Genomic DNA, 70,457 nt, shown 5'->3' with positions numbered 1-70,457 from the left:
GTTGTTTTTTTTTTCTAGGAAGCATCATCCTGCACAGTTACAGCTTCAACTAAAGGGTAGAACAATCACTCAAAGTATATCTTTCAAGTATTTAGGTGTCTGGTTCGATTCCAAATTCACATGTGGAAAACATATTGCGTATCTGAAACAAAAATGCCAGCAAAGGATTAATTTTCTTCGTACAATTACCGGAACTTTGTGGGGAGCACACCCGGAAGATCTGATTAGGTTGTACCGAACAACCATCCTTTCGGTTTTAGAGTACGGTAGCTTTTGCTTCCAATCCGCAGCAAAAACACACATCCTTAAGCTGCAACGGATTCAATACCGTTGCCTTCGTATTGCGCTAGGCTGTATGCACCCGACGCATACGATGAGCCTCGAAGTACTCGCGGGTGTTCTCGCACTGACAGATCGTTTCGCTGAGCTGTCTTTCCGGTTTCTCATCCGTTGTGAAGTAATGAATCCTTTGGTAATAGAACACTTTGAGAAGCTGCTCGACCGAAATCCTCAAACAAGATTCATGAGTTTGTACTATGAGTACATGACGCTGGAGGTTGGTCCTTCTTTATTAATCTCCAATCGTGATTGCTTTCAAGCCTTCTATAGTTCCTCTGTAAATTTTGATCTGACCATGATGCAAGAAATTCATGGAATACCAGATCACCATCGGTCGATGGTTGTTCCCTTAATTTTTACAATCAAGTACCACCATGTAAGTAACGATAAAAGATTTTTCACAGATGGGTCAACCATAAATGCTTCCACTGGATTTGGTGTATTTAATCAATTTCATAGCGTATAAACTACAGAAACCATGCTCAGTATACGTTGCGGAACTCGGAGCTATATTTTACGCAGTAGAGCGAATTGCCTTACTACCTCGCTTACTACCTTCTGACCATTATTTCATTTTCACGGATAGTCTTAGCTCATTGGAGGCTATTCGTTCAATGAGGCCGATGAAGCACTCCTCGTATTTCCTGCCTGAAATACGATCTAAACTGAGTGCTTTATCTAACTGCTCCTGCACTATCACCTTAGCTTGGGTCCCATCTCATTGCTCAATTCCGGGTAATGAGAAAGCGGACTCATTGGCTAAAGTGGGCGCTATGGAAGGCGACATTTTTGAGCGACAAATCGCCTTCAACGAATTTTTCTCTTGGCAACAAAAATGGAATGATGGTGAATTGGGAAGATGGTTACATTCTATTCTCCCACAGGTGTCGAACAAACGATGGTTGAAAGGGTTGGACATGAGCCGCGACTTTATACGCGTTATATCAAGGCTTATGTCCAATCACTGCTCGTTAGACTCGCATTTCTATCGAATTGGGCTCTCAGGCAGCAATTTATGTGCGTGTGGCAATGGTTATCACGATATCGAGCATGTTGTTTGGTCATGTACCTTACACCGTGTTGCCAGATTTGAGTTATCCACATCCCTCAGGGTCCGAGGAAAACAACCCGCGATACCCGTTAGAGATGTCTTGGCGAGCCGAGACCTCGACTATTTGAATTTAATTTATGTTTTTAAAACGGATAGATTTGAGGATTTAGTAGTTAGTGTCATCTTGTGTTCTCCCAAGTTGTTAGCTGCCCATCGGTGTACCCCCATGTTTGTCTTTTTCATCAGAGTGTCGCCTAGTTCGAGAATTCGAGATCAAGAGCACATTGCTCTCCAAACCTTGTGTTCACATTCCCTACCCTGCCATCCATTTGTTACAATTTGTTACCCCTAACCTCGAGACAGCCGCGAGTAATCTGCCCCCGCTTTACTAACGTTAGTTTTAAGTAATTTTGTTGTATAAACAATGAATATCGGCTCCGCAAAGCTACAGCAAATAAGCCTGGAAAAATAAACGAATTATTAAAAAAAAAAAGATCGAGAATTATACTGGTTTAAAAAAATTACATTTTAGAAAAAAAAACAAAATATAGACCACTACTGCAAGGGCTCGGTCTGGGTCTGTTCCAAAATTTTAGACCAAACCAACCAATTGGATCGCCGCTAAAGATGCCCTTTGAGTGTTGATTAATCACAATGAAACATTGTGACAGAGCACGGACTTGAGGTTACTAGAGTATTAAATAATCTAGGTCCTATTTAGGATTATATCTGAAAAATCCAAATCTGGCCAACGCCTACCAACAAGCTTACACTCATTTGGATAATCAAAGTTGGCATTCGTGGAGAATAGAAGAACTATGAAAGTGATGATGGTTTCAAAATTTTCCACGGGGAGGTATACGAGTGCACTCTTAAAATGCTTTTATTTTGCAAATGGAGCAGTTTATACTTCATACTTCGTCTGCAACAACCTAAACTACTCCTCACGGTCATGTTAAGACATTCCCAGTAATTTTCAGTACACAGATCGATATTATCTAGCTTCTAATATGACAAACACGACAAGAAACGGTTCTGTACCCAAGTTATTAACGAAAGATAATGTCAATGGAGAGAATCGATGTAACAGGACCTAATGGATTGTTCAGCCCGAATTGCATTTTTCATAAAATAATGCACGCTCTATTTTGGAAGTCACTTTACATACGCCATGTCGTTATGTATCTTCATAGATAAATGCTAGTGTATTGGAGTGAAATTATGTATTTCAAAGTAAATGTCCCAGATTAAAAATGCAAATGAATTAAAATTTAATGTATTGTATGTATTTAAGTTAAATAAACGTAGAACTAACTATCTTGTGTTTCAGAATCATATTCGACATCATCCTGTATCTCTCCTTCACTATCTGATACATCGCGAGAAGTTGTTAATCCGGTTGAGCCTTGCATAAGGTCACTGTAAATAGATGACGTTACTTTATCTTTGATTTCCTGCCGTTGCAGTAATCGTTCTTCTGTGTATCGTTCTTGGGCTTGTTGAAGTAAATTGTTCTTTTCCTCTTGCAATTGCACGGATTCTTCGAGCGATAGTACCTTAGCTGGAGAATGTGTAAGAGACGGAGGTGTTGCTGATGTATTCTCCCATTTTAAGTGTCCTTTATATCGATGTTTTTCCTTTTCTGGATCGTGCACATTTGATTTCGTAGTACGGAATGGTAAAAATTTTGTCTTTGACATCATGTGCAAGTGTTTGCTATCTGACTGGGTAGAAAGACGATCCATAATCTGACTACCTGAATCAATTTCGAATAAATCAGCTGTAGTAATGCATTCCGCTTTCTCTCGTTTAACTTCAATGTCTTCAAGATCCTGTCGTGTTATCAAGGCCTTTTCCGATTTGGACGTAATAATTTTTCCGACGTTCGTACTACGAGCCAAGATTTTCAATGGACCTATATTCTGATCATCGATTTCATCATCACTGTCAACAATGTCTGTATGGTGTTGAGCATTATGTTTTCCACTCCATTCCATATTCGCCAGAGATTTTTTTCCAACCACTATGTTTAGCTCTGAGAACATTTCTGCTGCGCGATCAACATTCTCATAAACCTTCAGTTGCTTTAGAATTTGCTTGTAGAAATTTTCGATTTTGAGACCCTTATCCGGCAATTTTGAAATTTGTTTTCTGTGAAACATTGTTAAATTAATGTACTTCCAGGAAACAAAATTTAACTTACTTATTCCGAAGTAACAGTTCTTGACGCCTTTTGAGATCTAGTAACTCGGATTTGTTAAGTTTGCTGATATCCTGAATGTAACCTTGCTTTTCTTTTTTATTACCACACAAAATATCGCCAGGCACCTTTGTAAGTATCGGATTGTTGTACATTATGTCCGCCACCAGAGACATTGAATAGAGCAGTGCACGGTCCCTAACCTCACTTTCTGGTTCCAATCATTATTTTTTTGTCTCTGAGTAAAAGAGATTGGCGTTGACGAGAGCTCTGTAACTCTTTACTCCTATGGAGAAATCTCATATGTAACTGTCAGTCTATGTGTGAAACATGGCGGACTTTTTCTTATTCTCTCACTTCAACGCAAAACCCCATAAGGAACTGTCAAAATGTGTGTGAAGAAACGTCACTTCAGGACTGGTGTCAAGGTGAATGGCAACTAGGTACTGCAGCGTGACGTCACGAATGAACTCAGTGTTAATCGGCTGAACCTTTTTGACAGTTCAGTGGTACTGTTTACAAGCACTTAGTCGTTTTTTCGAAAAAAAATTCTAAGATTTCCGAATTTTAACTTGAAAATTGTCGAGGAACAGCACGTTGCAAGGATTTTGCTCGTGAACATTGCAGAAATGTGGTTTACATCTCACTGCAGTCTGCAAAAATATCGAGAAAATCCACCCAAGAAAAAATCGACTAAGTCCACGTAAGCAGTACCACTAAACTGTCATCAGATTGAGGTTAACCCCGACGGTGCAAAACCTAACGAACGAGAGCCGAGACCAAGGTGACTACATATAGGTGTTCTAATGTGTCTAATTCATGATTCAGCCATGTTAGATTTTTGTACGGAACAGCGACCGAGTTTGTTTACAATTTGCACTAAAACCGCACTCCCCCCCGCGACCACCACGCCTATTAGGTTTTGCACCGTCGGGGTTAACCTCAATCTGATGACAGTTCAGTGGTACTGTTTACGTGGACTTAGTCGATTTTTTCTTGGGGTGGATTTTCTCGATAATTTTTCAGACTGCAGTGAGATGTAAACCACACTTCTGCATTGTCCACGAGCAATATCCTTTCACCGCGCTGTTCCTCGACAATTTTCAAGTTAAAATTCGGAAATTTTAGAATTTGTTTTTTCGAAAAAAACGACTAAGTGCTTGTAAACAGTACCACTGAACTGTCAAAAAGTTTCAGCCTATTAAGGTGATACTCTAAGGAAGCCTTAGCGTGAAACTTTAAAGGCACAAATGTCAGCGTCAACACAACATACAAATTTGAAATTGCTACTCCTTGTTTACTGTGCTTATACAAACAGAGAGTAGCAATTTCAAATTTGTATGTTTTGTGGAAGCTGACATTTGTGCCTTTGAAGTTTCACGCTAAGGCTTCCTTAGAGTATCACCTTAACACCTAAGTTCATTTGTGACGTCACGCTGCACACACGTTGTTTCGCAAAAACCCATTAATGGGTATAAAAACACCCCCATTTCCGCTAAAAGTGCCCCTCCTCATTTAATGCACGGTGTTTCGCAAAAACCCATTAATGGGTATAAAAATACCCATTTTCAAACCATGTATGCAGCCGTCAAAAAATGGGGGAATTTTGAAATCATAAAATGGGTGAAAAATACCCATTTAAAGAATCAGTTCCTGGTTGAATAATGGGTATATTTTTTACCCACTAATGGGTGAAAAAACACTTTGAAATTTTATCGTCTCATTTCTGTCACGGATTCATTGGGAATGCAAACAGCTACTGTCAGCAGCTTTTTTTTAAGCGAAAATGGACGATCTCCGGAAAAGGTTAGAATCCCGAACATTGGAGAGGCTTACGGATGAGTAAATACAATTTTATCCAATATGGTATCATAATATTTCGTGTAATTTAATTTGATCGGAACGCACCTGCATTTATTTCCAATGTATTAGAAAGTTTTTTATGTCAACGAGGACATGGGTATTATTTTACCCATTTTACGAAAAACACAATTCAAAAAGATGGGTAAAAAAACACCCATTTATTGACAGATCCCCCATTAATGACCATAGTTTACCCATTAAATGAGGAGGGGCACTTTTAGCTGAAATGGGTGTTTTTATACCCATTAATGGGTTTTCGCGAAACACCGTGTACACATTGAAAATAAATGCAGGTATTCCGCTCAAATTTTACGCGAAATATTATTATACCATATTGGATAAAATGTATTGACTTATCCGTAAGGCTCTCCAACGTTTTGGATTCTAACGTTTTCCGTAGATCATCTATTTTCGCCAAATATGCTGCGGACAGTCGGTGACGGAAATGCGACGATAAAATTTCGAAGTGTTTTTTCACCCATTAAGCCTGGTACGCAGCTGAAAAGAAAACGGAAAAGTAATTTTTGAGGATTTTTCCCATAAGAAAATTTGACAGCTATAGTCTTCTAAATTTTGAGATTATAGGGAGATGTGGTCAAATTGTAAAATCAACACTTTTTAGTGCTTATGTTGTTTCAATGCATCCAAAACATCAGTTTTGCAATAAACGCCAACCTAACGGAATAATTGATCAGACCATTATTCCGCAAGGAAAGTGAAATTGCATTCAGAATGCGCCACCTTCATGTTGATCACGATACTAATGTAATCGATCTTTCCTTTACCGATTTCTTTTGAACTGCGTACTGGGTCAAGAAATGCTGAGGAAAAGTAATTTCTTTTGCATTCCGTGTCCTATCCGGTAGCACATAAAAACGTCATTACTTTTCAGCTGCGTACCAGGCTTTAATGGGTAAAAAATATACCCATTATTCAACCGTGAACTGATTCTTTAAATGGGTGTTTTTTCACCCATTTTATGATTTCAAAATTCCCCCATTTTTTGACAGCTGGTTTGAAAATGGGTATTTTTTACCCATTAATGGGTTTTCACGAAACACCGTGTAATATAGTGACAAAGCTGTATCACCTAGAGTCGGTGTATAATGAGTCACGCCAAGAGTGAAGCCAAGTCTACCTATTGAACTGTCAAACCGGCTACCTATCGAGCAAAGTAAACAAACATTACGATGCTATGAAAGGTCCACGAAAGGTATTGCAATAAAATATAAAATATAATCGAAGAAATTATGATAAATACGCAGTGAGCATTAGCTTGTCATGGGATACGTTTAGTAATGACCAGTAATGAGAATTTCTACTATTTTTTGTTAAGATAATTTGACAAAATCACTGATATAATGATTTACTACAGCCGCTATTTTTATTTATGGCTAGAAGTCATTTGAAGTTGATGTAGAAGTCCTCTGTTGCCAAGTGAAAGGAAAGAGAATCTTTCGAAAACCGTGATGCGAGTTAAACTGTTTTTCTCTTGGCGTGACTCATTATACACCGACTCTAGTATCACCATTTATATACCCACCATGGCCGACACGCTAAGACAGAAATACCTAAAAATCGGTAAAAAATAACGATAATCGAACAAAAGTACACATACCTTAGAGTCGGTGTATAATGAGTCACGCCAAGAGAAAAACAGTTGAACTCGCATCACGGTTTTCGAATGATTCCCTTTCTTTACACTTGGCAACAAAGGAATTCTGCATCAACTTCAAATGACTTCTAGCGAGGATAAAAATTAACGGCTGTAGTAAATCATTATATCAGTGATTTTGTCGAATTATCTTAAAGAAAAATAGTATAAATTGTCATTACTGATTATGAAAAAACGTATCGCATGACAAATGTAATGCTCACTGCGTGTATATGATCATTTCTTCGATTATATTTTATATTTAATTGCAATACCTTTCGTGGACCTTTCATAGCATCGTAATGCTTGTTTACTTTGCACGATAGGTAGCCAGTTTGACAGTTCAATAGGTAGACTTGGCTTCACTCTTGGCGTGACTCATTATACACCGACTCTAACATACCTAAATTATCGGTAAACATCGATTACCCAAAATTAGGTATTGGTGGTTGAGAATCAAAAACTTTAATAATTACCTATATTTAAACGTTACTTTTTACCGAAAATTAGGTTTTTTTTCTGTTTTATAGTTTTTTGCGAGCGCTGCAGATCCTATTTAAAGATTTTTTTTTCGGATTTGATGGTACATTCTGTACCACGCACAATTAATGAAACACGCAAGCATATTCAAAATCGTTGCAGAATACCGTTTAATTAACCACTTTATTCAAGCACTTAAAATGACGTTTACTACCACTCGAACTTTGAAATAAAACATTATTTTTAGATTTTTTCTTCTAGAACCTCGAGAATAGTAGCCAACAGTTGTGCGTTTCATAAAAAAAAAAGAAATTATTTGGTCCAGTTTTGTGAAATAGCTGGTAGAAAGTCACGCTAAAACTGCTTGACAAAGTGGTCAATTGCAATTTTTGTTTATTTTGTTTACAAAAGCTGGTGAGGTCTTTTCAATCTGTAATCTTCAATTACCCTACTGATTGACTGTCGTTTGGTCATGAATGTCACTCCGAGGACCACTCTGCTTTTATAATCTGGTTTCCATAAGCCGTCGAGTGCTCGAGTTCCTTTCCGGAAGGCTTACAGCAGCTGCAGCAGGAGCATCCCGAATAGAAATTTACATTAGCCCAACGTTTGATTTTGATGTCTAAATCAGCATCGAAATCAAATGTATGCCTGATGTCAAACATTAGAAAACATTATGATTTAGTTGTATTTAAGCAACGTACCTAAAGCCTGGTACGCAGCTGAAAAGAAAACGAAAAAGTAATTTTTAAGGATTTTTCCCAAAAGAAAATTTGACAGCTATAGTCTGCTAAATTTTGAGATTATAGCGAGATGTCGTCAAATTGTAAAATCAACACTTATTAGTGTTTATGTTGTTTAAATGCATCCAAAACATCAGTTTTGCACTAAACGCCAACATTACCTAACGGAATAATTGATCAGACCATTATTCCGCAAGGAAAGTGAAATTGCATTCAGAATGCGCCACCTTCATGTCGATCACGATACTAATGTAATCGATGTTTCCTTTACCGATTTCTTTTGAACTGCGTACTGGGTCAAGAAATGCTGAGGAAAAGTAATTTATTTTGCATTCCGTGTCCTATCCGGTAGCACATAAAAACGTCATTACTTTTCAGCTGCGTACCAGGCTTAACATGGTGTATACATCAGAAATTTTGAAACAAAATTTTGCCATTCTAATGTCGGTCTGATGTCAAAAATTTCAATCTATTGACATTAGAACCAAACGTTTTAGGGATGTTTTCTACTGTACATTACGTTAGAACTAAACGTTGTTCGGATGTTTTAATATGTAAATGTTTTCTGATGTTTTCTAATCTAGATGTTTCCTGATGTTAGAACCAAACGTTTTTCGGTTGTTTTCGGATGTAAAAAACGTTAGAACTAAACTTTGTTCGGATATTTTTATATGTAAATGTATTCTGATGTTTTCTAACGTAGATGTTTCCTGTTGCTAGAACCACCTAGAACCAAACGTTTTTTAGGTGTTTTCGGATGTACACAACGTTAGAACTAAACGTTGTTCGGATGTTTTCAATTGTACTTCGTGTTTGTTGTTCTCTGATGTTTTCAGATGTTTCAACGATTAAAGTAAACGTTGTTTGAATGTTTTCAAATGTAGATGTTTACTAATGTTTTTAGATATACAAAACGATAGAATTTTACTTTTCAAATGCTTTCAATTATATTTACAAAACATTAGAATTAGAAACATGAACGTGTAAACACTACACACCATTGTTGTTAGATAACATCATAAAAATGCGTACATAATAGTCAATGCTGAAGCTCCCGTTTCCCACTAGTCAGTTAACTGACCTTAGCTAACCTAATACCATTGCGGCAACTCTCTATGCGGCAGGGGAACTATGCCATTAGCGCGCTAAGAGTTGTTAGACCACTGACATAGGCGCCAATTTGTAGGTGACGAGGCACTTGGTGACATTACAGCGAGCTTGACGATTGTTGCAGCATTTTTTTTAGCAAACTACCAGTTAAGGTGTGTAGTGTTTACAAGATCTTGTTTCTAGCTCTAATGCTTTGTACAATTGAAAGTATTGAAAAAGTTAATTCTCATGTTTTGCACAACCGAAACCATCAGAAAACATAATTCATTCTGGTAGACTATCTCTTAAATGCATAAAGAATAGCCATTGCTTAAGCTCCCGTTTCCCACAAGTCAGTTAACTGACCATACACAGCAAAAAAAAATGTAATATCGATCAACGTAATTCAAGCTGATGTATGAAATAATGATGTAAAAGCAAAAAGCAGATACAATATTACATCAATGGATGTAATTTTGTTCGCAAAATCGATGTACATCGTACAATGTGATATTACACAACCGATGGATTGACCTGGTTGCATCAGTTTCGATGTAATATTCAACAACTTTTTTTGCTGTGTAGCTAACCTAATATCATTGTGGCAACTCTCTATGCGGCAGGGGAACTATGCCATTAGCGCGCTAAGAGTTGTTAGACCACTGACATAGACGCCTATTCGTGGGTGACGAGGCACTTGGTGACATTACAGCGAGCTTGGCGATTGTTATAGCATTTTTGAGTGAACTACCAGACAATCATGACAATGTGATCGCTGCGCCTCCAGATCTCCCTTTAAATCGACCCACTGTGCCAATTTGTCAATAATGCATGACACTTTGGACGGGGTTGCTGGCTTGTTTGGTCCACTGTTCGGATATACAAGTGGCAAGCCTTCCCCTTCACGGATCGCTCCACAAATTGCTGCAAACGAACTGCAAATATATAATAAACAAACTTATTGTGCATGAAAAATATGACAATGGACAATGCTCGAGGAGCACTGGGAGTTTTCGAACGACGCGTGCTTAGGACCATCTTTGGCAGAGGGTATATGAAAATGGTGAATGGAGTAGAAGAATCTAGATAGAGCTGGAATTAGGGCGTAACAGCCTTTGTAAACAATGACTTCTCTTGTTGATTTCTCGGAATTCAAGACACGCCTACACAAACCAACATATCCATCGGGTAGTAGAAGTCTTTTTCGATTATTCCCGATTATAAATAGTTTACTTTTCGGTTCGTTAATCGATTAAACGATTATTCGAATGAAAATCGGACATCACTAGATGGATGTGAAACGTCATTTCAAATATAAGAACCGTTCATAAATAATGATACAATTTGAAAGGGACCGGGGCTAATCACAAATTACGTCTCCATGGTAACTGAAATAAACACGAGTGTTCACCAGTTGCTATAATTATTAAAGGCCATCAACGATGGACATTATTGGAAGTTTAAGGTAATTCTGAAAATATTTCACAGTGTGTGAGGCGAATTCCTTGTGAAATCAAAGTAGAATTTCAAGCTAATTCTGAGTGGAGTTCTATCCATCTTTGTGGGCTTCGTGGTCGTGCGGCGTCACCCGTCGTTCAGGCGTATTGTGAGTGCCACGAAGTAAGGGTTCGATTCCTGCTCCAGCCGGTGCAAATTTTGGCAACCTGAAAATTTCCCTACTGGTCTACTGGGTGTGGTGTGTTGTCCGTTGTCTAGTGTTAAATACTCAGTCTGTGCCACCTCTGGTTGAAAACGGTATCCAAATGTCTTGTCAACTCTGATAACAATTGCATGGAGATTTTCTGAATAAAGGGTGATACGGTCAAAATTTGGTCAATATCAACTTGACGTATTTCTTTCAATTTTGCATTTAAAAAACCTGAACACCCCTCATTTTGAAGGTGTGTGTGTGTAGAATGTTGCTCTTATTTTGATTTTGGAATTCACTCTTCAGTTATCAAAATGCCGTCCAAGCAAGAAGAGCAGCGTATCAAAATTTTGCTCGCGCATCGCGAAAATCCGAGCTACTCGCACGCAAAGTTGGCAAAATCGCTAAAAGTGTCCAAATCAACCGTTACAAATGTAATTAAAGTGTTTGGGGAACGTTTGTCGACAGCCAGGAAGTCTGGATCGGGGGGAAATCGAAAACCGGAAGCCGCTGAGACGACAAAGAGAGTTGCCGGTAGTTTCAAGCGAAACCCTAACCTCTCTCTCCGAGATGCCGCAAATAAGCTGGGTGTATCGTCTACAACCGTGCATCGAGCCAAAAAACGAGCCGGACTATCGACTTACAAGAAGGTAGTGACTCCAAATCGCGATGATAAACAAAATACGACGGCCAAAGCGCGATCCCGGAGGCTGTACACGACGATGCTGACGAAGTTTGACTGCATGGTAATGGACGACGAAACCTACGTCAAAGCCGACTACAAGCAGCTTCCGGGACAGGAGTTTTATACGGCAAAAGGAAGGGGAAAGGTAGCAGATGTTTTCAAGCACATGAAACTGTCAAAGTTCGCAAAGAAATATCTGGTTTGGCAAGCCATCTGTACCTGTGGCTTGAAAAGCAGCATTTTCATAGCTTCCGGGACTGTCAACCAAGAAATTTACGTGAAAGAGTGTTTGAATAAACGTCTGCTGCCTTTCCTGAAGGTTTCTTCCGTGTTTACGGTTGTTCCGTACTGTTTTGGCCGGATTTGGCATCTTGCTATTACGGTAAAAAGGCCATGGAGTGGTACGCCGCCAACAACGTGCAGGTGGTTCCCAAGGACAAGAACCCTCCCAACACGCCAGAGCTCCGCCCAATTGAGAAATACTGGGCTATTGTCAAGCGGAACCTAAAGAAGACCAAAAAAACTGCTAAGGGCGAGCAGCAGTTCAAGGCAAACTGGCTTTCTGCGGCGAAGAAGGTGGACAAGGTGGCTGTACAAAATCTGATGGCAGGGGTCAAGCGTAAGGCCCGGAGCGACAACGCTCTGATGAGGCAACGATACCCTACTCCCAAGCTCCTCCCCTTTTCCTATCCTTCGTCAATGTACCCCTCTAACCTCGAGTAAGCCGCGAGTATCCGGCCCAACTCCTACTAGACATAGAATTAAGTGAATTTTGTTACAAACAAAGAACAATGAATTATCGGCTCCGTAAAGCTAACGCGATTGAGCCTTACAAATAAACGAACTAGATAAAAAAAAAAAATGTTTGCTGTTGGATTTTTTTAAAAAGGCAAATCTATATGACTATATTATGATTGGGATAGATCTGCTTACAATCTTTCAACGTCAAAAATCAAAGGAAGCTATTACAATGAGATATACGTGTTTTCCTATACTGCAAAGTTAAATGACTGTCCAATAGTTTCTGCATGTCTAGTTACACGCGACATATCAACAAACGTCAAAAATCGTTAAAAGCAACTCCAATAAAATAAACATAATTATCTTATAAGATATATCTTTTAGTGAGCAATATTCATTATGAAAACAGGTATATTTTACTGAATTCTCTCATAGTGCAAATTTATATGATTTTCCATTAGTTTCTAGATGTCTGTTCCCACCCATTACATATTACCAGTTTTTCACCATGAAATATATCAGATATTATTCATATACATCTTATTGTTTATTGTTTATCAGTCAACAGGTAAAATGTTTACCCCAATGACACCTGTTCTACAACTAAATACAAAACTTGAGCTTGAGCTTGATTGACCGCCCACGGTTGCTACTCTGTTATTGCCAGATCAGCTGTAATTACACAGAGAACCAATAGACGATGCTTGGGACTAGCAATCATCCTGAATGTGTAAAAACTGGTGATCTTAAATTAGGCAATACCAGCGCCGGCCGCGCCCGAACACAGGTCAAGAAAGGAATGGGAAGGATTGTGTTGACATGACACTCGCTTTGATGGAAGCCGAGAACACCTCTGCACTTCCACGAGGAATCACTGGGATGTTGGATAAGAGGGTTGGGTTTGCGGCAGGGTTCGTTTTGGTAAACGATAAGCTGAATTGATGTCCTAACGATCATATAACGCGAAGGAGCTTGGGACTAAACCCACGGTCTTCTGCTCAGTAAGCAAAAACGTTTGCCACTAGGCGGACGAGCACCTTTTTAATCACCGAGTTGCTGTTATTACCATGTAGTCATATTAACAAATAAAACGATTGACGAATCTTGAATGTGGATGGGCCTGAGATTAGACTCATGATGTTCTGCTCAGTAAGCAAAAACGGTTGCTCTAAGGCCACCGAGCCCCTCATATCACATAATACCGTTGCTCAAATTTTATCCATTCAAACCCGGAACCAACGACAACAACGAGTTTCGCAAAATACACGATACACAAGCGATTTTACCATAAATCTCTTTGATATGTAAGGACCGCGTTTTTCTGCTCAGTAAGCAGGCCACTGTAACCGACGATCTTTCAAATCCGAAAACTAAAAACTACACGGACAGAAAATTGTTTGCATTGAACCAAACAAAACTTTAGTTGTATTTAAACAAACAATTCCGGTTGAAATGATATTGCATTTTATTGTTTCTATAAAACTTATTCAAATAAATTCAACATAAGATTCTTTTTGTTTTAATAAGCCACTTTTCAATTGCAACTATTGTAAAAATAACAATATTCTATTATTAAGCCAACAATAGTTAATTTTAATTTAGCATTTATTTGCTGTGTCTATTCCCCGGGCCATGAATACAAAAATAACTACCAACTATTCCCTCGTTTTCACCCGGACAAAAATGTAAATAATAACAACAAATTTCTCATTTGATTAAGTATTGTTTTTAATTGTGAATTTCGGGAAATAAGTACGAGATTTCCGAAAATCTTGAGACTTGAGGTAAGCAAGTAAGCTGCAGTTGAAGCTGCAGTTGTTAAATATAATCAATTTTTAAGTTTTTTTTTCCTTGATTTTTTTCCGTCGATCTTGTTTTCCGTACTGAGTACCAATGCTCCCGACGCCAGGAATGCACCTCCCACACCTGGACCCTACATATCGACCCATCAACTCATGAACCGGTGACCAACGGCTTTACTTCCCTTCCCGAAGGAAGGCGTGATCAGTGATTTTATGCCTCAAAAATTCAATTGCAATTCTGTTTGTTGCAAAAAGAAAACAAAACACAAAAAAAAATCGACATTATTTTTGAATCAATAAACATATTGTTATTTCTACTGCGTGTTAGCCATCATAAAATAAATTTGATTGAATCAACAAGAAATCTCTTTTAAAAACAAACATATTTTCTTGTTGACCCAGCTGCCAAATTTGACAACTTACGTCAAAACCATGAAAGCTCTTGTAAATTCGAAAAGATTTTCTTTTTGATTTAACAATCCATGGGTTTTAAGGGACAACAATACTGGATTGTTGAAACAAAAATGATTTCTTTTTGCAGCCAAAACAACATGAAATTCTTATTGCATTTACGTCAAATATTATTACGCTTAAAATATTTTTTTCTGCGTGTACGAAAAAGTACTTAGGCCTTCATTAAGTTCCACTTTCACGCGACGTTCAATGTTTCAATTTGCTCTTTACGTTTTGTTCAGGCTATAAATAGGCTCTTTTCAAAAGTTACACGAGAAATACGCACAATCGTCGCCTACCTCGCAAAACTGGTTCCAAACGACAACAAAGGCATAAGCAACGATGGATTGTTGAACTTTGCTGGCTGGTGTAGTGCTGCTGAAAAAAGATAAGTCTATTATTTTGGTTAGTGATCGTTTGGATTTGGGTCACCCCACGTTGTGTTTAGGTTAGTATAAATAAATAATACTATTTAGTCATATAAATCACCACAGCTCATTATCTTCAGCGTTATCGGTTTTCGTTTCTGGATCTTTAGTTGCCTCTGTGATATACTTACTTGCGGCATACTATTTTGGGAGTGTATATGAGCGTGTACCATGTACGGTAGCTCATCTCTCATCGTGATGGTGGGACATAGTAGACAAATTAGAGAGAAAACAAGGAGGTATTAGTATTAGTTATATGTAAACAAACAAAACAAACGAAGAGAAGAGGAAAGAAGAGCAGAAAAATAAAAAAGGGATGAAGTAGATAACAAAGAAAAGAAACGTAGGCAGATTATTAGAAAAGGCATTATCCGAGACTCAGCAATCAAATGTCACTCCCGCCGAGATCTCAGCGAAACCCCCTCCCCGCCGAGACTCGCACAGCCGAGCTCGGTAGAAAAAACTAAGTGTGTAGATAGATTAGTAGGAAAATAAATAAAACTACTTTATGACTCAAAGTGCAATGAATGAGCGTTAGTTTCGGGATCATTTCAGTGTTAGAGTTATGTTAGTTTTGATCCGTAATCAGCCCTGCTGACCCCTCCAACATTAGTTGCAGGCAGTGGTTGTTAGATAATGCGGCACTGTAACTACTACTATTTTAGAGGTATGATTCGTCAAGTTTATACAACTCAATACAAATTTTTCGAGGCGATTGTAAATGAAAAACTCTTTCTTCAAATTAAAAACAGAATAACTACTATGCAACATGGCTTCTTTAAAGGCCGTTCAACAACTACGAATTTGCTCGAATTAATTAATTATTCCTTGAATACAATGGATAACAGAAACCATGTAGAAGTGTTGTATACAGATTTCAGCAAAGCGTTTGATCGAATTGACATACCCATGCTTCTTTTTAAACTTCAAAAAATGGGAATTCATTACGCACTCCTCAAGTGGCTTGAATCATATTTAACTGACCGTCATCAAATAGTAAAATACAAAGGAAAGATATCAAATCCCGTTGATGTCACTTCAGGAGTTCCTCAAGGCTCCCATTTAGGACCACTTTTATTTATTCTCTTCGTCAATGACATATCTTTCATTATTAAGAAATTGAAAGTTTTAATATATGCTGACGACATTAAACTTTTTTTGGAAATAAAAGATGCCAAAGACATCATCACATTCAAAGAGGAAATTCAAATATTCCATACTTGGTGTCAAAAAAGCCTGCTACAATTAAATATAAAAAATGTAACTCCATTACCATTAGTAGAAAACAAAAGCTACCCGATATAACAGTCACTTTAGGAAACCAGATCGTAGAAAAGTGTGATAGAGTCAGGGATCTAGGTGTTATTTTGGACTCAAAACTTACTTTCACCGATCATTATAACACAATTATTAACAGAGCTAACAACATGCTTGGTTTCATAAAACGTTTCTGCTATAACTTTCACGATCCGTATACGATAAAAACATTGTACATTGCTTATGTAAGATCGATATTAGAATATTGCAGCATAGTTTGGTCACCTTTTTCAATCACACACGAAGAAAGAATAGAGTCCGTTCAAAAGCAGTTTCTATTGTATGCACTCCGCAAGTTAGGTTGGACTGTATTTCCTCTGCCATCTTACACAGCTCGGTGTATGCTCATAAATATCGAAACATTAAAAGAACGTCGTGAATTTGCTATGATTTCTTTCGTAAACGATATCGTATCACATCGAATTGATTCAATAGAACTATTGTCATCCTTAAATTTATATACACCATCTAGGCATTTACGAAACAGAAATATATTTGCTACAAATCGTCATCGTACGAATTATGCCAAATTTGGACCCTTGAACCAAATGATGGATACATATAATAAGCACTGCGATAACATTGACTTTACAATGACAAAAACTAAATTAAAGCAATATTTTAATTCGTCGCATAACGTCAACTAGAAGTAATGTTTTAACTTTTTCTTAAGACATATTATAAAAAATATAAACAAAGACAAAATTGTAAAAATAGCACTTAAGACAACAATTGTAAAACGGTCTACACTGATTGACGACAAATAATAAATAAATAATAAATAAAATAAATTGAGCCAAACTATCTATCTTACAATTACAAAAGCAAACCGAAACTTACAATTATATGCAAATGCAAAATGAAACTTGACTAATCATCGTCGATCCCCTTATTACAGGGCAGGGCCTGACGATTTGAATCTAATTTTGATCAGTGAACGGGCACCATATGGTACATTTTCTCACGATGAACCTATCATTTCCAGCCTATCTGAACTATTTAATAAATGGAAGCCATAACATGGGTTACGCTCCCCCTAAGCGGGCCCTCCGCATCCTGTCTCTGTCTTATCTCAAATACAAAATGCCAATGGTATGAATGTATCTATATATAACTTGGAAATGACGTACAATCAAATAAACCCGTAACCCACTCACTTGGTCAGGTTTCAGAATCGTCCAGTGGGCAGTACGCTCTACACTCCAAGTTAGCTTTTTTTTTCAAATTTACCGCAAATTTGATATTTTACCCATTGAGTGTTGATTAGTCACAATGAAACATTGTGACAGAAGTTGAGGTTACTAGTGTATTAAATAATCTAGGTCCTATTTAGGATTATATCTGAAAAATCCAAATCTGGCCAACGCCCACCCTAAACCTAAACCTGTTCTAATCCACCTGAAATGACTAACGAATGGAAGACTTTGACTACCCAGCCATGCAATAGTCTCATTCCGTGCCTTATGGCAACTTGATGATTCTATTGCGCTCATCTTCTGGCACCACCCAGGGGAGACTTTGTCCTGTACCCAATGCTTAACTTATCTCCATTCCACTCAGCTACTCGCAATTTCTTGTGATATAGTGGGCGGAATATTATTATATGAGACAATTCAATGCAGACGTCTTTCCAAATTTGGCAGATCGACAGGTAATCGGTGAGTTACCACGATAGTTGCTATTCAACAACTCGACAACGTCCCATCGTCAACGCTTGCTATGAGAATTTCCCATTGCAGACGCCAACGAAATGACGTCATCGAGCTATCGATCAACTACCCTGGTTATCACCTGGTACCTTATAGCACGATGCTAGGAGGCGAACTGGAAGAATCGATGAGCTACCTCCCCCCTGTTCTACAACTAAATACAAAACTAACGAATAACATAAATTAACATAAAACTTGTTTAAAACTACGCTTGTTTGTTTCTCGTGACACGTTGAAATCGTACACATAATAACACCGGTTGAATACACGGGACATGCTTCGCAAAGGTTCGTGAAAGCCATAATTAGTTCTTGCCGGAGGGATGGTGAAAAACGAGTGCGACCGAAGATTGCGACGACTTATCTATCGCTAACCACGCTCGAAGCAAAGTATTATCAAGTACTAAGTATATGAAATTACAATAGAAATCATTCCATATTGCAGTCATAGTTTTTAAGAAGTGATAATCAAATGAAATCTATCAATCATCACATAGAATGAATACCCTAATAAAAATGGTATGGTTAATTTGCTTAACGACGTGTTCGGGGTATCATCCAAACCATTTGTGGAATTGTTCAATGATTTGGATTATCGTTCGTTTGTGGTAATTTTTTATTAGGGTAAATCTGCTGACATTGCTATGTTATAAGATGTATTCAATAAACGGTACGTGTCGATTTGTTTCAGTGTAGCTTCTCAGAACTTTTATTAGGTTTTGCACCGTCGGGGTTAACCTCAATCTGATGACAGTTTAGTGGTACTGTTTACGTGGACTTAGCCGATTTTTTCTTGGGTGGATTTTCTCGATAATTTTTCAGACTGCAGTGAGATGTAAACCACATTTCTGCAATGTTCACGAGCAACATCCTTTCACCGCGCTGTTCCTCGACAATTTTCAAGTTAAAACTCGGAAATTTTAGAATTTGTTTTTTCGAAAAAACGACTAAGTGCTTGTAAACAGTACCACTGAACTGTCAAAAAGGTTCAGCCGTTTAACACTGAGTTCATTTGTGACGTCACGCTGCAGAACCTAATTAGGTTTTGCACCGTCGGGGTTAACCTCAATCTGATGACAGTTAAGTGGTACTGTTTACGTTGACTTAGTCAATTTTTTCTTGGGTGGATTTTCTCAATAATTTTTCAGATTATAGTGAGATGTAAACCACACTTCTGCAATGTCCACGAGCAACATTTAACTAAATTTTAACTTTTGCTTTAACATAAGTTTATCTTACCATTAACATAACTTTAACTTTAACATAACATTAACTTCACTTTAACATAATTGTAGCATAACTTTAACATAACTCTAACTTATTTAGCCGAACTTTAACTTAATTTTAACATAATTTTAACTTAAATTTAGTTGATACATACTTAATTTAACTTAGCTTTAAAATAACTTTAACTTTTAGTTAAATTTAATAAAACTTTCACTTAACTTTACTTTAGTTGTTTCTTAACTTTAAATTTAGTTGTTACATACTTAATTTTACTTAACTTTAAAATAACTTTTACTTACATTTAATAAAACTTTCACTTAACTTTACCTTAAACATAAACATCGTGATCCGGCATCGGCATGCGTTGCATAAGTAAGGATGCCAGGTTCCTGCAGCGGATCAATTTTGGAAAATAGTTACATCAAAATTGATCCGCTGGAGGAATCCGGATGAGTTAAACATCCTTGTTGATGCGTTGCATCAGTAAGGATGCTTAAACCCGCCGGATTCCTCCAGTGGATCAATTTGAGAAATAGTTACACTTAATAACAAACCTTTTTTTTTTTTTTATCTAGTTCGTTTATTTGGAAGGCTCAATCGCGTTAGCTTTACGGAGCCGATAATTCATTGTTCACTGTGTGTAACAAGATTCACTTAATTCTATGTCTAGTAGGAGTTGGGCCGATTACTCGCGGCTTACTCGAGGATAGGATCAGGGGAGGAGCTTGGGGTAGGGTTTCGTTGTCTCATCAGAGCGTTGTCGCCAGTATGAACGGTAGTGCTGTTCTAGCTTCGTCCGGAGTTCGACCGGCTATGGTGGGTGACCAGTGGGCGACGATGAGACTCATCGAGACGGGGGACAAGACAAACAAAAACTAATAAAGAGAGACAAAAGACAAAAGGAATTAAATTCTTATACTAGACATTTGAAGAAAGACATAAACGGACTGCATATAGCAGAGATCACGGGTTGCCAACACGTCTCTGATAGGAACATAGGGTTGTCTTCCTTGGGCCTCGAGGGTATTCAAAAGTCGCTCTCTGGCGGCGTCATTATCCGTACATTGCCAAACTGCGTGTTCGATGTCATCGTAACCGTTTCCACACCGACAGATGTTGCTGTCCACGAGGTTTATTCTATTGAGATGAGCATCTAGCGAGTAGTGGTTGGACATAAGTCTACTCATCACGCGAATGAAGTCACGACTTAAGCCCAAGCCTTTAAACCACGTTCTCGAAGAAACATTAGGAATAATTGAATGTAACCACCGTCCAAGATTTCCAGTGTCCCAATCGGTTTGCCAACTCGAAAAGGTACTCTGACGCACTAAATGGTAAAATTCATCGTGTGAAATTTGCCTGTCATACAATTCGCCTTCCTGCGCGCCCACCTTTGCGAGAGAGTCCGCCTTCTCATTGCCTGGGATTGAGCAATGTGAGGGGACCCATACAAAGGTAATCATATATGATCTTTCGACCAGTACACTCATCTGCTCCCTTACCTTTGAAAGGAAATAAGATGAGTGCCTACTTGGTTTCATCGACCGAATAGCCTCAATGGAACTGAGACTATCCGAGAAGATGAAGTAATGGTCTGCGGGCATGTTGGAAATCATCCCCAATGCGAAGTTGATTGCTGCCAGCTCAGCAACAAAAACGGAACAAGGTTCCTGAAGTTTGCGGAAGGCGCTAGAGTTTTCATTGAAGACACCGAAGCCAGTGGATCCATTGAGACGGGACCCGTCTGTAAAATATCTTTTCATGCAATTGACTTGTTGGTACTTTTCAGTAAAAATACGCGGAATAATAATAGGTCGAAGTTGATCGGGAATCCCATGAGTTGCTTGTTTCATGGTCAGATCATATTCAATTGAGGAACTGCGATTGGTGAAGTGAACACGGTCTGGAGTATAACAAGGAAGACACATATCTGATGATATGTAGTGGTGGTAGATTCTCATAAATCGAGATTGTGTGTTCAGCCCAAGAATTTCTTCAAAATTAGCAATTATAAGTGTGTTCGTCACTCCGCATTTGATTAGTATTCTGAGAGAGAGCTCCCAGAAACGGTTCTGGAGGGGTGTTACTCCTGCCAGAACCTCGAGACTCATGTTATGCGTTGAGTGCATACAGCCTAGAGCAATACGCAGACAACGATATTGAATTCGTTCCAATTTTATTAGGTGACTTTTTCTTGCCGAGAGAAAGCAGAAAGAGGCGTACTCTAGAACAGAGAGAATAGTTGTTTTATAAAGCGTTATGAGGTCTCCCGGATGAGCACCCCACCATGTGCCGCAAATTGAACGGAGAAAGTTGATCCTCTGCTGACATTTTTGCTTCAAATACGTAATATGGGCATTCCAAGTGCACTTTGAATCAAACCAGACCCCAAGGTACTTGAAAGACAATGATTGGGTAATGTTTCTGCCCAAAAGATTAAGCTGCATTTGGGCTGGGTACCGCTTTCGAGTAAACACTACCAGTTCAGTTTTCTGCGGCGAGAATTCGATCCCTAGATTCATAGCCCAAGAAGACAAGTTATCTAAGGAATTTTGCAATGGTCCTTGCAAGTCCACGGCATGTGGACCTCTTACGGAAACCACACCGTCATCTGCAAGTTGTCTTAGCGTGCATTGTTCTGCCAAACAGTTGTCGATATCTTTGACGTAAAAGTTATAAAGAAGAGGGCTGAGACATGAGCCTTGGGGCAGGCCCATGTAGCTAATTCTGGAAGTTGTCAGTTGTCCAAGGGAAAAGTTCATTTGCTTTTCTGACAACAAATTGTACAAGAAATTATTTAAAATTCCAGAAAGTCCACATCTGTGCAGATTGTCTGACAGAATTTCAATGGAAACTGAATCAAAAGCCCCCTTAATGTCCAAGAATACTGAAGCCAATTGCTCCTTGTGTGCAAAGGCCAGTTGAATATCTGTGGAAAGCAGCGCTAGACAATCGTTTGTTCCTTTGCTCTTGCGGAACCCAAACTGTGTATTTGATAGCAAGTTATTTGATTCGACCCAGTGATCGAGTCTCCGAAGGATCATTTTCTCCAACAATTTCCTAATGCACGAAAGCATGGCAATCGGACGGTATGAGTTATGGTCAGACGCTGGTTTGCCAGGTTTTCGAATGGCTATTACTTTGACCTGTCTCCATTCAGGCGGTATAATGTTGTTTTCTAGTAAGGAATTGAATAAGTCTAGCAAGCGTCTTTTAGCGATATCTGGGAGATTTTTCAGAAGATTGAATTTAATCATATCGCTTCCCGGTGAGGAGTTGTTCGATGAAAGAAGAGCCATAGAGAAATCCAGCATTGAGAATGGTCTATCCAGAGAGCCGCCGCTAGGAGACGCTTCTCGAAGAATATTTTGTGCTGGAACTGAGTCCGGACAGACCTTTTTAGCGAAATCGAATATCCATCGGTTGGAGTATTCTTCACTCTCATTGAAAGATGAGCGGTTACGCATGTTGCGAGCCACCCTCCACAAGGTGTTCATTGAGGTTTCTCGTGAGAGTCCCTCGACGAAATTGCGCCAATAACCGCGTTTTTTTGCTTTGATTAATTGTTTCAGCTTTGTCTCAAGCTTTGAATATTCCTCGAAGTAAGTGGAGGTTTTGTGTCTACGAAAAGCTTTGAAAGCATCAGATTTTTCTACATACAATTTTGTGCATTCTTCGTCCCAACCAGGTGTGGCTGGTCTCCTTTTAAAGGGTGCACTTGGAACTTTTCTTTTTTGTGCTTCCAGTGAGCTTTTGTAAATCAAATCGGCTAGGAATCGATATTCTTCCAATGGTGGAAGCGCATCTATTGATTCGACACCGATTGTCACCGCCGTTGCATATTTCTGCCAGTCGATGTTCCTTGTAAGATCAAATGGAACCCGAGATGGTTCTGCAGAGTGAGGGCCACACTTTATTGAAATGATGATTGGCAAATGATCGCTACCATGGGGATCATTGATAACCTTCCACTGACAATCCAATGATAGCGATCTTGAACACAAAGATAGGTCGAGTCGGCTTTCTCGAGCCGGAGGTTTTGCTATACGTGTCGCTTCACCAGTGTTCAAAATAGTCAAATTGAAATCGTCACATAAATCGTAAAAAATAGCCGCTCTATTGTCGTCATATAGATCGCCCCACCCAGTACCATGGGAGTTCATATCACCCAGAATTAATACTGGGGATGGAAGAATCGAAACTAGATTCCAGAGTTGACTACGGCTAATGGAGGTTCTTGGTGGAACGTATACTGAAGCTATGCAAAGATCTTTGTTCTTCACATTTATTTGGCAAGCAACGATTTCGACGCCGGATAGAACAGGAAGGGAAATTTTGTAGAAAGGGTAGCACTTTTTGATCCCTAAAAGTACTCCTCCATAAGAATCGTCTCTATCCAGGCGTATAATGTTAAAATCGTGGAAGTTGAGTTCTTTATCGGAAGAAAGCCATGTTTCACAGAGAGCAAATATATCACAATCAGAATTGTGAAGTAAAAATTTGAACGAGTCTAGTTTAGGCACTAGACTACGGCAGTTCCACTGTAGCACAGTGATCATATCTTCAACCTCGTTCGACGAATTATCCATCGAAAGATATGATTGATGCAAGGAGGGGCCATGAAACAGTCAATTGCTTAAGATATGATTCTAACGTTGGAAGCAAGGCAGAAACTAAGCTTCTTAGAGGGTCTTGTATGTTGAACATGTTTAATATGAATTCCACAATGTCCGAAAAAGCTAGCAAACCTCGTTCGGACTTGGATTTCTTTTGAGAAGTTTGAGGAGCAGCTTTTTTATTTTTTTTATCTTTGTTGGGCAATGGCGGAAAATTCTTGCTGCATCCAGGGATTGGATCAACAGGAGCCTTCGGTTTTGTTTTTTCATCCCCATTACCCTGGGAATTTGGCAATCGTCTGGAGGTGACTTTAGTTTTCTTACGGCGCACTTTCGGGGAGGGGCATTTTCTTTTTGAGGAACCGTCTATTTTTGAAGGTGCGTGTACCACCGTAGAATCACCTTCATCGGATGAGTCAGAGTCCGATTCTTCAACTGACAAAACCGAAAATTGGTTTGCATCTTGGACGGCTGATGCAGCCTTCAACATTTGAGCATATGTCTGCTTGGAGCGTCCAGAGATTGAACGCTGCACTTTATCGGAGTGCTGTTTGTACATCGGGCACTCCTGCAAGGGGTGAGGATTCTCGCCACAGTAAGCGCATTTTACTGATTCTTTGTGGCAAGAATCCTCTTTGTGGTTTTCACCACATTTGCCACAACGAGTTTTGTTGCCGCAATGGCTGGCCGAGTGTCCCAGCCTTTTGCAGTTGGTACAATTATATACCCTCTGTACAAACAGTCGCACCGGAAAAAAAGCACCATCAATTTTAACAAAGTTTGGGAGAACTGAACCTGCGAAAGTCACCCGGAACGAGTCTGAATATTTATAAACTTTTTTACCGTCTAGCAAAGATGCTGAATGCAGTTGCCTTACATCCAGTATCTTCACTAGCGCGGTAGCGAATGTCGAGTTTTTAAAAGTTCCCGAGGCATGTTTCAAGTCCTCGACAGTCAGACTCGCGTCGGAGACCACGCCTTCTATCTCCACATCTCGAGAAGGGATGTAGATGTTGTACTCAACACTAAACAACTCGTGATCAGCAATTTTATTTGCCACATCATAAGTCGGTGCTTCTACACGCAGTTTGTTGAATCTTTCTTTGTGTACCAAGATTCCCGGATACTTACGCAGCAAATCTCTCGTTATGTCGAGAGTTTTCAAAGGTTTATTTTTGGGCCGAAAAAAGACAACCCATGGTCCTTTCGAAGACGGTTCATAGTATCTGGTTCGCGTAACGTAGGCATCGGAAGATGCCATAAGTGTTGCGCAAAAGCGGTGCGCAACCACTTAAGAAGGAAAAAAAAATAAAACCTGCACTAATTAATTAATTTTAATTACTAGTAATTAAATTTTTTGCCCGACGTACGAACAAATCAAAAAGAAAAAAAAAATCGAAAAAAAAAAAAAAACTTATATCTACTTGCAAAAAGTTGTCTCACTATGACCCATACTCCCCTACCAGGGGTGAGAGACAGAGTCACGCGCCACGAGGCAAAATTAAACTACAATAGGGAGGCAATGGACTTGCAAAATGTATTGTCTAATACTTATGCCGGTTGTAAACAACCTATCAGCCGGTGCAGCTAGATGGTCCGTTTGCTGCTGCTGGTGGTGATGTTGGTGTTGGTGGGTCGGCACGATGATGAAAAAATGGCTTGACGACCGGATGGATTACCGGGGTGAATTAAAGCTGGATGGCAACTCCAAGGGGCTCGGCCCATGGAATTCCACTTCCTCTGTTGCACACTGGTCACTTGGGGCACCCAATGGGGGGTGAAAAAACCACTCGGGCGGAAAAAAACACCGAAAAAAACTAGATGCTGCGCGACTGAGACCGGGACGTTGTTAACCGACTGAGTGTTCAACTAGGAATGAATAACAAACCTTAATAACGGAATTAGTGGAAGCAGCCGACTGAAAAAAATATTTTAAAAAATCAACAAAATTTTGGATCTGTCTGTTAGAATTTGTAATTACTTTCCAAAATTGATCCACTGGAGGAATCCGACTGAGTTATGCATGCTTACTGATGCAACGCATCAATAAGGATGCTCAACTCAGTCGAATTCCTCCAGCGGATCAATTTTGGAAAACAATTACATCAAAATTGATCCACCGGAGGAATCCGGATGAATTAAACATCCTTATTGATGCGTTGCATCAGTAAGAATGCTTCACTCAGCCGGATTCCTCCAGCGAATCAATTTTTAAAAATAATTACACTTAATAACAAACTGTTCAGTACTTACCATCAAATTTGCTTGAAGATGGCCATTGGAGGCCAATTTCACGACGCGGATAAAAAAACGCGTCTATACACGCACGATATGAAAAAAAAATGACTGCCACGTAATCAGTCGCCGCGAAAAAAAAAAATCACAAAAAAATGGCTAAGTTCCATCCGCCATTTGGTAGCTTGGCGCAGGAAATTACTCTAGCGGGGCGGTCCGCAATTCGTCCGGATCCCGGAGTGCCATTTGGTAGCCCGGCGGATGAAATTACTCTAGCGGGGTGGGCCGCCGTTCGTCCGGATCCCGGAGCGCCATATGGTAGCCCGGCGGATGAAATTACTCTAGCGGGGCGGACCGCCCTTCGTCCGCAACCCGGACGAAGGGCGAACGATCAGTCTTCAAGGCGCCCAATGCCAAATTACGTCACTTTTTCGCCGGCAATTCGTGGGGGGGGGCGCAGTTGTCACTTTTTGTCGAGTGGTGAACTCGAATCCATCCGTGCACTCGTCTGTTATAGCTTTTGTGCGAAATTAATTGTATATTAATAGTAATTGTATATTGTACGGGAAATGTCTCTAATGTTGGCCTATGGATCTAAGATTGGGCCCATCGCTAAAAATCTGCTATTTATCAATTTTATCTAGATGAACGCGTTATTGGGACGTTACTAATGGATATTTTTGGTTGCTATTGAAAATTTAGTCGATTGTTGAATTTATGTATGGGCCCAAATTAGGGACACTTAGGCCGACATTACCAGCATTTCCCCAATATTATAACATTCTAGTCCAGTTTTCCGTACCAATGAAATTTTGACTGCACTACCACTTTGTCTAAAACGACTCCGGTGATTTAATGGGTATGTAAATATCACATAAAAGAATCCAGCAAAAGTTGATTCGGAAACTAAATGCCAAAATAAGGAGAAAATTCGAACCATTTGTTGACCTTGATCTTCAAGATGATCATATCATATCCGGCTAGTGCTAAGTATTTATTTATTGAGACTCATAGTATGATTACCTACATGGCAGGCATTTTTTTTGTAATAACAGGCAGATTAGTCTAGTGTCCAATCCCACCTTCTGAACATTTTAAGTAGGTATTATTAGTCATGGTTTCTGTTTTGTTCTGCCTGGTTGAGCTCAGTTCAAAAGTTGGAAGTTAAAAATCTACAAGGAAGGAATTTAAGAATGGAATGAAAACAAATGAATCAACCTTAGCGTCCAATGCAGAACCGCCAATGGTTTGGAAGCGAATAATTTTCGTTTTCTCAGAACCAATCACATCGTCTGCATCGCCGGAGGAAAAATTATACAGCTTCTTTAATGAGGATGCAGACAAAGACAAGCACAACATTTATCGAGCATTCAACGGTCACAAAGCCCGCAAGACGTTTGAAGGTTTGAACGCATCCTGTGGTTTTGACGATTTAAAGGCCATGTCTGTTGCTTCTCTATATGAGGGGGACAACTCAACCATCGAGATGAATACTGTCAGGTACCTTATAAATCTACAATCTAGACATAAAACGGCCCTTGCGGATATATATATTTTTTTATTGCAGACCTGATGATAGCAAGTCGATCGGATCGAGTCCGAATCTTTACTGGGACAACGATGCACGTATCGTACCAATTGCCATGCCACTCAATCAGACTGAAGAAATAGTGCAACCAGTTGCTGTGGAGAGCAATGAATATCCCTGCAATCCCTACGGAGAGACTCCATACGTAAATAGCTCTCTTTATTTTGCCGATGGGATTAGGTCGGTAGATTTTGTGCTGGTATGGAAGGTTACTGCCGAAGAACAAATTCATTTGAAGGAAGTTAGACAGAGCAAACGATTTACTTTCGAACAGAATCTAATTCGCGATGGTCTAGAATTGGAGCAGGAAGTAATTGAAAATGAAATTCATTTCATTAAGGTACTGTTACATATTATAATTTAAGCTATAATAATCTGTAATTTTTATCTTAGATTCATGCCCCGCTGGAAGTTTTACGAAGATATAGTGAAATATTAAAACTGCGGATGCCAATGAAGGAGGTAAGTATCATTCAAAAATGGTGTTCTATTGTGTGTTAATGATATTCCCCTGTGTGTTATCTTTTTTAATTTCATATTCTTATGATAATCGTTTAGTTCGTCAATTAACAGGTTTATTTTATTTTTCTCATTTTATATTTACACGTGTTGTAATCTTTCACCAGTCTTTATGTGTGGTGAAAAATTCTGATAAATTAAGTAGGTTGGCGAGTGCTGCACAGTTTATCAGCCATAAGGTTTGCTATTTCCAATCATCACCGGAAGTGGATGTGTGAATTAACTATCTTAATCACATTATAACTAACAGTTCACTGTTTCTAATTCTGCGCATCTAACTATTGTTTTGTTATACACTAAAATCAACGGTAAGAGACCGTAACAAAAAAAAACGTACAAAGCGCTTTAACTACCCAAGTAACCGATAAGCATTAAAACGTAGCCCTTTGATTGAAGCAGCCATTTAATGCATATGAAGTGCTGTATGCTAATATAGAGTTGATATAATGCTAAAAAGACGAAATAGCGGGCCTTTATAATGCTAGTATGGTAGCCCGTTACTAGCACTGCTAATGCTTACTTAAGGCTGATGTGAGAAACGTCAAAAATTATCGCTTCCATTCCCGCGCGAATTTTTTTCCTATTATTTGCACATAATCGGGCTGTTGACAGATGGAAAATTTCCAAATTAACCTGCTATTCCAGCAGACTTATATCTGACAGACAAGGAATCAATTTTGACACACACCTTCTCGAAAATTGGCCGATCAACAACAGAGGGATTTTCGAACATTATAATTTAGTTTCGAAGTGTCAAATTTAAGTGAAAATTCGCCAAATGGAACACAGCCTTAGAACAACGGGTACACGAAAACTTAACCGAACCAGGTTTTTATCTCAAATTTGAAATATTTTCTGATTAATAGTTTCCAAGATTTAACTAAAAGTACCCATACTCATATTTGCTTGCTTTATAAAATAACGTTTATTCATATATTTTATAAACAAAAAACAAAATAATACATTGTTAAAATGACCAGAGCAAATTTGGTCCGAGTCCTAGTAAACAAAGGAAGGTATTCGGTCCAACTTCGGGTTCACGGCAATTTCAGAATTTTCCCATTTCAAAACGACGATAAACAAAAGTCAGGCGATGATTACGAAGAGTGCTTTGAGAACCGGTCCCTTTACAAGGCAATCCCAATATCACTTCATGGAAACGGCATTCTTGACGACGTCTTCAGCAGCACCATTGTGCTCCATGAACTGACGATACAGAATCTACAAAACCAAAAAAATACAATCCACAACCATTGCATACTACAAAAGTGGAACACTCACGGTAGCAATATCCAGCAGAATGGTGAAGACATGCATAAATGTCATCAGCATCGATAAAGGAGCACCACCCACCACGGGAATCCACCACCACCTGACCACGTACCTACGATGTAAAAACAAATTTAATCGATCCTAAGAAAAAACATTCCAACAAACCTATCATTCCCTGCTGTAACAGCAGAATCACCATCGATTTCTACTGCACTATCGTCATTGGAAGCAGTTTTCGTACACTGATTTCACCGTAAAATGCTTTTTGTTTACCTCGTCTGGTCCACTCAAATTCTATTTTGGCGGCAAATGAAGTGGAGTTTACACACGGAGAAACGAAACAACTCAAAATTAAGTCTTTTGTACTCATCTTGACACCTAAGTGCAACCAGTCAAAATTGAGTTCTTTGCGAATGATCCAAATTCGAGTATTCTCCAAAGACTTCGTTTTGGGTGGAAATTAACTGTTTCAGAAAGAATGAATGTTGGATAAAAACTACGCAAAATCGGGTTTTCAATATAGACAATTTAGTTGAATAGGGGATTTTTCAGTTGTTGTCTATAATTGTGATGAGTACTAAAAATCAGTTTTATGTTCGACTTTATTGAACCTTATTACCATAAAATCTAATTAACGAAGCAATAAATCAATAGATCCATCATGTTGTATTAACCATCTTCCGGTTGACAGGGTAAAATTCCGACCTTCTCCATTTTCATCCAATTCACTCTCGGCTCCCGATTCCGGCTGGTGCACGGAAGGAATACGTAGCAGACCTATGAAACTCAGCCTAATTGCTCTGTGTTGGCGAAAAAATTAAAAAAGAAGCAAACATTAATCAACTTGAAAACTGGATCGGAAATTAAAATGGCATTAGCTTCATTCATCCGAAGGCTGAGTAATGATTATCCCACTAGCTGTGGAGTCATCGGAGGCTGGCGGAGGCAGTTTCGCAAGATACGTTTTGGTCTGCACGGATACCTAAGATGAAATTAAGTTGAATTACTGTTACTTTCCGATAAATCAAGAAAGTACTGTTTAATAGAAAAGAAGAAGAATACTATATTGTACATGTTAGAACTTACCTTTTTCCTCTCCGGAACAGTAAACACTAATTTCACTACAATAACCCCTTGTAACAACTAATGGAACACGACTTCGATGATGAGGTTACGAACGGGCAAAATTTTGATTTCGGCAGGAAACATAGCCGAAATAAAAATGGCGCGCGTTGCCATTTTCATCCAAAAAGTAATAGTAACTGTTTTGGCTATACTTCAAGATTAAGTTAAAAGTACTCATCAATGAGAACAGAAATGTATCCAAAACAGTTGTGTTGGAGAAGTACTTATTTTTAAGTACTTTCTATCTCAATTTTGAGTTGTTTCGTTTCTCCGTGCACAGAGAAAAAAAAATTACCCTAAATTTGAGTTCTTTTTACTTAATTTTGTGTAATTTTGAGTTTTGCATCCCACTCTCACTTTTTGTTGTTGTCAAAAACAGAACGAGAGATTCGACTTTTTCATGACTATCGTTCAATATGCTACTAGTGAGTATATGAGATATTCTCTAATTTGAGTCAATTGAACTTAATTTTGGGTAGAAAATACTCATGAGTAATTAATTATTTTTGCCGTAGTCAAATGTAAACTACTATAAGCGGTTTACTCAAAATTAGCTTATTGAACGGAACATGGGAGATGAGTGAAAAGAACTTAATTTTGGGTAATTTTTCGGTTCCGTGCAGAGCTCGATTCAGTGCTGCCAACAACTTTGCTATGAAGAGGTATTTTTGACAGTTGAACAACTATTATAAAAACAGAATGAACTTTAAAAATCATAAGTCCGAAGTGAAAGAAAAACTTTCAAACCAAAGATATAACTTTCATTTTGAATTCAAAGTTAAAACTACGAAATTTGGGAAACGAACATTTGAAATTGCATTATTCTTATAGCTACAATTTTTGTTTGTTGTGTGTAGAACTTTATGTCGTTTTCGTTTTTGCGGTGTAGCTACACTGGTGCTACACCGCCGAACACCGAAAAATTTTAGGGTGTAGCTATCGGTTGCACCTTTGTTTACAAACAAATCAGTGCCAACATTTCAAAGGAGCGTAATTGCTTTTGTAAACAATGGCTTTAGCCGTCGATTTCTCGCAAATAAAAGCTCACTCCTCCAAATTAACAATGCTAGCTGGTAGAGGAAACATTCCTCTATCTGCTGGTGTAATTAATTTTCAGTGGTAAGCTTTTATTTGCGAGAAATCGACGGCTAAAGCCATTGTTTACAAATACAATTACGCCCCTTTGAAATGTTGGCACTGAAATGATGATGAACTGTCAGTGACTCGTGCTTATTGCTGCTTACACTACACCGGTGTAGTGTAGTAAAAACGAAAACGACATTAGTAAAGATCAGCAATAGGCGCCATGTTACACCCAATCCAAGTGACCTGGAATTTGAAAAAAAAAAATATTGCCTTTAACAGCATAACATATGCATTTTCATCAAATTTGAGTCAACAACACTATAAACTGCGAATAATTGGTTATTAGTCTTTCTCATCCTATACTTTCACTACTACCAATTGACATCTATTGTCATAGCGTGTGAGAAATTCAAGGACATTGTTTTTGAAAAAGATGCAAAAAAATACATCATGTCAGTTTTCAACTGCACTGCCCATAAAAGCATAACAGCCCCAGATATAAGTTATCCATCAAAATCGATTGTAAACTACTGGTATTTTACATTGTGCACTAAAAGTTATATGTTTTGTTCAGAAAATATCGTGAAAAATACCAATCCATAAGAGCATGTGGAGAAATAGATTTTCCACATAGTTTTTCTGTGGTTGCTGTTTTCCAGATGGGACTGATACGCTTTTATGGGCAGTACATATCTGTCCAATCCTCAAATTTGAAGCCTTCGAGACCAACATATATTCTATTTAGATAAGTCTCATATTTCGCCCATGTTACGAACGCGATACAGACTTGTTATCGATATTGACCAACAAAACCGTAATAAAATGACGCCAGAATTTTGGGAAAAACCAGACAGGAAAAATAACAACAGCCGCCAGGCTGAAAGTAGTTTTTTGGAAAAAAAAACCCAAAGGATAATGAACGAATAAACGCGTAACGCAGTTTTATCAACAATCAATACGAAACTAACGATTTTAAATTGGCTCACTACTTGACTAGCCTTTTGGCACAAACGAAGTGACAGACGACTAACTGGCGAAGAAATCCATTTAAATAATGTGGTTCACTGTAATAGAATTTTCTTGGAAGCTTGTGCCATCATCCACCAGATGGGTTAGTTTTTTTGTTTTGATTTGAACAAAGTTGATTTTGTGTACAATGATTCTTTGACAGTGTGCAAAGAGTGCGTATCATTTTGTCATTTTATTATGCATTTCAGTTTTGAGTAGAGTGAAAGAGACAGAACCAAAACATTCTAGTACATTTGGTGAAAATGCTAGTTCAATCTAGCAGTAGTGTTGCCATGTGGTACAATCTAGTAGTAGTGGTGTTGCCATGTGGTACACTGAAAAATTGCAATAGCAGGTTAGTCACCAAAGTTTTCGAGCCGCTCCGTCTGTCACTTCGTTTGTGCTATTGGTCCCAAGCAAACGATTAACGTTCCCCATTCTAGTCGAAATTCTAGTACTACGCAATGTATGTTTTGATTCGCTATGAAAATTTGACAGATAAAATGAGGGGTTATTGGTTTTTCCTGTGTTTCGAGGGGTGAATCGATTAGCTTGGGACCGAAGAGAGTACCAGAGCTGAGCCAAAAAGTTGAGAACGTTATTTCGGGACCTTCTTGTCTTAGAGTTACCTCTATGGTTTTATTGCGGTGAGGAGGCAAAGCGCAAATGAAACATTTTACATTTTGTATCCCTTTTTATTGCCCAGCAAAAAAAAAAAATTATGTGTTCTACTCACTGTCTCTATAACTCAGAAGAGTCCTAAAGACGATTACTCTCAAGTAATTGCAAAAAGGTGAGCTAGTAAAGAGATTAATAAAACTTCTTTTCTCCTTCAATCGCTAACCCTCCGACTGTGAGAAGGATCTAGTCTGGAGCTTTGAAAGGCCAAAGTCTCTATTCAACCTCATAACTAAAGCTGTTGTTGTTCAATCGCCTCTTTCTCCTCCAATCGCTAACCCTCGAACAGTTAGAGGGATCTAGTCTGGAGCTTTGAAATGCCGAGGTGCTTTGAAACGAAAGCAGGTCTTTTGCCAAGGTGATACGAGCAAACTTGCTCCGATTACAAGAAGTGCGCGTACCGGTAACAGGGCTACAACGGGGTATTCGACTCTAAACTGTCATCCTTCGCGGCAGGACTCGAATATTTTTTTCACGGCCGTCAGTAACAGTTGGTTCCAGAGAGGAATGCCAAGGAACGAACTCCCGGTACGTTCAAAACATCTAATAGAAGCGTGGTTGACGCTTAAAGAGCAACCGTAAAATTCGTTAGCGCAGTTAACATGCAACAAGTAGAAGCTTGTTTACGGTTGCGTGGTCGAACAACCGGGAAAATTGTTAGACCTATGTAAGGCGATAACACCAGAGGCAAGCAGTGTGCCAAGTAGGACATTGTTTTGCAATAAGAGAGGCATCATTACGCCCAGCAGGAGAACTGCACTACAAAAGAGCGTCATTACGCTAGAGGCAATCAGAGTGCCAACAAGGGCATTGAAATTGCAAGAAAAGTCTCACATAAATTAAGAGGTGTGGAGTGACCTAAGCGTACTGAAGTGACGAAATCAGACGCTAATTCAGGCAGCGACTCTATCCTCAAGGGAGGAACATGTCCACATTAATGTTTGTTAAAAACAAGAATGCGCATTGCAGGTTGTGCAATGAACCCGATACCAAGGACGACATGGTGCGTTGCAACGAGTGTGACCGTTGGTTTAACTTGAAATGTGCCAAGCTAAAGTACAGACCTAGCAAGGAAGAGCTCTGGTTGTGTATCAAAAGCTCGATCAAAAGCACAAAGATAGTGAAAGATCTCCAGGCTCTAGTAGAAAAGCTACTAAAGAAAACAGCAGCAGATCAATTCAATGAATCGATCAAAGTGCACCAAGAAAGGATGTTGGCCAAGCAAGCTGAAAAAACGTCATACATCAGAAGACAGGGATTGATAAAGCTCCCTAAATTTGACGGAAATGTCAAGGATTAGCCGAAGTTTATAAACACTTTCAACGATACAACAGAAGAAGGTGTTTTTACAAACTTAGAAAATCTCTCCCGCCTGGAAGAAGCGCTGGAAAGAAGCGCAGCAAAAAGCGTAGCCAGTCGATAATTAGTGCGGCAAACGTCCCAAAGATAATCGAGAGATTAGAGGATGTATTCGGCAGACCGGATAATCTACAAGCAGTTGTTAGGCGAACTAACAAAATGTCTGCATCAAAGCAAGATCGTTAATATTTCCGATTCTCTTGACAACCTGGTCGTAAACATGGAGGCGTTAAAGTAAGAAGAATATCTCCATGACATCAGGTTGATCGAATAGATAACTAAAAAGCTACCTTTTAGCCAACAAATAAGTTGGACAGAGCTCGTACAACGAAACAAGCAACAAAACCAACAACCGACATTAGTGGATCTCAACAAATGGTTGAAACCCCACGCCGAAACGTTAAGACTGCTGCGTCCTTCACCGATGATGGAAGGATACAGGCATTTTCAGAAAGACACTCGATCAAGAGTCAATGTTCACAATTCGAAAAAGCAGAACCGGTTTTGTTTCTCTTGTCTAAAAAAGGGCACATGGCCAAAGAATGTCACATAAAACGAGAATGCGGCATAAATGGATGTAAAAAAATCCATAATCGCATACTACACCCTCCAAATCAGGCATAGGAAACCAATAATCATCATGCACGGACAGAAAATTGTTTGCATTGAACCAAAAAAAAACTTTAATTGTATATAAGCAAACAATTCCAGTTGAAATTATATTGCTTTTTGTTGTTTCAATAATACTTATTCATATAAATTCAAAATAGGATTCTTTTTGTTTTAATCAGCCACTTTTCAAATGCAACTATTGTAAAAATAACAATATTCTATTATTAAGCCAACAATAGTTAATTTTAATTTAGCATTTATTTGCTGTGTCCATTCTCTGGGCCATGAAAGCAAAAATAACTACCAACCATTCCCTCGTTTTCACCCGGACAAAAATGTAAACAATAACAATACTTACGGGTTCCACGTAAGTATTGCTTTTAATTGTAAATTTCGGGAAATAAGTGCAAGATTTTCGAAAATCTTGAGACTTGAGTTAAGTAAGTATGCTGCAATTCGAGCTGCAGTTGATAAATATAATCAATTTTTCTGTTTTTTTTTCTTTATTTTTTTCCGTCGATCTTGTTTTCCGTACTGAGTACCAATGCTCCCGACGCCAGGAAGGCAGCTCCCACATCTGGACCCTACATATCGACCCATCAACTCATGAACCGGGGGCTTTTATTTTATGCCTCAGAAATTTAATTACAATTTCTGTAATTTTGTTTCAAAATGAAAACGGAACATAAAAAAAATGCCATATCATTTTTACATTACAGACTTTATAAAATAAATATGATTGAATCAACAAGAAATCTCTTTTAAAAACAAACATATTTTTGTTGTTGACCCAGCTGCCAAATTTGACAGCTTACGTCAAAACCATGAAAGCTCTTGTAAATTCTAAAAGATGTTCTTTTTGATTTAACAATCCATGGGTTTTTAGAAACAAAAATACTGGATTGTTGAAACAATAATGCTTTCTTTTTGCAGCCAAAACAAAATGAAATTCTTATTGATTTTACGTCAAATATTATTATTACTTTTAAAATATTTTTTTCTGCGTGTAATGCTCTATGGATATGCAAAAGAACATTCGGTAAACAGAGGGGACTGAAACCGAAAATGATACATTGGATTTACTCGGCAATTGTGAAACCCAGGATTTCTTATGGTGCATTGGTCTGGTGGCCAAAAACAAAAGAGAGTGTTGCTCAGAGAAAGTTAGAAAAACTCCAAAGGTTAGCAGCTCTCTCAATAACAGGTGCAATGAGAAGTACACCATCGAAGGCATTGGATGCTTTGCTTTACATGCTACCATTGCATCAATTTGTACAATTAGAAGCCGAAAAGTGTGCTGTAAGGATACAAGGTCAGTGAAACTCTTTGAAGAAGACCTTAGAGGACATCTTAGGATTCTAAAAACTGTTAGTATCAACTCTCTAGTAAGGAACAACGAAGACTGGATGGAGAAAAAAAAATACAATTTCAATCGACTTTTTCAAGTAGTTGACCCTGGGCGTAATTCATGGCAATTTGGTGGTCCGGAGTAACTGGCCCAGGGATAGAAATATCGGTTCCTATGGACAGATGGCCAACTGTGTTCCAAGCTGAGATCCAAGCAATTTTAGAGTGTTCCATTATATGTTTGCGTAGAAACTATAAGAGTTCAAATATATGCGTCATGTCCGACACTCAAGCTGCTCTAAATGCTTTAAAGTTTTGTGGCTTATCGGCTGCATCTCTTAAATTGGAGCTAAAAGCGTGGGAATCTTCAAAAGTGGAGGAAAACTGGAAGAACACTTCTATTGCTAGGCAGTCGAAGCTATTCATTAATCCAAACATTTCTGTGACCCACAAAATCCTGGAACTTTCTAAGAAAGATCTTAGTATATATGCAGGTCTTATAACAGGTCATTGTCCGAGCCGTTATCACTTGAAGCTGATTGGAAAACATCAAGATGATGTATGTCGCTTCTGTGCCATAGAAAAGGAAGACTCGGAACATTTGCTTTTCAATAAAAAGCGTAAGTTCTTCGACAAGGGGCTGATAGAACCCTTTGACATTTGGAGAATAACTCCCAGTACGGCAGTGCACTTTATTCGAAATATAATTCCGTGCTGGGATAATGCTATTAGTCAAACGATGGCGATCACTCCTAATAATAGTGATACGGCATCTTGATATAGCTAAAGAAAAAAAAATAGGGAATATATCACAATAGATCAGAAAAATGGTCGCAGTGATGAAAATACCCGACAAGGAAAAAAAACCATTCATTGGCGATAGCAAGTTTCCCAGCTAGAGAGCATTTTAATTCAAAATACTGGTTTTTAAAACCAACTCTTTCGTCCGCGAGATCCTCGGACAATTCCTCTTCAAACTCAAACTCAGCTTGTACTTCATTAAATTGCTCTCACAGACTGTCTAGTTTATCAAGGCGAAATCTAAGTTGAGGGAAATCGCGATCGAACACAAAATTCTCATCAAATTGTTTGATTAGCTTAGCAAAACCAATAATGCTTTTTGGTTTTCTTTGTGTTCCTCATGGCTTGCACAACGTATCAAAATGGGCGGTAAGGTCAATGAAACGCACAAAAGCCGATGTATTTGTGTGGATAAATGGTCTGGTTGACTCACCTGATTGTTAATAGTGAGCTTTACCTGGGTTCGCTTGGCAGGATCTGCGTTCCTTGTGCAATTGCAACTACGACCACAGCTGATTCCGTGATTCCGTCCAGATGTCCAGGTCAAGAAGGCTGCCGATGCAGCGGAAAGTCCGGTTGAAGATTTCGTGGGGTACACAATAGCAGTGAAAGCGTCCAAAATGGTGACGAATATTGCTCGAGGAGGTTACCCACGCTAACCTTGCAAGCCGGTCGATGCTGGTTTTGACGCAGTCCCGGGTTTCGGCACCAAAAATGTTGGCGAACCTGGATGAACCGGCGGTGGACACGGCGAACAGGGCAGCAGCAAAGCAGGAACTACACCAGTGGTCAGCGAAGCAGGAACAAACGGGGCAACTAGTGGCACAATTCGTGGAGTACTTTTCTTCCATGCAGTGAGGAACACGAGAAAGGTGGTTTTTGTGTGTGTTTTTGATAAAGACCAATTTTATACTGATTTTAAGAGTTCATTATTTTCCCTAGCTGGTTGAGTTCGGGGTTTATAAGGCACGATCGTGAAGCGATCGGATCTAAAGGAGATAATGATATGGAGTGATAAGCTAGTCTACCTACTCTCGTATCTTATCGTTTGGCTCATTATGGATTGGAGGTATAACAATTTAATTTTTAATGGGGTTCTAATTTCGGGATACAAATTTCAATAGTGTTCACCTACTTATTAAGTTCTTCAACACAGTGAATGATGAGGCGGACGGCTTTTCATATTCATATGAAAATGACTCATTGAACCTGAATGTTTTGCGCACTGGTGACTCTTTATCAAATCCAATATCAAATCCAGGTGAATAAATTTAGAAGTCGTCTTTGACAAAAATATTACACTTTTTGTTCAAACCCATTCAAAAAGAGAGGTAAAACGCGGGTTGTGCTTAGTAGGACGGAAATTAGAACAAAAACCCTATTTTTAACAAAAACAAAATGCCATCAAAGCCGAGAATAGTGTTTGACGCTGCGACTGTTGTTCAAGGAGTTTCATTTAATTCAACTCTTCTGCCAGGGCCAGATTATTTGACAAAAATATTCGGGGTTTTAATAAGATTCAGGGAGTATGGAATAGCTGTTTCAGGAGACATATTTGAAATGTTCCAACAAATAAAAATTATATTAGAAGACCAACACGCCCAACGCTACCTATGGCGCAAATGTGTTACTGATGCAGTGCCAGATGTTTATGTCATATAATCCATGATATTCGGTTCGACTAGCTCTCCTGCATGTGCGCAGGCAGTCAAAAATTTTAATGCAATTAATTTTCCCCAAGCAGATGAAGCTATTGTTAAGCAACATTATGTTGATTATTATTTGGATAGTTTTCCAGATATAAATGATGCCAAAACAATAGTAAATCAAGTCATTGAGATTCATCAACAAGGAGGATTTCATATTAGATATTTCATTTATAATAAGCCAGAATTAGGGCACAGTATTCCTCAGGAAAGACTTCAAATATCTGATTCAAAGATTTTCGAAGATTAAGATTCGATAACTGAAAAGGTATTAGGAATATTTTGCAATACCAAATCCATACCAATTTCCAATATCCAATATCAAGTGAAATACGACAAATTAAGACCAGAAGTACTAGATTTATTACGGCTTCCTACGAAAAGAGAAATTTTAAGCGCTGGCCAGACTGAGCAGTTATAACATGTTATAACGGTTGTCAAATAATTGCAACACAGAAACCACCATCAAGATAGCGCTATAACATGTTATAACTCTGTAGTCTGAACAAGGCATTATCTTTCGTCATGAGTATTTTCGACCCTCTAGGGCTAATATCTCATTTAACTATCCATGGCAAAATAATATTGCAAAAACTACATAGAGAGTCATGTGATTGGGATACTCCGATTTCTGAAAAAGTACTACCATATTGGACGTCATGGCTAATAATGTTAAAAAAGTGGATCTAAGCTTCAAATACCAAGATGTATCTCATCAAGAAATGCAACCTCTTATGAATTACATACATTTGTAGATGCTTCTGAAGACGCATTTGCAGCTGTAATATACTTGAGAAGCATTACAAATAGTGGAGCAAATATTAGTCTGGTAGCTGCAAAGGCGAAGCTTGCTCCCATAAAGTTGTTATCGATTCCACGTTTGGAGCTTCAAGGAGCAATTTTAGGAACTAGATTACTAAACACTGTTCGCAACGAATTACGTTTGCCCATTTACAAAATTATGATGTGGTCAGACAGTCAAACTGTTTTAGCATGGATAAACAGTGACCATAGAAAATACAAGCAATTTGTTGCTCACCGTATTGATGAAATTTTAGAATTTACCACAATGGATCAATGGAAATACATACCTTCATCAAAAAACCCAGCCGATGAAGGCACACAAATAGTTAAAAAATCCATTTGGTTTTCTGGACCAACTTTTTTAAGTCAAAAGATAGAAAAGTGGTCTAAAAGGGGCACAATGAAATATTCAAATGAAGAATTCCGACATTATGTTGCAATTCATCAACAAAACGACGAATTTTCATTTATTCACGATGACCATTTTTCTAACTGGTGGCAATTGGTAAAGCGAATAAGTATTTTGAAGAAATTCGTTGATTGGATGAAGAAAAAATTGAAATCAATTATAAACACAAAATACAATGATATAGTTTGTGTAGAGAATGCATTGTTTAAAAAAAAATGGGAATGTATTCCTGAAGAAATGGCTGCATTAACAAATGGTCATGACGTCATGAGATCGAGAAATCAAACCGATTACTTCAATTATGCCCCATAATCGATGAAAGTGGTTTGCTTAGAGCAAAAGGACGTTTAGAGAATGCCTCTTATATATCTAGGAATGGTAGAGTACCAATTATATTGCCCTATAGACATCACATTTCATTTTTAATTGCTAAATCATACCATGAAAAATATTTTCATCAGCATAATAATGTTGTCATAGTCGCTATTCAATAAAACTTCTGGATATTAAATCTTAGATCATTGCTACGCAAAGTATCCAATTATTGTCAGCAGTGAACTATCAATCGAGCAAAACCGTCACCCCCTTGATGGCACCATTACCGGATTTCAGAACGGAGCCATTCCTTTATCCATTCACAAATACTGGAGTGGACTATTTTGGTCCTATCGAAGTTGCTGTTAAACGTTCTATAGAAAAACGTTGGGGAGTACTATTTACATGTTTCTCGAGTAGAGCAGTTCACATTGAATTTTCCGAAAAATTAGATACCGGTTCATTTTTACTCTGTTTTCGCAATTTTCAAAAAAGAAGAGGCTAAATAAAGCATCTTTTTAGTGATAACTGTATAAACTTTGTTGGAGCAAACAAAGAACTCCAAAGATTGATTAGGAAAATTGATTCAGAAATGACCAAAAGTGAAGCAGCAGCTTTAGGAATTGAATGGACATTCAATCCTCCCACGGCATCCCATTTTGGACGAGGGGGACGACTCTATCTACGATGCAGGAAATATTGTGTTTTGCTGCGGCTAGCTGCGCGTACGCTGAGTAGATAGAATGAAGATATATCACGATTTTGAAGATTTCCTGCAAAAGAATGATGCGCGATGTAAGTATATGCGAGAAATGAAAGAAGATTTTTCGAAGATTTATTCGCTAGTGTGAGATTTATTGAGCATCTAAAATTGAGATTTAGATGTGTCGCCCCCCTCGATTTTGGAGGTGTATGGGAAAGATTAATTAGAATCATCAAACTATCATTATATGAGATGATGAAAGCGTATGGAGATAGAAAACCTACGACTGAAATATTAAGGGGCGCCTTAATTCAAGCGGAATTTATAATAAATTCTCGTCCATTGACTCAGATACCAGTAGAGGATATTGAAGATGAAGTCTTTACACCATTTCATATTCTTATTGGAAGAGCCGGAGAATATGTTCCACCATATGATCAATCTGCGGTTCATTTAGATCAAGCTCAATGGAAAAAAGTTCAAAATTATGGAATATATTTTTGGAATCGTTGGAAAAAGGAATACTTTCCTACGTTATTGAAGAGAAATAAATGGTCTAATAAAGTAGAGCCCATAAGCAGTAATGATATAGTAATAATAATTCATGATAATGCTCCTCCTGGTACATGGTTAAAGGGAAGAGTAAAGAGACTGAATTGGGTAAAGGGGCGCCACTTTATCCATTTGACAGGTCTTCTGCTCGATTGGAATAACTTTTCCTATGACTTTGACAGATAAAACTAGTTTACAAAACAACATAAAAAGTGTGAACTTTAGTGGTTGATCAACGTTTCTAATGCAAAATCCTACGCTGAATTCAATGCCGTGGTGTTACCGGTCAATCACCGAGAACAATGGCTTTGAAGCTGATTGGCTTTGTACAGCTTTTGTCATAAATATATTTAAATTTATAGGAGGCTAGTTTATTAAATTTAATTGCAATAGGAAGGCTCACTCATACGTAAATATCTGTGTTTAGCATTATATAATTTTTTTATTTACTATATCTTAAAACTACATTTGTTAATTTATGTTTAACCTAAAATTTATTACCTATATAAATAGTCACCCAGCCCCATACTAAATATATGTAAAGCGTCGCATGCAGCTATATGATGTTTAAAAGAAATTAAAGAAAAATACCATTGAACCAATATAAATCGCGCTTGCGTCATTTGTTCAATGATTATAATGTAAATAAGAAAAAAGACGGCAAAGTTCCGCACTAAAATAATATAACCAAAAAAACAACTAACTGACTCACCGTGCACAAATCACGTGCACCGTTCACATCCCTGATGGAGCGAAATGGGTATGTTTTCCCATTTCCGGAAGACAACCGGCGAAAGAGAGGAGAAAGAGAAGTGAGAGAGAGTTGGAAAAGGAGTGGATGAAGGAGAAGGAAGATCGGAGATGACCGATAGAAGAGAATGTACGGGACCATCACGGAAGTCGGACGTGTAATAAGTTCGTCGCGGCAACTTATGGAGTTTTTTTTATATAGTTGGAGCCATCTTAAATAGAGGTGATACAGTGATACCGTACTTGCACGCGGTTTATGATTACGGATTCTAATCCGAAATACTACGGATCGTAGATAGTGCGTTCACGTAAAAAGTTCGCGAGTGAGTGTTTGGAGATACCTTTTTATCACGGACCAGCCATATTCCGTGGGTATCATTAGAAGCCGTTTCCTATCCAAGCTCCAGGATTAGGAAGATCCCGTTAAGTTTTGTACAGGGAATCTCGAAGGAACGGCGTACTACTGGATCAGGCCTAAAAAAGAAAAAAAAAAACCGTAGCCGGGAGAAGGATCCGCTTCAAGGAGCTGCCACGAAACGCCGCTGTCAAACCACGTGGGTTGTGGAAATAGGAACCGGTGTACATCGAGGAACCGCCAAGAATCAACCCTCAAGGAACCCAAGAAGGAACCCCAACCACCGGACAATATACCCATCCCAGGTGCAGGTAGTCGCCGAGGCCCCAAGTTATTTCGGTCGGCTACACACGGCTGCGGAGCGGAGAAGCGGACGTTATGGAGGTATCAGCCTGGTAAGGTCCGGAGGGTTCGCCCCCGCTTTCCAGTGTGTGGTACTGATGTGCCTCTCCCCCTTCCGTGAGCATCTTCAGCAAAGGTATGTCGACAATGCAACTCTCTCTCTCTCTCCACCGCATGGGCCCCAACCGGAGCTGAACGGCCGCAACGTTTCCCTTTTCCTCTATCCCCTCCTATTACCCCCCCCCCCCTCCTACCACCCCATGTATCCATGAATAAAAAAAAACTGTTAAATGAACTTGTGTGCGTCTTATAATTTCTAAAACTCGAGCCTTAGGTGCATGTCAAGTCTGTTCAAAGTGATTGTTTGTCTGGTGATAGGTCCACTTTGTCCCCCGACGAGTCTGCTTGGAGTACGTGGGCAGTCGCCCGAGATAAGAGTAGTGCTGAGCTAGCCACGACTTACAGTGGTCAGAAAAAAATTAAAGTAGAGCCATTTTTGAGATATGCAAAAATTTTGATTTTTTGAATTTTGGACAAAAGTACGATTACTAAAATGTCAATATCTTTGAAACTAGTGCACCAATTTTAATTTTTTTTTATGAAAGTGAAGCTAAATAAATTTGCTATCGTTCATTAGAATATTATGTCTTAATTAAAAATTCAATTTTGAAGTCATTTAAAAATTTACAGCATTTTTTTTTATTTTTCCTGCGAATTTTCCATAAAAATCTTGTTTTAATCAACCTTTTTAATGGGATAAAAAGATTCAAAAAATCATTCCATAATTTATTCTTAAATTCCATTAAAAACTGGAGAAAATGAGCCTTTAATGGATGAAATCGGTTGGAAATTGTCGAAGTTATGAAATTTTTGTAAAATCATGGAAATTGAATGTTCCAAGATTGGCCGTTGTCCCGCTCCTAGGTTCATGCACCACTTCCAGTAAGCCTTTCTGCGGACGTGTACGCATACGGTGCATTTCACTAACACTACCAGCTGTCACGCAAAATTAAATGGGATATTTTCAACAATATAATTTACGCTAGTGTTTGTGAGACCGCTCGGCGAGAACCTAACGCAACCAACTCAATTTGACAGCTTTCTTTCTTTAACATTGCTTAACGATGTATACGACAAAACGTGAATTCAAGTGTAAAAATGATCCTCAAAAGTTTTGTTACGCGTGTGGCAACTATATATTTACAAAATCGGTCAATTTCACTGCTTCGTTGCAAACTGCATACAGGCTTTATTTTAAAATTGATCCTGGAGACTTTGACGAACCGTGGATTCCAAAAGTATTATGTAGTTCGTGCAAAACGTGCTTGGCTAGGTGGATGTCAGGCGCAAGGTAAATTGATTTTTTGAATAACTTTCATATAAACAATTTATGTACAGCATGGTAGTGCTTTGTTCTTTCCTGATCGACATTATCTTACTTCATCTATTTTTGATAAGTGTTAATGTCTTACTTACTAACTCACTTATTTGTTATCTGTCAGTCGCTATTTGTCCTTTGACATGCCCACCATATGGCGTCGACCGTTTTGTCATGCAACGGATTGTTATTTCTGCTTGACAAAAGTTAAGCAACAAGGACGTCACAAAACAGTTGAGTATCCACAAGTGGCTTCTATGACAAAACCTGTTCCACATTCAAGTTCGGTCCCGTATCCTGTTTATCCAAAGCGGAAACGAGCGCCCTCTGTTGAATCGACCGTTACAAAAAGTGAGGAGGAATTCAAGGAGGAATGCGAGGAAGACTTCGTGGTGGAATTGGAAAGAAACCCAAAACTGTTTACACAATCCGAATTTAATGATTTGGTGCGAGATCTCGACTTATCGAAGGAGAAATCCGAATTGCTGGCATCACGCTTGAAAGAACACAACATGCTGAGCAAGGAGGTCAAAATTTCTTGTCACAGGAATCGTCACAAAAAATTTGACAAATATTATTCTACAAAGGACAATGCATGTTTTTGCCATGACGTAAACGGCTTGTTTGAAGAGTTTGGTGAGCCATATGATCCAGCTGAATGGCGTTTATTCATCGATAGCAGCAAGTTGAGCTTGAAAGCCGTTTTACTGCATCAAGGGAATGAGAAACCTTCTATTCCATTAGCTCATGCCGTTAATATGAAGGTAACGTATGAATCAATGGCTCTATTGCTCAATTTGATAAATTACAATCAACACAATTGGAAAATTTGTTCCGATCTTAAAGTGGTTGCCATGTTGACTGGATTGCAACAGGGATACACAAAATATATGTGTTTTTTGTGTAAATGGGACAGTCGAGCTCGTAAGGAACACTACGTCCGAAAAGATTGGCCAAAACGGGATAATTTCGCAATTGGTAAAGACAACGTTAAAAATGATCCTCTTGTGGTAAAAGAACGCATAATACTTCCACCACTACATATAAAACTTGGGCTATTCAAAATTTCGTCAAAGCGTTGCAAAAAGAAGGGCCGGCATTCCAGTACTTGAAATCAGTATTTCCAAATTTATCTGACGCAAAGATAAAGGAAGGTGTATTTATTGGCCCACAGATCAAAAAACTGCTCAATGATTCCGCATTCAATACAGTTTTGACACCAGATGAGGAAGAAGCGTGGAAATCGTTCCAGCGTGTTGTCACAACCTTTTTAGGAAATTTCAGAAGCCCAGATTATGAGGAAGCCGTCGATGAATTGCTCAAAAATTATGAGAAAATAGGTATAAATCAAAAATATTGTGTTTGTTACATATAATTAATTTAAAATCCTTTTATTTCACTGAACACAGGTGTGAATATGTCTTTGAAGATACATTTCCTACATTCTCACATGGATTTTTTCCCGGAAAATCTTGGTGACGAGAGTGATGAGCACGGCGAACGTTTTCACTAACAAATGAAGATGATGGAACGTCGTTACCAAGGGTTTTGGGATGAAGCAATGATGGGTGACTATTGTTGCTTTCTGATTCGAGAAACAAGTTCAAAACATCGAAGACAAAGTCATTCGATTCTCAATCATTTTTAATAAAACCTAAATACATTTCTTTTGTATCAACTCAGTTTTAAATCCTGATATGCCTTAATCAAATTGATATGTAGAGAAAAGAATCTCCCATGAAAACTTTACATGCGATTTGGATGCTTACAACGACCTAGAAAAGGAACTCTAAAGCTGTTGTATTTCAGCAACATTTTTAAGTGTTTTACAAAAATGCTCATAACTTCGACAATTTCCCACCGATTTCATCCATTAAAGGCTCATATTCTCCGGTTTTGAATGGACTTTAAGAATAAATTATGGAATGATTTTTTGAATCTTTTTATCCCATTAAAAATATTGATTAAAACAAGATTTTTATGGAAAATTCGCAGGAAAAAAAAAAATGCTGTTAATTTTTAAATGACTTCAAAATTAAATGTTTAATTAAGACATAATATACTAGTGAACGATAGCAAATTTATTTAGCTTCATTTTCATATAAAAGATTTAAAATTGGTGCACTAGTTCCAAAGATATTGACATTTTAGTAATCGTACTTTTGTCCAAAATTCAAAAAATCAATTTTTTTGTATATCTCAAAAATGGCTCTACTTTAATTTTTTCTGACCACGGCATTGAATTCAGCGTAGGATTTTGCATTGGAAATGATCATCACCTTACCGAGTTCAAAAATGCTGTAAACTAGTGTAATTGATTGTTCCAATTTTGACAAATCGTCTCTTTATAAATGCAGGCTTTTTAGGAAAGAGTATTGAAAACTCACATGGCAAAAGACGGACAAGTAAGGTCCGTAAAATTTAAAACTAAAAAAGGTATATACACTCGTCCAGCGATAAAAGTCGCTGTTCTAGATGTGAATGGATCGAAAGATGCAAAGACACCATTGAACGATAGTAACAATCAAAATCAAATGAATAAAAATAATAAAAATCATCTTTTTGTAGTATCTGAAAATAATACCAAGCGGAAGCATGACAAAAACTTTATAAATTGGGAAAAAGACAAAAACTTGATATTGAAAAAATTAAAGAGCTGAGAGATCGTTTTGAAGCTCAAAGACCACCCAAGGCCTCGAAAAAAGTTAAGGCCTTGTAGTTGGGTATAATTAATGTTAATATTCTATTTGATAACAATTGGTTTTGGATTCGACGCATCAATTAATCCAAATTGAAGTTATTGAATTTAATTAATTAAAAGTGATTAAATATTTAATTACGCCAATCCAGAAATAAATATGACTAGTTATTCTCTTTTGAATGTGGCATCTTGTGTTCCCAATACAAATAATTTAACATCTGAAACAATGTCAATACAAATATTACAACAACATATGAAAAGAATATCACGAGTTTATCAATGCAAGGTGATATTAAAAAGATCTATAAGGCAGTGTGGAATGTTTTCACACACTTCAGATTATGAATATGGGTATGCTTACATAGTAAAAGAATTCAACTCTGAAGAATGTAGAAAAGTACATGCTCTTGGAGAAATATATTTGTCTCACGATAGGGTGGTTCGCGAATTAAAACTAAATGCTACAGCGAGAGGTGAAATGTTAACCGTTGGAAGTTTGAAAGGAAGTTCGTGTGATGGAGGCACTTAAAGCACCCCTTTTATATATGGACGGGAGCATTAGTATTTTATGAATATGCAATCACACTTAACGACAATTCAGCTACTGTTGATATAGAAAATGATCAAATTCTACTGAGAAATGATCTAACTTGCACTTATTCTGATGGAAAATGTCTAGACTCTGAAGAAGGTTATTTAACTTGGGATGTAGATATGGACAAAAAATGTGAAGATACAGAATTTAAGGTAATTTATGAAGGATTGGTTAATAAGACCACAAAAATTCATTCCAATCTAAAAAACCGTCAATCAGTCATCTACAGTACAATATCAGATGCACAAGTGTTTTCTATAAAAACAAAAGAACTTACAAAAATGTGTGGCTACAATGGATTCACAACTGAGCACCCGAGAATCTTAATAATAGAAATTAACAACATCAAATCACCATTTAATAGAAAAGCATACTCTGGTCAAAACGCTTGTGGAAAATTACATTGGTCAAAATTTAGACGATATTTATAATATAATTATGTTTAAAATGTGCAAATTGGAAAACCATGCTAGAAACAAAATTAAAATTAGCAAGATTAAATCCAAATGAATTTGTAACGAGTATAATAATGAAATGAAGTGGATATACAGCTGTAGTAGCAGGAGAAGTTCTCCATGTTTTAGTATGTGTAACACCATGTGTAAACCAGTATACGTTACCCCAAGGCCCGCTGAGGAATGCTATCAAGAAATACCCGTTAATTATAACGATAAATCAATGTTTTTAGCACCAGTAACGCGTGTACTACAATTAAGAGGAACTGAAATAGAATGTACTCTGCTTTTACCTGCAAAATGTATGTTCGGAAATAGATGGTACACAACAGATGGAAGATTTCGTGAAACTACACCACCAAAGAAATTAACAAGTGATATAGTAACAAGTTGGACTTACACCCCTTTACCTAATCTCATGAAAACTGGAGTTTATGATTCTGATAGTTTAAATAAAATGAGAAACATGATTTACGAACAAAGTGAGAAACGCGTTGCTTCATCAGTTATGTATAAGTTATTAGAAGGTCAGCATCCTAGTACACAAGTATATAATTTTGATGCATTAATTTCTAAAAAAAAAAATAATTGCTGTAAGTAAATATTGGTCGAAACTTATTTCGTGGTCCGAATGGCTAGGAAATTTAACTTCTACAGCTATAGGATTTTATATGATGTGTAGGATAATAAAACTTATAATAGATACATTTATGCATGGTCAAATATTATATGATATTTATGGATTAAGTTGGGATTTATTAGCATCGTTTTGGGACTCATTGAAAAATTTATTATCGCACAGAAGTACAAAGAGAAGCGCAGAAAATAATAAATTGAACGAAAAGAGTTTAGATGAAGTAAAGATAAATGAAGAAAACGAAATATCTGAAAATCGCTACAAAACCGCCACAGAGACTTTTTCCACAAATTAACAAATAGATTACATATTAAAACTTATTGTCATTAGTTTTGTAAACCTAGTAGATTTACGAAGGGCGGAGTGTTACGAATGCGATACAGACTTGTTATCCATATTGACCAACAAAACCGTAATAAAATGACGCCAGAATTTTGGAAAAAAAGACAGGAAAAAAAACATCAGCCGCCAGGCTGAAAGCAGTTTTTTGGACGAAAAAAAAACCCAAAGGATAATGAAAAAATAAACGCGTAACGCAGTTATTTATTTTAATTTGCGTTACGCGTTAATTTGTTCATTATCCTTTGGATTTTTGTTTTGTCAAAAAAAAACCACTTTCAGCCAGACGGCTGTTGTTTTTTTTTTTTTTTTTTTTTTTTTTTTTTTTTTTTTTTTTTTTTTTTTTTTTTTTTTTTTTTTGTTAATTACTTTATTTGTACAGGCTCAATCGAATAAACTTTACAGAGCCAAGTTATCATTTTCTTTATACATTATAAGTGTCTTAAATCTAAAATTAAAGGATTGGAACCGATTACTCGCGGTCTTCTCGAGGTTAGTGGATGACAATTGTTTGGATCGGGAGAGGGAAAAGGAGATTTGGAATATGATTTATGATTCAAAAATTTCACTATTTCTAAAACATATACTTAATCCTATCGACGTTATATCAACTCTGTAATTATACAATTATTACCGAAACAAATCTACAAAAAAAAAATACACACACACATACAAAACACAAACTAAACACAAGGTTAATCAAACTTACAATCTATGATTAATATTCTTCAAGAAAACATATATGAGTTGCATAAACTCCAGATCGCGTCTAGCCAAAATATCCCGAACTGGAACATTAGGTTGTCTACCTCGAGCCCGAAGGGAATCGTACAACTCAGATCTGACTCCACGGTGCTCAGCACATGACCAAATAATGTGATCTGCGTCCTGGTAACCTTGTCCACATTCACAGAGATTACTGTCCCCCAGCTCAACACGGAACAAGTGAGCGTTTAACGAGTAGTGATTGGACATGAGGCGAGACATCATACGAATGAAGTCTCGACCCACATCCAACCCCTTGAACCAAGGACACTTCGACACCTTAGGGATGATTGAATATAACCATCGTCCCAAACTCCCTTCACTCCATTTATTTTGCCAGCTGGCGAGGGACTGTTGACGATAAATGAAGAAAAATTCGTCGTAGGCGATTTGTCGATCGTAAATATCGCCTTCCATAGCGCCCACCTTTGCAAGCGAGTCCGCCTTCTCATTGCCCGGAATCGAGCAATGAGATGGGACCCATGCAAAGGTGATGACAAAAGATCTTAAAGATAAAGCACTCAAAAGCTCTCGTATTTTCGTGAGAAAATACGAGGAGTGCTTTACCGGCCTCATGGAGCGAATAGCCTCGACAGAACTGAGACTATCCGTAAAAATAAAATAATGATCTGGTGCAAGTGAGGCGATCGTTTCTAGCGTATAATATATTGCCGCCAGTTCCGCAACATATACGGAACAAGGAGCATGAAGCATTAGAGAGGCGCTATGAAATTCGTTATAAATACCAAAACCAGCGGACGCCTCTATTAGTGATCCATCTGTGAAGAACGATCTTGCGGAATCAACTTGGCCAAACTTTGCAGCGAAAATTGACGGAGCAATCATGGAACGATGATGCTCTGGGATTCCGCGAATCTCTTGCGTCATTGATAAATCAAAATGAACAGAACTGTCGAAGTCGGAGAAGCAAACACGATAGGGATTATGCTGCGAAGGGCTGACATCCTGTGTTATGTACACGTAGTACAATGACATAAAACGAGTTTGAGGGTTTAGCTCAAGAAGCTTCTCAAAGTTTGCAATCACCAGTGGGTTCATAATTTCACAACGGGTGAGGAGCCTCAGGGATAATTCCGAAAACCGATCAGAGAGTGGCAACATGCCCGCTAACACTTCGAGACTCATCGTATGAGTCGAGTGCATGCATCATAACGCGATACGAAGACAGCGATACTGGATCCGTTCCAGTTTGATGATGTGCGTTTTAGCCGCCGACTGGAAGCAAAAACTACCGTACTCTAAAACCGATAAAATCGTTGTCCGGTACAACGTTAGAAGATCTTGCGGATGGGCTCCCCACCACGTTCCGGTAATTGTTCGGAGAAAATTGATCCTTTGTTGGCATTTCCGCTTCAGATACTCAATGTGGGATCTCCAGGTGCATTTAGAATCGAACCAGACCCCAAGATATTTGAAGGACATAGAATGAGTGATCGGTTTACCCAAAAGTTGAAGCTTTGGTTGTGCTGGGCTATGCTTCCTAGAAAAAACGACCAACTCAGTTTTCTCCGTGGAGAATTCGATACCTAGCTGGATAGCCCAAGTAGACAAATTGTCTAAGGTATCCTGTAAGGGTCCTTGCAGGTCGGCCTCTCTGGGCCCTGTCATAGACACTACTCCGTCATCTGCAAGTTGTCTCAACGTGCAGTTGTCACTTAGACAATTGTCAATTTCTCTGACGTAGAAATTATACAGAAGGGGGCTTAAACATGAGCCCTGGGGGAGACCCATGTAGCTAAATCGTGAAGCTGTAGAGTTTCCATGAGAAAAGCTCATATGTTTCTCTGACAGCAAATTGTACAAAAAGTTATTAATTAATGGAGAAAGGCCACAAGCGTGGAGTTTGTCTGAAAGGACTTCAACCGATACTGAATCAAAAGCCCCCTTAATATCCAAGAAGACAGAAGCCATTTGCTCTTTATTAGCAAAAGCCAACTGAATTTCAGTGGAAAGCAACGCGAGACAGTCGTTCGTTCCCTTGCCCCTACGGAAACCAAATTGAGTATCTGAGAGTAGGTGGTTCAACTCAACCCATTTGTCCAGGCGAAAAAGGATCATTTTCTCCAACAATTTTCGAATACACGATAACATCGCAATGGGACGATACGAATTGTGATCTGACGCGGGTTTTCCAGGCTTTTTAATGGCTATAACTCTCACCCGCCTCCAATCATCCGGAACAATATTAAGCTCCAGGAACTGACCAAACAAGTTCAACATGCGCCTCTTAGCGACGTCTGGGAGGTTCTTCAACAAGTTGAACTTGATTCTATCAGCCCCCGGAGCCGAATTGCCACACGAAAGGAGTGCGAGTGAGAGCTCCAGCATTGAAAAAGGCTGGCTGATCTCGTCTACCGAATTCGTCGTTTCGCGAGGAATCATCTGTGCCGGCACAGAATCAGGACATACTTTTCGCGCGAACTTGAGAATCCAACTATCGGAGTACTCCTCGCTCTCGTTGTTTGAAGACCGGTTACGCATCCTTCGCGCCGCATTCCAAAGCGTATTCATCGACGTTTCGCGCGATAATCCGTCCACAAATTGCCGCCAGTATCCGCGTTTCTTGGCTTTGATGAGGCTCTTGAGTTCGCGTTCAAGATCCGAGTACGCTTCGAAATGTACGGGTGTTCCACGTTTCCGGAAAAGCTTAAACGCGTCGGACTTTTTACGATAAACCTCAGTGCATTGCTGGTCCCACCAAGGGGAAGGAGGTTTCCTACGGAAAGACGTTCCAGGAACCGGCCGAGTTTGAGCTTGAAGCGCGCTGTCCAAGATCAGATTGGAGAGGAAGTTATATTCCTCCAACGGTGGAAGCCCTTCTACCGACGTTAGGGCATCTTCTATCACATTCTTGAACTTTGTCCAATCGATATTACGGGTAAGATCGTACGCGACGTTAACGGGTTCCGACGGATTGAACCCACTGGCAACTGAAACTTTGATCGGCAAGTGATCACTACCGTGGGGATCTTGGATCACATTCCACGTGCAATCCAACGATAATGAGTTAGAGCAAAGTGTGAGGTCTAGTTTCTCCCCGCGTTGTTTGTACGCCGGGCATGATGAGAGACCATGAGGAGTTCCCTTACAGTACACGCATTTTGGTGCAGTGACTGTGCAGGCGCCATCCTCGTGCTTCTCCCCGCATTTGGAACAGCGTGCCTTGCTGCCACAGTGAGAGGCCGTATGTCCCAACTGTTTGCAGTTTTGGCAGTTCATGACCCGAGGAACGAACAAACGCACAGGTAGCCGAAGTTTTCCCAACTCGATGTAGTGAGGAAGGGCTGAACCAGAAAAGGTCACCCGAAACGAGTCTGTGGGGGTAAAGCTCTTTTTACCCTCGCTGAAAGATACTGAGTTCAGCTTCTGGACTTCCAGTATCTCAACCGTGGGAAGCAAGGGGTTCTTGAAACGGCCAACCGCTTGCTTCGCCAAGATCTCGGGGGTCAGACTCGCTTCGGTGACCACACCTTCGATCTCCACATTACGAGCTGGGATGTACACTCTATACTCGAGTGTAAAGAGCTGGGAGGCAGCAATCTCGTTAGCTTGTTTTAGGTTAGAGACGACAACGCGAAGTTTATTGTACCTCACCTTCGAGATTTCGGTCACGGCCGAGAACCGCTTCGTCAGATCATTAGTAATTTGCATTACATTCAAGGGTTTCTTTTTGGGCTGAAAGTAAACAACCCATGGGCCAGTCGAGTCTTCTGGGTAGGCTCGCGATCGGGGGCTTATCTGTCCCTGTCCATTACCAGACTGAGATGACGAAGCAGGGATGGCATCATCTGATTTCTGGGATGACAGACGTTTTCGACCCTTTTTGCTATCGCGTGGCAAAGTGGTGTCGTCTTCCGACAAAACGTCCATTTCGTCTTCCGACAAAATGTCCATTTTGCCGTACTAGTGGGAGCGAAAAACGCTCTACCACTGCAACGATAATCAAAATTACTCGGACACAATACACGAAGAAAAAAAATACTAACACAGAAACACAAACTTAAAATTTAACAGATTGGAGAAAGAAAGAAACAAGAACAAAAAATTATCTGATAATCCTATACTACTATCACCGAGCGTTTACACAGCAGCGGAGCGACGCGCAGCTTTGATGATCTTCGATCCGCGTGTGCGGGCGGTCTTCGTTGGTGTGTGCTTGTATGAAGCTCGGCACTCAGCTGAACACACGATGATGGATGAGCGGTTTGAATGTGGAGGCAGATGCTGACACTTGATGACGATGATCCGTGTGCACAGGTATGCGTGACCACGCACCGATGGTGCGCAAAATGATTGGCGAATTGCCAATCGCAAAAACAATTTTCGATGATTCCGAAAACACACTTTCTTCTCAGAAAAAAAACTCACTTTTTGATAAATTTATCCGGAATTATGCCAGGAATCACTAAGCGAGAAAAACTGATTATTTACGTCAGATAATAGCGAGAAAACTTCCAAATTAACGGAGCGCGAAACAAGTCGACCGTACTTCTTGCTAGGACGCGGTGGTGTGATTGAGGCGGCTGTTGTTATTTTTCCTGAAATTCTGGCGTCAATAATATATCTAATATATCCTTATTAGAGAGTTGTATAGATTTTTCTCCTTTAGCTTACCTTAATCTTTGGTTTTTATTAGTTAGGTAGGTTCCGATTCAACACATTGTAGTTTCATTTTTATACCTATGATCTTGGCTTTTTTACCTAGGGGATGAGTAGTTAAGGGGGTTAGATTTTGATAAGTTCTTTAGTGGGAACATTAGTAGACTGCACATTGAAGTCGAAATACGTATCTGTCATGGATACCAAAATTAATTAAGTGGAATTAAATGGATGATAACCTTTTTTGCTGTTTTATTTAGCATTCCGCTAACAACCCAATTTCATTACTTCATCTCTCTTTTATGGTTATTTTTATTTGGGGACCCAGTAGCTCTTTACTCATATTGAGCTTTCTGACGTTTATAACACGCACACTTGCGTAATCCCATTTCCAAGTGAGAAGTTTGTTATCTTCACTTTCGCTCCAGCCAATTTATGTGATAAATAAAATAATAGGGGAAATGTATGTAATGTCGGCCTAAGTGTCCCTAATTTGTGCCCATACATAAATTCAGCAATCGACTAAATTTTCAATAGAAACCAACCAACCGTCCCAATGACGCGTTCATCTAGATACAATTGATAAATAGCAGATTTTTAGCGATGGGCCCAATCTTAGATACATAGTCCAACATTAGAGCCATTTCCCCTATATAATTTAATATATAATCAAAAATTATTAAAATTCAATCGAAAAAGTTTAAAATTCAACCAAAGATATTTAAAATAGAACAAAAAATGCTTAAAATATATTAAAACCAGATAACTTTCAATTCAATCAACCAAACTGGGATTGATATCGAATGATTATTTTTTTAGCAAGAGATAGGTAATTACTTTTTAATCATTCGATTTGATTAAACTGAGTTTAATGTCAAATTGATTAGATTTTAGGCAAAATGAGAATAGTTTAATTTATCAGTGTATTATATCTCGCCCTAACTCGATGATCCCTTCAATATCAATGTAGAGCTGCATCTTATTGTATATAAAATATTCATTATTTTCACTGCAGAATATCAACTAATTTATCCATATACATTTATTTTCATTATTTCAAATTTAATGTTCTGATATATTTCATTTCTCCATTACATACATTTTCAATATATAAATAAATACTGGGTTGAGATGGTATGATTGACATCCTGAGTCTAGGAGGGAATAAACACTATCATTTTCTTTATCCTACCGATTCGATTGTGATGGTGTGAATTCCACTCCAACAGTTTCAGTGAGATTGACGCGCCGTTTTTTACAAACCTATAGGTTTACATGTTACATGTATACATGAAGCTTAATAATTATTGCGAATTGCGTTATTCGATTTGTTGGATCGTATCGTTGGAAGGAGATTATTAAATACCCGTGGATTTCGCGTAAATGCCTCTGCTTACGGGCCACCCGAGCAAAGTCCAGCATTAAAATGACAGCAAATTGAAATCAAGTTTTGATATCAACATCAAACTGAAATCATAATTTGATTTCAGTTTACCCAATGGACAAATTTGATACCAAATTTTGGTTTCATTTTGCTGTACATTTGCTCTTCAAAAAAATATGTTGTTGCGGGTTTGTTTTCATTGTCTTAGCATAACATCAAATTGAATACTTGTTTTGTAATCAACAGGAATAATTGATATCAAATTTAGTTTTCAGTTTGCTTTCACTAATAGCAGAAATAGTTTTCAATGTGATGTCTCAGGAAGATTTGTTTGATCTCAATTTTGATATTTTAACCGTTAAACGGTCAAAACGACAGCAACTTGAGTAATCATTGTTAGCGAAATCAAATCAAATTTAGATTTCAATTTGATCTCAGACTTTGCTCGGGCACCCCTCCGTTTTTGGCCCTTCATACAGCCATGCGAAGGGATGGTGGCTACCTTTCATTCATATATACATACATACATACATACATACATACATACATACATACATACATACATACATACATACATACACATACTTCGCTTGTCATCTTATTAACACAAGGCTTTTGATTTCAGTTCATCATTTAATTTTAATTTGACCACCAAATCGTGCTTATTGAACATTCATCTTTACCTCGTGTATTGATTATCAAAGATAATGTTTAAAAAACGATTCCCGTATGACGGAGAGGGCTGTCAGTGTTACCAGAATGATGAAACATAACCGGTTGTATCTCGAGTATGTATTTTCGGGTTGTTTTATTAAGTTCACTTTAATAACGCATGGCTCCTTATATCCTTTAACAACAACAAAAAAAAAATAAGTTTTTTTTGCTAACCTTGGCAAGGGTAATGTAAAAGAAATACTATAAAATAGAAGCATCATATATTCTTACTATTATAAACAGATTCCGGGAATGGCTGGCGTTAGATCTCACACTACGTCGATTTTATCTCGTTTAAAAGGATTTGCTGGAAAAGTGGCTAGACGTGTTGTGGTAGAAGAGAAGTACTTTCCTCCGCGGTCTCATCGATTCACTGCAGTTTACAGTCGCGATAAGTGCAGTTTACAGTCGCGATAAGGAATACCTGTGAGTTAACTGTTCACCTGAAGTAGAAGCTTTGGTAATAGAAATACATTTGTCTTTTAATTAGATTTGATTTGAAACAAGCTTGTTTTTTCACCGCTGCGATCCGGTCTCGTATTGTGCAATTTATCCTAGACCGAAAGCGTTTTTTAAACGACTCAAATAATGATTATGCTTTTGGAATAGAGCGGTTAATTACTGACGATGTATACATTGCTGCATATCCATTGCATGATGTAAGTATTAGAAAGTATTCTTCTCATATTTAAAGCCTTATGTTCATTCTCGTCAAATGAATAGGAAGAGTTGATTGACAGTTTTTAACACATTTTTCAGGGTGAAATTAACGTTCATGGTAGTATGCGACATTTACTCTACACAAAATGGGCAGCCGTTTCAAAATGGTATCGGTACCAGCCATTAGATTATGTAAAGGAATATTTTGGTGTAAAAATAGGGCTTTATTTTGCATGGCTTGGATACTACACATACATGTTACTGCTGGCGTCCATTGTTGGTATAATGTGTTTCATATATTCATGGAAAACATTAAAATATAATACTCCTAGGTAATTTTTTTCAATATGCACAATAGTGTTTGTTTTTTATTATAATTATTATTACCTGCAATCTTGTCTCTCTTTTTCAGTAAAGAAATTTGTTCCAAAGAAAACATCATCAATATGTGTCCACTCTGTGATCACTGGTGCGATTATTGGGAATTGAGTGAAACATGTTTGCACGCGCGCGTAACTTATTTATTTGACAATCCAACAACGGTCCTGTTCGCCATTTTTATGTCATTTTGGGGTAAGTATTAAGATATCAATTAAGGGGCTATTCATAAACTACCTAAACTGTTTAGTGGAGACCCTCCCTCTCCTCTGGGTTGGCGATTGTGTACGATGCATATATATTAAACAAATATTATATGGACAATTGTCTACATTAAAAAAACTCTACGTATATGAATAGCCCCTAACCACTTTATTCGCAGTGGAAAATGACGTTAACTACCACTCGGACTTTTGAGAAAAGTAGCCAGTTTGATGAAAACGCTGACAGCTTGATAAACTTTTTTGTCGTGACAGTATGTTTTGTATAAATGGATAAATACATAACACAAGGGAGGGTAAAACGGGTAAAACATTCGTGACATTTGTTGACGTCATATTTGAATCCCCCCTAATTAGTCATTTTTTTAAGCTGCTCTATTTCTCGAACTTTGGAAACGATACTCTGCCGAAATAACCCACAGATGGGATTTGACCGGATTTGATATACACGAGGAACACCCTCGTCCACAATATTTAGCCCGATTGGCTCATGTACGAAGGAAGAAAATCAATGCAGTCACCAACACCGAAGAGCCTCAAGTTCCCTACTGGCGAATGAAGTTACCTGCAACGATACTCAGTTTTTCTGTTGTGTTATTACTAGTAGGTTTATACTAATAAATTGCAAGTCATCAATTTAGTGACCATTTTTTCAGGTATGTCTTGCTATAGTTGCCGTTTTAGCAGTAGTTCTATACAGAATGTCAGTACTTGCCACGTTAAGCGTTTACGGAGATGAAGTAACTACCTCTGCGGCCATTCTTTTCACTACTGCAACCGCTGCCACGATAAACCTATGTTTAATAGTTGTGTTTAATTGGATGTATACATACTTGGCTGAATGGCTTACGGAACGAGAGCTGCTCAGAACACAGACCGAGTTTGACGATTCATTAACATTGAAGATCTATTTGCTTCAATTTGTAAACTATTACGCCTCTATATTTTACATAGCATTTTTCAAAGGAAAATTTATTGGTTATCCTGGAAACTACAATAGATTCTTCAATTTCAGACAAGAAGAAGTAGAATAATCTACATTATGTGCTAGAAACACCAACTTATCAATCGTTATTTCTTTCAGTGTGGTTTTGGGGGTTGTTTGATGGAGTTATGCATACAACTTGGAATTATAATGATTGGCAAGCAAGCAGTAAATACTGCTCTTGAAATGGCAATTCCTCTATTTTACAGATGGCACAATTCATTAAAAGTTCGTATTGGAAAACAACGTAACCAGTCTTTGAAAAGCAAAGGTCAACGTTTTGTTAAGGATCTCAAATTAGTGGAGTGGGGCTCCCGAGGTTTATTTCCCGAGTACTTAGAAATGGGTAGATAGATGGAAACTATATTTCTCCCAGTATTTTACTAACATGCTTCTTTTTATAGTTTTACAGTACGGATTTGTAACTATCTTTGTGGCTGCATTTCCCTTGGCTCCACTCTTTGCGCTTTTGAATAACATTCTTGAAATGCGCCTCGATGCAAAAAAACTGCTGACATTTTACCGAAGGCCTGTATCACAAAGGGTGCGCGATATAGGAATTTGGTATCGAATTTTAGATAGTATTGGAAAACTGAGTGTAATTACTAATGTGAGTATGCTTATTCTTTCTGATAATGTCTTTAGCAATAGATGACTCATGACAGTAAAACATATATTTCAGGGATTCATAATTGCATTTACGTCAGATTTTATTCCCAAGTTAATCTACCGTCTTTCAGTTTCTTCTGACGGGTCTCTTAACGGGTATTTGAATTACACTTTGGCGTATTTCAATACCAGTGATTTTCAAAAAGGAAGCGCTCCTTTTCAATCTCATTATAATGTAACCATCTGCCGCTATCCGGATTTTCGAGCACCGCCATGGTCAAATGCACCCTATGAGAAAACAACCATGTACTGGCTCATTATGACAGCACGTCTTGCATTTGTCGTTATATTTGAGGTAAACCATTGGTCAGAATAACTATTTCTTAAGATTTTACACAGGATCCTTTCAGAATATTGTCGCCATTGTCATGATACTGGTTCGTTGGTGTATACCGGATATGTCACAGGAGCTTCGTGATCAAATTCGTCGAGAAGCTTATATTACTAACGAAATTATTATAAAGCAAGAAACTCTGCGTGCTAGAATGGGTAGTACTCTACAAACATTTTATCTGGAAGTTTTTACTTCATGTCATGTTATTATTTTAGATCGTGAAGGTGATGCCGCGCCGGACGAGTTTAGTCCACCTAAATCCCGAAAACCGAAAGAAACCGAAAACGATTCATTTATTCAGTTGGAGCGGCTTATATCTTCGAATCTTTCTGGATCACAACTAGATCTTTTTATTCATAGTGAACGTGAAGACCAAACGAAAACTAAGAAAGACAAAGTGTTATCTAAATTGCTGTGAACTAGTTTCAAACAGGGTTGCTTCCACTACCTTGCTATATTTTTTTTTCGGCATTATGAAATCATTAGATGATATTTTGTATGTTACACACTTAGAAATTATTACCGTATTCGGTAATTGTTTACCGAACTTTCAACAGCTGAACGTTCGGTAATCTAAACGATTACCGAACGATCGGTAAACAGATTTTTTGATGAGCTGTCAAAATTACCGAACAATTCGGTAATTATTTACCGAACTATTCAGTAATTTTTTACTGAACTGTCCCGTAAATGAAAATTTGTTGATATTGTGTATGTTTTGTTTTTTTTTTCCGGTGAATTAAAATCTAAAGCTATTTTTGCATTACAATTAACGAGATTTTATTCAATAGTAAACATCTAGGTAACAATATATTTTAAAATAACATATATTGCTCGCTGGAGTATTCTTTTCGCAGGTGGCTACCATGGGGATGCCAGTCAAGAAACATTGACTGGAACCTGATCCCGAAAGCACAGAATTCCTGGCTGTGTCTGAAGAGCAATCATAAAAATGAAAGAAATACATGTAATTATCAATCTCATTAGGAATATTTAATAGATGCATTATTCATCTGTATTTGCGAACATACTTATATTGTTTTCACTGGATTTTTCTATCACTTTCCACTGTTACTGTTTACTTTAACACTTGAAATAAATATGACCGTCTTTCGATTGACAGTCTGGAATTATTTACAGAAGTTCGGTAAACGTTTCTGTAATTTGCAGTTTGTTCCGTATTTTTTAACCGAATTCGGCGTTTGCTTTGTTTTACAGTTCTTACTGTACTCTTTTTAACGAAGTTCGTCAATATAAAAGACAGATTACCGTCACTTCGGTAAAACATTACCGAACGTTGGTAAAATTATTTTTGTTTACCGAAAAATCTGTAACATTCTTCATTTACCGATTTTTTTCGGTAAAAAATTACCGAACAAGGAAAACGTTGCTGAGTGTGTACAAGGAGAGGTATGTGTTTGATTCATAAAACCTGTCAATTTCATTCAGCGATTTATGATTCATGAGCGTTCACTCAGAGTGAGCGCTCACGAATCGTAAAATCGCTTGTGACACTATGAAAGCAATAGCAACATATTTTATGTGTAAAACAGGTACTTCACAACCTCTCCTTGTATCTTACAAGTATTATTTATCATTATAACATCCAATGATTTCATAATTCTGAGAATCAAATTTTTATAGCATGTGAGTGAAATTACCCCGAGTTTCAAAAATATAGGAATACAGCAGTTCCATTTCAAATGATGATTTTTTTTTTAATTTTTTGATCGACCTTCTACGATTATGTTGAAACTTTGCACAGTTGTTTGTTATTGTCCAACATGCCATTTTACATATTTGGTTCCCTAGTTTTGTACACGACTTATACTTGAAAAGGGCTTATGCAAAAATGATACGCATCAATAGAAAAACATATATCTCTCGAACGATTCCTTTGATTGAGATGCTGTCTTGGGCGAAGTTGCGGACAAGTATTGTACCTTTCAAGAAAAAATATACACTGTAAAGAACTATTTTGATATTAAAAAAAAAAACAAAATTATAAAAAAAAATTTAAATTACTCAAATAGCATTTTTTTTAATATTTATATTGTAGTTTAGATAAAGTTCTACTTATTGACAATGTGCGTTTGCTGGGCAACTCATAAACAAAAAAGTTATGAATTATTGAAAAAGTACTATTTTCCAAAATACTACTTACAGTTATCGAATATCTTTGAAATGGTGTTATTATTATAACACATTAAATTTACAACAAAAAAGCTCATAATGCTTAAATTGCCCAAAGTTGTTATTTTCGAGATACTCGTAGGTTAAAATTCACTTATTGCATAATTTGAGCAATTATCACCCTTTTGAAATGTTGTTCTTGAAAATATTTTTAACGAAAAGCCCAATCAAATTCCTTAAACTTTGCAGTTCACAGTTTCAATCAGACGCATGAGTTAAGATATAATTAATTATGAGTAAGAATGGGAAAAGGCTTCCTATTTGGCCCCTTATACGGCTAGCTAGTTTCGAAGACCACGGTGGTATAGAAAACAACCATAAGAAGTGTTTGACAGCCTTTTCGGATCATTGTTAGTGCCGTAGCTACACAATAGGAACGGGCAAAGCGGACAGGCCCCCTCAAGAATTGTCCAAGACCACCCACCTCAGATTTTTTTTTTAGTTTTTTGCTCATATTGCGGTTCGTAGCATAACTAGTTTTGACAATAAACCTTATTTTTCAATATGTCGCAACAACCCCACCTGCGTTACTTTTTCAAAAGACTTATCTGCTTTTGTAAACAATGCGTTCGATCGTCGATTTGTCGTAACTGGGAGCTCGTCCACGCATACTAACACCACTATCAGATAGGGGAAACCATCCCCAATTTAATAGTGGTGTTAGTGTGCATGGGTGAGTTCCCAGTTGCGCCAAATCGAGTATCCGAGATTTGTAATATCATTCGCAAATTATGGCATTTATTTTATAAATAAAAATGTAATAAATAAGATAGTCTTCTTATGTATTTATTCAGTTCACATTATATACATTAATACTTAATACGTCTATTTAAACAAATTAAAAACCTTTGCATTATGATCTGAACAGTTTGAGAACAATTTTGCTTTAATTTTATTTTCAGATATAGGAATAAATGAGTGAAATTTTTGCGTTCCTTGGATTGTTCTTGCTTTACAATATTGTTTATTAAGCTCTGCCACCATAGTTTTATATTCTTCTGATGTTACAAAACCAAATGATAAACTCGTCAACTCTTCCTCCTTTCGATTATTTGCCCAGTTAGGTATATAATTCTTTGACATTTTTAATTGGATGTTCACGTTCTCTGGCTTAACTGGCTCGTGTAGCCATGCGCTTTATCGTACCTCCAATACCATCACACGGTCCTTTGCCATAGGATGTCGCAAAGAAATGCCATTCAGCTTCAATTTCATACATAGACTTGAACTTGCAGAGACTAGAAAATTCTTACGGTTTTTGTACTGTGAAGCAGCTCCGTCAGACATAAAATAAATCTTCTTCACTATTTTTCTCTGATCTGTACGTAAAAAAGTAATCATTTTGGAAATAAACAGGTTAACAGCTACTGCATCATGTGTCAACTCTTCTGAGATAATTATGAAACTAAAATGAAGCACTTGCGAGTTTTCTTTATAGTATATAACGAATGGATGTATAGTAGCTTGTTGTACATTCCAATGATGAGATAGTACTTCATCCTGCAGTACAAAGGAGTAATTTTCAGAAAAATCACAAATGACTAAAAATTCCCCTACTTGCAAATTGTTTTTCGTTGTTTTTAAGAATTTAGATTGTTCTGTTTTAATGAAATCGTGCGGTATCAATTTGAGTAATTTTTCAGTTTGTATATCACATCTTATATTTTCAAAGAAAGGAAAACCCCTTGATCCATTAAGAAGTTTTTCTCTTCTTTTTATATACGCTAAAGCAGATTCCGGGAGTGATTATATAATAAACAAAAATAGTCAATCCAATAAATACATGGAATGCTTTTCTGGGTACATTCTGGGGAATGCTTTACTGGGGAATGGTACATTCTGGGGAATGGTACATTCTGGGGAATGGTTTTCTGGAGAATGGTTTTCTGGGAAATGTTATAAAATCGGCTAGGTATCAATGAAGAATTAGATGGTACCTAAGTATGCAATTAGGTACCAGACATTCAGTGGCTTGATTTTCCACGCTTGTTGTATAGAGACTTGTGCGTCTGATTGAAAAACTGTGAAGTGCAAAGTTTAAGGAAATGGATTGGGCTTTTCGATAAAAATATTTTCAAGGTTAAACACTCACGAACAATATCTCAAAAGGGTGAAAATTGTTCAAATTTCGCGATAAGTGAATTTTAACCTACGAGTATCTCGAAAATAACAACTATGGGCAATTTAAGCATTATGAGCTTTTTTGTTGTAAATTTAATGTGTTTTAATAACAACACCATTTCAAAGATATTCGATAACTGTAGGTAGTCTTTTTAAAAATAGTACTTTTTCAATAATTCATAACTGTTTTGTTTTTGAGTTGCCCAGCAAACGCACATTGTCAATAAGTAGCACTTTATCCGAACTACAATATAAATAAAATAAAATAAAAAAATATATGCAATTTGAGCAATTTTTTTTATAATTGACCAATTCCTCGCCAAATCGGTCAGTCACCAAACTTGACTATCTTCGATCTGGATGATAGTTGGCACATATTTTCAGTATGATAGACCAAGTATTTTCCGCAGGAGAGGAGACCCTTTTGACTCAAGGGTAATTTTTGAAAAGGACCTATGTGTTTTTGCACACATACTTTAAAAAAAATGTAGTTCGAAAACAGTTGGTTGTAGAAAAAAAAATACTCAGAAGAAATTGTAGGAAACTAATAAGGCTTAATAAAAAAAATATACACGGAATTTTTTTTTTCGTTTTTTTACAAAAAAAAAATTAAAATAAACCTCAAAATTCAAATAACAAAAAAAAAGTATTTTTGATTTTTTTTTTATATTTTTTTAATAAAAACTTGAATAGAAAGCAAAAGTTTTGAAAACAACTCCAGGATGGACAAACTTTTAATAAAAAAGTTTTCCTAAGAGCAACTTTTAAGGCATTTTTGAAACTTTCATTATTTACGGCAAAATGTTCAGTTTGATGTCAGTATATGATTATAAAAATCATTTCAAACGATAGTGCTCATATCGATAAACTTCCTAAATGTAACCGTTTTCGAGATATTTCAAATTTACTTTCATCATAATCAATTTTTTGTAGAAAATATGCCCTTTTCGTAAGTTATACGTGATTGTCCATCAAATATGATAAGTTTTGCTAGATATGCATGTACTTACCTTCAACTTACCCTTCCACCAATAGAATAAAGGAAAATTGGTTTTAAACTTATAAGATAAATAAGATAAATAAATGAAATATCCATGCGTTTTTATTTGCATCTTACATTTATTACTTTCGATCGTCTTTAATAATAATAATTTGTACACAAACCTTTTCGTTGGATATATTTTTATTTGATGAACTTTTGATTGGTATGTTTTTATATGTTATGAATGGTGCGTTCTTCGTCATTCGAAAATAGTTTCGCTGATATTTTATTTTCGGAAATCGGAATTTTCTTATACCTGGGATCGTTTTGGCCTTTTCAAAAATGCTTTTCCATTCTGCAGCCCCCTGTTCGTATTCCTTTTGTGACACAAAACAAAATGACATTTTTGTTAAATAATCATTACTCTTCTGGTTAGCCCATGCATATAGCTCTGCTGCACTTATGATTGGATGTTCGTGTTCTACAGCCACACTTGCGTTCCTTGCCATTCGTTTTAATGTGCCACCAATCACGTCACATGGTCCCTTGCCATGCGAAGTGCCATTCAACATCAATATTGTACTTCGTTTTAAATTTACAAAGACTTGCAAAATTTTTGCAATTTTTATATTGGGATGCAGCTTCATCAGACATAAACATCGCTTTTTTTACTTGTATTTTTGTTTGCAAAAAGGTCAGTAATTTTGAAATAAATACTTGCACCGCAATTGTATCGTGTTTTAAAACTTCAGAGATTACGATCAAACTTAAATTTTTAATTATACCTGATTCTGAATAATAAATGCAAAAAGGATGAATAGTAGCTTGTTGATTATTCCAGTAACTACTTTGGGCAGCATCTTGAAGAACAAATGAATAATTTTCGGAAAAATCACAAATTATGACAACTTCTCCATTTTCAAGAGTATTTTTTGTATTTCTCAAGAAACTAGACTGCTGAGTTTTAATATAATCATGGGATACAAGTTTTTCCAACTTTTCGCAAAAATCATCAGAATCCTTATTTGATCGTCTCTCGACGAACCTGGATCAGCAAATCTCTCCTTCAGTTGTCCGATCATCTAATTGCGTTCCGCAGCTTTCAATTTTAGTTGCTCCAGGTCATCTTCTTCCGCTTGAAAACCGAAGATGCGTTTCTTAATGCCATTGGTAATGTCCATATTTTTTCTCTGCGGATAGTTAACATTCTGGATTTTTTTTTTGTCGATATTGGCGATACGTTGATACCAGCTATGCCCTTGTTGAATAGCTCAATATTATGCGTCCTGGAAAATTGTTGCTCTCCACTATCCTGAGATGATGCTGTTGTTATTGACGTAGTTGATGGTATTTTTTCGAGACCATGTCGAGATGTAGATGGCTGCGGCTCCGCGATGTCCATGACTGGCGGTTGCACTTCTAGTTCCAGATTTTCAGCACATGGTTTGGTTCTATTTAAATTCAAGCGACACGTATCACAGATTGATAGAGATGTATCCAAATTAAATTTCCACTCTAGGAACTTATGTTTTTAAATCAAATTTTCGGATAATTTACGAAGCTTTGACGAACACCTTTTATTAGGAAACGGCTTGCAACACACGACCTTCTTGAATTCCATATTCAAATTATACTTGTTCACTCAAAAAGATTTTTTTAGTTATGTCTGTTTTCAAAAGGATGGCCATGCTTATATACAAACGTAGGAACAATTTAATATTCAGGTATAAATATTGTTTTGGTATTGAAGCTACTCTAACAGAGAAGCTCTTTTTTTCATGAAAAATACCATGGAAGACATTATAATGTACCTAAAATAATAAGATGGATAGGTACATCAATATTAACAACTTAAATAGGATGAAACTACGCTTGATAATGAAAATAAGTGCAACTTAACTTGTGTTGGTTTCTATATTTAAAATAATAGTGTTTTCATTTCCCCTGTAAATTCTAAACGGGTTGTCTGATCGTTCAATCGTCAAAAGACAAATTGAAGGTAAATATATGTGTATCTTGCTAAACTTATCAATGCTGATGGAGAATCACGATTAACTTATGAAAATGGCTTATTTTCTACAAAAAATTGATTTTGATGAAAGTAAATTTGAAATATCTCGAAAACGGTTATGTTTAGGAAGTTTATCGATATGAGCACTATCGTTTGAAATGATTTTTATAATCATATACTGACATGAAACTGAACATTTTGCCGTAAATAATGAAATTTTAAAAAATGCCTCAAAAGTTCTTAGAAAAACTTTTTTATTGAAAGTTTGTCCATCCTGGAGTTGTTTTCAAAACTTCTGTTTTCTATTCAAGTTTTTATAAAAAAATATTAAAAAAAAAAATCAAAAATACGTTTTTTTGTAAAAAAAAAACGAAAAAAAAATTCCGTGTATATTTTTTTTTATAAAGCCTTATTAGTTACCTACAACTCCTTAGTAATTTTTTTTCTACAACCAACTGTTTTCGAACTACATTTTTTTAAAAGTATGTGTGCAAAAACACATATGCCCTTTTCAAAAATTACCCTTGAGTCAAAAGGGTCTCCTCTCCTGCGGAAAATACTTGGTCTATCATACTGAAAATATGGGCAATGTATCATCCAAATCGAAGATGGTCGAGCAAGATTTCAGGTTTTTTCAGCTCATTCTGGATGGAATCCCTCAATTTTGATTTTTTTTTAAATAACAAAATAATTTTTTACAGTGTATATTTTTTTCTTGAAAGACACAATACTTGTCCGCAACCTCGTTCACGAGATACAGTTTTTTTCTATTGATGCGTATCATTTTTGCATAAGCCTTTTTCAAGTGTTAGTCGTGTACAAAACTAGGCAACCAAATATGTAAAATGACATTTTGGACAGCAATAAACAACTGTGTAAAACAACAAGTAATTCTATAAACATCGATCCGAAACGATTTGCGAATCTGTGTGGAATTACTCAATATTGTTAAATTTTGCGAAAAATAACCATCCTCTTCCTTATTGTCATATATTTTGCATACCTAATTTCTAGATAGGAATGTAACAGATTCCTGAATCTCTGCTCCTTCATAGAACGTGATGTAATTTTAAGATATGCCCACTTGCTCGTGAGGTTCGTCTTGTCATTATGTTTAATGTAACAATTTTTATAATATGTAGAATTAAATCTCACAAGTTTGTTTCGTAATCGTACGTGTTATAAGTTATTAGAAAGAAAATTCTAAAGAAAATTGTTTGGTCTAATCCAGTGGTTCATTTTGCGACACCATCTATAAATTTGAATATTAACCCTTTATTACACAGAAGATATTTGGTTGATTTGAGATGCAAAAATGCGTTAATAAAATTGCTAGAACAAAAGATGTTCTATACCGTACAAAAAAAATAAAAATCTTGATCAAAAAGCAATTTTTTTTAGCTCTGTTTCAAATTTAAAATAAATTACATTTCATTTTATCCTAGGTGCTCCAGTTACTACAGTAACTTACCAGCCATAACTTACCATGATATATATCTAAGTGCTTTTACATTGTTTTGGCAATTGGCAATTGGCAATTCTGTATTTTAAACAGGTTTTTTTAAACATGCATGTCAGTATAACAATTTCCATCTTAAAACTAAAAACTAAAAACTAACACTAAATCTTATCTTAGTAGGGAATGAATCATTGCAATTGAGGATTGCAACGATTTTTGCCTGAAATTATTAATTATTTTTTTGAACATTTGTTCTAAAGTCTCAACATTCGAAATTCTATGTACCTCGGTAGTGCTGTACCAGGGAGGCAACTTCAAATTCATCTTCAGAACTTTGTTATGAATTCTTTGAAGTGCTTTTTTCCTGGTAGTGCAACAACTAGACCATATTGGCACAGCGTAAAGCATGGCCGATCTAAAAACTTGTTTAGGTATTAGAAGTTTATTCGTCAGGCAAATGAAAACAGTGACAGATAGCGGACATGAAGAACCAGTGGAGGTGCCGGGCAAAGGTGTTTATCCTAGACAAATGGTAAATTACAAATTCTCTGTTGTCGTTGTCGTAGGCGCCGTTGTAGTCGCTGTCGTAGTCGTAGGCAGTACCGTTGGTATATTTAAAATTAAACATCAACCGCTGAAAATATGAATTAGCGCGTATTTCTGTTGTTCATTACATTCCAAGTGAAATTCGAGAACGTAATTTCATTTCAATAGCTTGTTCAACCAGGTCCTTTCTTTTTCATGTGTGATGTTATTTCTTTTTTTTCTCTCTTTTATTTATTTATATATATATGTATATTAGACCTGTTCATTTTAATTGAAATGTTCGGAATGTAACGGGTCAACCGTGATTACTGTTCGTCATGTTAATTTGAACTTTTGTGCAAATTTTCAGCAAAATCGGTGTTGATTTAGAGGTGCTTCTAGTTAATTTTATGTTTTCAAGGTAATTTACGGCTTATAATATTTGTATCTCGAGACTGAAACAACGAAAACTGCTGTAACAACTTTCATAGCAAAGCTTAATGTGTTATCTACCATCTTTGTGGCCAAAGGTTGACTATTCGAAGTGATTTTATTGAATTTTGACTTAGTTTCATGCTCGAAGATATCTTAAAATGTGAAGAATTTTAAAGTATTTGTTCTACGAATTTTCCACCCGTATGATATAAAAATGTGTAGTGTACGGCATAATGTTCCTTATATTGTTCTAGAAGTTTCATTCCAGCATAGTTTTCGTGTTTAT

At 37.5% G+C, this 70,457-nt stretch overlaps 2 protein-coding genes across 2 annotated transcripts; one reads left to right on the top strand and one right to left on the bottom strand.

The window, feature by feature from the left end:
* Nucleotides 1-1,662: 1,662 nt before the first annotated feature.
* On the bottom strand, nt 1,663-3,753 carry Polr2M (RNA polymerase II subunit M). Its single transcript, XM_065238720.1, has 2 exons — nt 3,594-3,753; nt 1,663-3,541 (listed from the first exon to the last, which is right to left on the bottom strand). Exons 1-2 carry the CDS (start codon nt 3,743-3,745, stop codon nt 2,701-2,703), a joined length of 993 nt encoding a protein of 330 aa, XP_065094792.1. The 5' UTR covers nt 3,746-3,753; the 3' UTR covers nt 1,663-2,700.
* A 23,099-nt stretch (nt 3,754-26,852) lies between these two features.
* subdued lies at nt 26,853-61,514 on the top strand. The gene is made up of 16 exons (XM_065238723.1): nt 26,853-27,138; nt 27,557-27,779; nt 27,847-28,207; nt 28,261-28,329; nt 28,494-28,565; nt 57,442-57,605; nt 57,689-57,857; nt 57,958-58,190; nt 58,271-58,431; nt 58,828-59,060; nt 59,114-59,482; nt 59,542-59,788; nt 59,847-60,052; nt 60,125-60,406; nt 60,462-60,600; nt 60,661-61,514. Exons 1-16 carry the CDS (start codon nt 27,135-27,137, stop codon nt 60,861-60,863), a joined length of 3,135 nt encoding a protein of 1,044 aa, XP_065094795.1. The 5' UTR covers nt 26,853-27,134; the 3' UTR covers nt 60,864-61,514.
* The last annotated feature ends 8,943 nt before the right edge of the window (nt 61,515-70,457 follow it).

This window comes from Ochlerotatus camptorhynchus, unplaced genomic scaffold (assembly GCF_037179485.1).
Source record: "Ochlerotatus camptorhynchus isolate MF236.1 unplaced genomic scaffold, CSIRO-AGI_Acam_v1.1 ptg000919l, whole genome shotgun sequence".
Classification (NCBI taxonomy): domain Eukaryota; kingdom Metazoa; phylum Arthropoda; class Insecta; order Diptera; family Culicidae; genus Ochlerotatus; species Ochlerotatus camptorhynchus.
This window is presented reverse-complemented; position numbering and strand designations above follow the sequence as displayed.

What these genes read in the sequence shown, in the direction of transcription:
- subdued (XM_065238723.1), top strand. An exon ending in TTAAAATATAATACTCCTAG is followed by an intron (nt 58,191 to 58,270) that starts GTAATTTTTTTC and finishes TCTCTTTTTCAG; the next exon opens with TAAAGAAATTTGTTCCAAAG. An exon ending in TCAATTTCAGACAAGAAGAA is followed by an intron (nt 59,483 to 59,541) that starts GTAGAATAATCT and finishes TATTTCTTTCAG; the next exon opens with TGTGGTTTTGGGGGTTGTTT.
- Polr2M (XM_065238720.1), bottom strand. Translation starts at nt 3,745, where the DNA reads ATGTACAACAATCCGATACTTACAAAGGTGCCTGGCGATATTTTGTGT. An exon ending in GAACTGTTACTTCGGAATAA is followed by an intron (nt 3,542 to 3,593) that starts GTAAGTTAAATT and finishes AATGTTTCACAG; the next exon opens with AAAACAAATTTCAAAATTGC.